The 72,089-nt window shown below is 43.3% G+C and overlaps 2 protein-coding genes across 2 annotated transcripts; both read right to left on the bottom strand.

Moving 5' to 3' along the window:
- Positions 1-30,797: 30,797 nt before the first annotated feature.
- On the bottom strand, positions 30,798-56,588 carry LOC311130042 (COP9 signalosome complex subunit 8). Its single transcript, XM_084162661.1, has 7 exons — positions 56,479-56,588; positions 52,401-52,471; positions 52,247-52,295; positions 50,598-50,730; positions 36,103-36,210; positions 35,800-35,862; positions 30,798-32,276 (listed from the first exon to the last, which is right to left on the bottom strand). Exons 1-7 carry the CDS (start codon positions 56,548-56,550, stop codon positions 32,197-32,199), a joined length of 576 nt encoding a protein of 191 aa, XP_084018787.1. The 5' UTR covers positions 56,551-56,588; the 3' UTR covers positions 30,798-32,196.
- LOC311130041 (E3 ubiquitin-protein ligase TRIM63-like) lies at positions 47,039-48,091 on the bottom strand (the record flags this gene model as incomplete). The annotated part of the gene is made up of 1 exon (XM_084162660.1): positions 47,039-48,091. The coding sequence occupies one exon, from the start codon at positions 48,089-48,091 to the stop codon at positions 47,039-47,041; it is 1,053 nt and encodes a 350-aa protein (XP_084018786.1).
- Positions 56,589-72,089: the final 15,501 nt, after the last annotated feature.

Here is a 72,089-nt window from a genome sequence, read left to right as displayed (position 1 = left end):
TACATGAAGCAGCCACCTTGAAGTAAACAACTGAATACCCCATACAGTTGCCACACCTTCTCAAAGACAGTCTCTTGTTATTTTGGTTATCACAACTAAAAAAATCTGTTTTGCTTAAATGAAGTGCTTAACATTGACTGTAGACAGCCAGTGAGACATACAGCTGAAGTCGGAAGTTTACATACACCTTAGCCAAATACATTTAAACTCAGTTTTTCACAATTCCTGACATTTAATCCTAGTAAAAATTCCCTGTCTTAGGTCAGTTAGGATAACCACTTTATTTTAAGAATGTGAAATGTCAGAATAATAGTAGAGAGAATGATTTATTTCAGCTTTTATTTCTTTCATCACATTCCTGGTGGGTCAGAAGTTTACATACACTCAATTAGTATTTCGTAGCATTGCCTTTAAATTGTTTAACTTTTTATTTGGTAGCCTTCCACAAGCTTCCCACAATAAGTTGGGTGAATTTTGGCCCATTCCTCCTGACAGAGCTGGTGTAACTGAGTCAGGTTTGTAGGCCTCCTTGCTCGCACACGCTTTTTCAGTTCTGCCCACAAATGTTCTATAGGATTGAGGTCAAGGCTTTGTGATGGCCACTCCAATACCTTGACTTTGTTGTCCTTAAGCCATTTTGCCAAAACTTTTGAAGTACGCTTGGGGTCATTGTCCATTTGGAAGACTCATTTGCGACCAAGCTTTAACTTCCTGACTGATGTCTTGAGATGTTGCTTTAATATATCCACATAATTGTCCTTCCTCATGATGCCATCTATTTTGTGAAGTTCACCAGTCCCTCCTGCAGCAAAGCACCCCCACAGCATGATGCTGCCACCCCCGTGCTTTACGGTTGGGATGGTGTTCTTCGGCTTGCAAGCGTCCCCCTTTTTCCTCCAAACATAACGATGGTCATTATGGCCAAACAGTTCTATTTTTGTTTCATCAGACCAGAGGACATTTCTCCAAAAAGTACGATCTTTGTCCCCATGTGCAGTTGCAAACCGTAGTCTGGCTTTTTTAATGGCGGTTTTGGAGCAGTGGCTTCTTCCTTGCTGAGCGGCCTTTCAGGTTATGTCGATATAGGACTTGTTTTACTGTGGATATAGATACTTTTGTACCTGTTTCCTCCAGCATCTTCACAAGGTCCTTTGCTGTTGTTCTGGGATTGATTTGCACTTTTCGCACCAAAGTACGTTCATTTCTAGGAGACAGAACATGTCTCCTTCCTGAGCGGTATGACTGCTGCGTGGTCCCATGGTGTGTATACTTGCGTACTATCGTTTGTACAGATGAACGTGGTACCTTCAGGCGTTTGGAAATTGCTCCCAAGGATGAACCAGACTTGTGGAGGTCTACATTTTCTTTTTCTGAGGTCTTGGCTAATTTCTTTTGATTTTCCCATTTTGTCAAGCAAAGAGGCACTTAGTTTGAAGGTAGGCCTTGAAATACATCCACAGGTACACCTCCAATTGACTCAAATGGTGTCAATTAGCCTATCAGAAGCTTCTAAAGCCATGACATTATTTTCTGGAATTTTCCAAGCTGTTTAAAGGCACAGTCAACTCAGTGTATGTCAACTTCTGACCCACTGGAATTGTGATACAGTGAATTAGAAGTGAAATAATCTGTCTGTAAACAATTGTTGGAAAAATTACTTGTGTCATGCACAAAGTAGATGTCCTAACCGACTTTCCAAAATGATAGTTTGTTAACAAGAAATTTGTGGAGTGGTTGAAAAACAAGTTGTAATGACTCCAACCTAAGTGTATGTAAACTTCTGACTTCAACTGTAACAAATACTAGCACATTTTAAATGACATGATGTATGTATAATACCACTGTTCTAGAGAGGTCTCTATTCATGACTGGTCAAGGATTTTCATAGCACATCAGTAAAATATCATGGCAATATCTACACAGTAAACTTCGCAGTGTTAAATCAACACTTAAAGAGTTAATTTTAACACTACCACGGATAACATACAGTATGGTTCCACTCTACAGAGTTTAAACAGTACTCTGATTATAGTGTGTTATGCCCACTCCCGTTCCCTCTCTCCGGCGCTCGACATTGTTTTACATTTTAGTAATTTAGCAGTCTACTAACCGGTCCTGGAACCCACATTACACACACCTGGCAACCATCATTACGCACATCTGCTCGCCATCATTATGCACACCAGGACTTCATCAGGACCTTGATTACTTCCCCTATATTTAGCCCTCAGTCGCCTCAGGCAGTATTGGTTTTGTTCACTTTCAATATGCTTCTCCTGTTTTGTTTATCTGCTTATTCTCATTATTAAACTTACCATCTCCACCTGCTTCCTGACTCCTAGCGTATATGTTACAGAATACTGCCTCTGAAAAAAATATGGAAGCAGCAGAAGATAACACCATCTTCCGGATGGTCGAGGAACAGGGTAATCTACTCCACGAACACTACGACCAGCTGGCTCTACTGGGTACGACCATGAAGGAGGTCTTCCGCGTTCTCCACCGCCGCGACACCACCAGCAAGGTTCTCCATGCCTATGACGGAGGGCCTCCTACCACGGGTCATCACAGTGAGCCAGCCTACCCAGCCGTCCGCCCAGGTTAGCGATGCCCGACTGTCCCTTCCGGAGAAGTATGACGGTACTCCATCGAAATGCCGTGGCTTCCTACTCCAGTGCTCCCTCTATTCCGCCTATCAGAAGGGAGCCCCCACCACCGAGAGGTCCAAGGTTGCCACGGTCATTTCCCTGCTAAACCGGACGGGCGTTGGAGTGGGCTACGGCTGTCTGGAAGAGAGGAGAGGAGGAGCTGGGTTCCTATGAGAGGTTCATGGCTCTGTTCAGGGCGGTCTTCAACCATCCTTCAGAGGGAAGAGAGGGAGGTGAGCGACTTTTCCAACTCCAAGGGGGGTGCCCATACCGGAGAGTACGACTTTCAGACTGTGGCAGCCTCCAGTGGATGGAATGAGCCAGCGCTCCTCACTCTATTCCGCAGTGGACTGCGTGAGGAGGTCCAGACGGAGTTGGCATGTTGGGATGACAACATATCCTTGGACGTTCTCATCGCGATGGCCATCCGTCTGGATAACCTTCTTCGGGAGATAACCTTCTTCTTCCACCTCGCCACTCGCCTCCCTCCTTTGGCTGTCTTGAGGCAGAGCCTGAACCCATGGAGGTAGGGGCCACACACCTCTCTGCGGCAGAGCGGCGTCGCTAGAGACAGCTGGGGCTCTGTCCCTATTGCGGCCAGGAGAGGCACCAGCTTCAGCGGTGTCCTGTGCGTCCCAACCCGGGGTCCACTAGAGCAGAGGGGCAGCCCCGTGACCTTCCATCTTTCAGGGTAGGCGTGATTATTCCATTATCGTTTTCCACCAAACACTTTCTGGATCCCATTTCACTGGCTGGCTGTCCCTTAAATGTTGTCTCTACAGCTCCAGTGGACTCCGGTGCCACTGGGAACTTAATCGACCAGGCCCTCACCTCCTCACTGAACTTCATACCTGCTCTCCTATCCTTTTCCTGTCCAAGCCCTGGATACGCGACCATTGGGATCTGGAACAATTACGCACATCACAGCACCACTCATCCTCACCGTAGGACCCATACACCAGGAAAGCCTTCCCTTCCTCATCACCACGGCACCCATACACATGGTCATCCTCGGCCTCATGTGGCTCCAACTTCATAACCCCACCATCTCCTGGTCGAGGATGAGAATCCCTGCCGGGACCAGGATGCCGGAGGACCTGCTTTCCCGCACTCTGTGGTTCCACGTTGGTGGAGGTTCCTGTGAGTGCCCTCCAGCCTATCAATCTGTCCTCCCGAATCGTTGGCCCGTGTGTTGGGACATAGATGTGGACATCCGCCAGGCTCTGGAGAGGGAACCTGCTCCTGCTATCTGCCCACCAGAGCGCATCTACGTCCCCAAAGGGGGTGAGAGATCGGCTGTTGATCTGGACAGACACATCCCTCGCCGCTGGACACCCAGGTATCACCTGCACCATCCAATCCCTCTCCGATAAATACTGGTAGCCCACCTTGGCGCAGGACGTTGCCCACTATGTCAGCTCATGCACCGTATGTATCCAATCCAAATCTCACCGGCATGCTCCAGCAGGGACACCACTTCCCCTTCCCGTGCCTCAGCAGCCTTGGTCACATCTGTCCATAGACTTAGTAACTGATCTCCCCCTTTCTGATGATTTTACCACTATTATGGTCGTTGTTGACAGATTCTCTAAATCCTGCCGTTTTATCCCTCTCTCTGGTCTACCTACCGCTCTCCAGGTCGCTGGGGTACTATTTCAGCAGGTCTTCCGGCACTATGGCCTTCCAGAAGACATCGTTTCTGATCGTGGTCCCCAATTCATGTTGCGGGTCTGGAAAGCCTTTATGGAGAAGCTGGGGGCCACGGTCAGCCTAACATTCGGGTACCGGCCTCAGTCCAATGGGCAGGTGTAGAGGACCAACCAGGAGCTGGGGAGGTTCCTAAGGAGTCACTGCCAAGACTGGCAGGGGGAGTGGGCCCGGTTCCTTCCCTGGCGGAATACGCCCAGAACTCACTTCATCACTCCTCCACCAGGCTGACTCTTTTCCAGTGCACACATAAGTGTATACCCCTCTTTGATCCCAATGGATTGGCTGTCTCAAAGTGATAAAACAGTTCAATTTGCAACCCATTTTTTTCTTTGGAGAAGAGGCAATGTCTCTTAATATACAATCCATCTTCCAAATCAAAGTAAACTCTTTTGAAATTGTGACTCGACTAGAACATATCATAAGGTTTGGGTTCTTAAAAATTGACTGCAACGTCTGAAGAATTGTAACATAAGCAAACTTGTCAGATATGACTACTTGATCGTAAATTCCAGTTTTTTCATTTCTTCTATTATCAAACGTAACACCAATCACTTTCTCCACTAGGTTAACAGTTCTGTGCAAAATACTTTTTTTCGTTTCGGAATGTGAAAGGGTTTTCAATATCCTGAAAAGACCGCTTGATTTTGCCTAGCGTTTCTGTGTCCTGTAGAGATAAACATTTCAGAGCTGTCTCTTTAGCTTGACCCTGTACCTCAAAAACTGCTTCTTCCATGGAAGGTACAAAACTATTTACAGTTGTCTGACCTACACCCGCAGACTGCAGTTGTGCAATAAGGGTGTTTTTGTTGGATATTGGCAAAACATAAGAAGTTGTAGGCATGACATCAAAATCACTTGGCTGACTATCAACATTTGCATTGGCCTCCATTTCAGTGTTCAATAGAACATAATCTTGTCCAAAAATGTTTCCTTAAGGCTGAAAAAGTACCAAATACACGACAACAACCTATTTGACCACATTTCAGCTTAAGTGTTTTACCAGGGCAAGGTCCATGAATCAACTTGAGATGCCTCACAAGCAAGTTGGTACACCCATGACTAGCATGACAAACAAAACAAATCTGAACACAATATTTCTGCTTTAGTGTAGGAATCTAGCTCTAAGCTCTGCAACACATGGACTCTCCTTAACCTTCCAAATATATATATTGTACACAGTTGTCTGTATGAAGGTATACATCCTATGCAGCATCAGATTGTAAGAGGTCCCAAACACAAAGTGTGTCTTGAAGAGCTCATCGAAGGCAACAAGAGCGCTTGTAGAGTTGCATGGCAGAGCTTGCTTGTCCAGGATGATGAAGTAACTATGGATGCTGCTCCTCTTAGTCCCAACAGCAAGGAGGTATGGTTGACTGCTTTGGGCAATGGCATCAAGGTGATACTGGTTCCTGCCTGGAGACAAAAACAACAAAAGAAACACTACCATTATTTCAAATTCACCAATAGTATAGTGGCTTGGATTAAATAAACCATGACACTAGGTACTCAGATAAGGAGATCAATGTAAACCTTTTTGAATATGACGAGATGGTTCTCAGCTTGAGAGGCAGACAACTTGCCTGGTCTTTTGTAGCCTTGTGACGAAGGGGGAATCAAATGGAGGAAGAGGAGGATGGAGGAGCGATCACTGTCCCATACTAAACACAGAAAGTTACTGAGCAAAATGTAACACAATAGCACAATAGTTACGAAACTGCCAAAGCAATCAAACTCTCCATTTTTGGATTCCACGGAGGATGCTGATAAGGTGATGCTGTTTGAAATGTTGAATTTTAAGACCTTACCAGGCCCTTCATATCCAGTCAGCAACTCGCAGAATTTACTTGGGTCATGAGTCATCTTCCGTCTGTATTCAAATGTCCAGTTATGGAAAAAGTACCCGATTGTCATACTTGAGTAAAAGTAAAGACCTTCATAGAAAATGACTCAAGTAAAAGTGAAAGTCACCCAGTAAAATACTACTTGAGTAAAAGTCTAAAAGTATTTGGTTTTAAATATACTTAAGTATCAAAAGTAAATGCAATTGCTAAAATATATATTCCTTATATTAAGCAAACCAGATGGCACAATTTTCTTATTTTTTAAATTTACAGATAGCCAGGGGCATGCTCCAACACTCAGACATCATTCACAAATGAAGCATTTGTGTTTTTGTGAGTCCACCAGATAAGAGGCAGTAGGGATGACCAGGGATGTTCTCTTGATTAGTGCGTGAATTGCACCATTTTCCTGTCCTGCTAAGCATTAAAAATGTAAGGTGTACTTTTGGTTGTCAGAGAAAATGTATGGCGTAAAAAGTACATAGTTTTCATTAGGAATGTAGTGAAGTAAAACTTGTCAAAAATATAAATAGTAAAGTAAAGTACAGATACCCCCCCAAAAAAGTACTTTGAAGTATTTTTACTTAAGTACTTGACACCACTGCAAATCTTCATCTTCTGCTTGATGGTGGCCTCATCAGAAGAATGCTTCATGAGGGAAATGGCCTCCCTGCACTGTTCATCACTCAGGGTAATCTCTGGACGGGATGAAGTCTCTCTCTCAGCTGTTGGGCCACCACTGAATGACTGGCCAGATGGTCGTTTCTCAGATGAAGCTGAATTCCTCTGGATGGTTTGGATTTTCCAGGACAAGTAACCATTTCCAGTTTGAGGGTAAAATAATGTTCCTTGAAGAAAAGGAGAACACATTCACTCATCTAAACACAATGGAAAGTCACAGCAACACTTTGCTCACATACATTATCACTCCTAGTCAGACAATAATTGCAAGTTGTGTAACATGCAATCCAAAACCCAAATGCATGCAAAATGTGGCCTATACAAAAACATTTTGGCCAATTAATACTCACATATCCTTTGGTTTTGTAGGGGTCCTTGAGGTAAGGGAACAAGACGACAATTCATTGAGCATATGTCTCCCTCACATGGCGTGGTGGTGATGTCCTGACAAGAAGAGTACTTTATTACTTTATTAATCAATTTGCAATGAAGCCCCCTGTTGGTTCCGGTCACTAAAATTGCAATATTAATCTGAAATACAGCCTAGATACAGACAGCTTTCTTGCGTGCCTGGTTTAGTGGTTACCCGTGAGTCTCGGTCATCTCTGCTGTGAGAATATTAATCATCTTTCGTCTGGTGCCATGAGTCAGCCCTTTGGTTCGAGAGTTTTCTTTGATGACAAGATCGCCACCAAATTTCTTCTTCAGTATGTTATGGATTAACAATGAAAAGAAAATGATCAAGGACAATCTAGAACCTCCCTTACCCGCTCTTATCGGACACTGCAGGTAAAAACGTATGCACTGGATTACAGCTCCCAACTATCAGGGGGGTAAGCTAATATACGGAACATTAGTTAAGAGAAAGAGAGGTTAGCAATTAATTATTCTAAACAGAGGCTCATTACATTACACTCAGAAACATACATGTTTAGCTTCATCCTCAGCTCTCTGTCGTTTTCTTGAAGGGCTCCCATCATCGCTCAGAATGACAGTATCATCCGACTCAGTGGACGAGATCTCCAACAAGGAACTGGCAAAGGAGGAAGTCATCTGGGAAGATACTGTCCCACAAAGTGGTTGATTATTGCAAAGGTTTTTACAAAGACAGACATTCCAAATCAATGTGATAAAGCAACACAGCTCTATGCAAAGTGACTATCCCCAAGGGAGAGGCTGACAGTTAAACCCTCCTCTAACTTTAGTACTGTGAAAAACCAACACCAGTATCAGTATCGTTGTCCAGTGTGATTGTAAAAACACCAGGACTTGGTGGTGTCAGCACCTCCTCAAACACTTCTCCAACAACTTCAGTTCCCGACTCATCATACAGCTTTGTATTCGTTTGGCTGGCGACTGGTACGTCAAATTTCAGGAATGCTGAGACAAAAAAATAACCGTTAGTGGGGGAATTACACTCAATTGTTCTGTTCGTTGTTCTCCAATCCATTCTATAGATGGTTTCAAAATAATCATCACTATGTGAGTTAGAGTTTAACAGCAATCCTATAGCAAAACTGTGAAATGTTTGCATTTGATATTTTATTGATCCCCAAGGGAAAATTCTGTTGTTATACCGTCAGTTAAAGGGGAAGTTAACACATTTTTACATGTTATATTTTCCCCCTTTTTGTGCTTGTAGTTGATTACCCAAATCGTTTTTTGATATGGTATTTCTGAAAATTGGTTGTCACTTTTGCTGAATCATCACTTTCCATTGACTGAATGCATTATGAAAATGTGTCTATAAAACACTCCAAAACCACTAATATTACATATTTTGTTTCCATTGTCCTATAACTCAATATTTGCATATTTAGGTTGCATCTTTCAAGCATGGATTAATGGCACAGTGGAAATAATATATATAAAGTGAAAAATAAGGCCACCCAAAATTCAAATGGGTGAAGTTCCCCTTTAACATCAGCATTAGGATGGCTGTGAAACTCATATAATGATATGAAGCCATATGGACTCAAGAGAAACAGAAACATTTGTGGAATTCCCCTTTAACGGAGAAATGAATCTTTTGCAACTACAGTGGTAAAAGACAATTCAATTTTAATGGTCAACTTAAAAGCTTACAGTACCTTCATTCAATAAGTCACTCAGCCTCAGGTCAGTGAGTTTGACACATTTTTGTTCACCCTTCAACTTCACTTTGATCAGCGTTGTTGGATCTGAGGATAGAGACAGAAAGAGACATTGATTTAAATATTCAAACAAGTCAAGTTCTGTTGATTCGTTTTTGAAGATAGGCTACCATGAACATAGCGTCTGCTAAATGACGTAAATGTACATGTAAATGTAATCCATAACCATAACTGTATGAGATTAACTCTACAGCACAACAATATTCAAATACTGATTTGTGACTCACAATTGGCCTACCTTGTGAGTCACAAATTGGCCTCACACCAACTTCACTGAAACAGACAAACTGGTTCAGTACTGTAAACTAATTAAATTTACAAGAAAGGAACTAAAATAGTCTAAACAACCCATTTCACATTAAGCAGCAATGAGGCTGCATATATGTGACCTTGTTTCAAAACTCCATCCCTGGCAGAATCCATCAAACCTCCTTCTGGGAGTTAGCCTAGGTCTAACATTAATTCAATGCTTTGATTCTCGTTGGTGAATTGACTAATGTTTATGTTAGGCTATTACCACATCATTAGCACCCTGCTGTAGACCTATGGCTATAGAAAGTGGACGGATTAAGAACTGATTAATTAACATAGCTAGGCAACAAATCATTAAGTCTAACACAACTTTCTATGAAGGACAGAGGAACAGCTCTGCCAATGTCTGTTTCCATCCACACAGCAATATGCACTGAACTACCGCAACAACACACGTGTCCTTGCGTTTCCCCTCACCCATCGGTGTTGTCAATGAAAGCAGTTGAGAGCTGCCAACCCGGAGCAATACAGTAATTTGACTATGAGGGGCGCGACAGGCGGAGAGGAGACAAGCATCATTTTTTCCCTCTGCACACGGCTCAAATTAGCACGTTAGAAAGAAAATAGCTTTGATTCTCTTCAAACGGGACAGCCACCAATGGCGGTTGCCATGTACACTTTGTCACAGCCCCCCACTGAATGATTAGTTAACATTGGAAATGAACAGCAGACACATTACCTTTAAGAAAGACTGCCAGAGAAGCTGAAATTACAAAGAAGTTGCATTATTTAGCTAGGCTAGCAAGCCAGTCACTGACTTGACATTATTGCAGAAATAATTAAATTAACTAGCTAGCCAATGCTATTATGCAAGTTGTCTATAATTACTCACCTTTATCAGATTAGTCCGCCACATAAAAGGAGCTGGAATTTAAAGAACAAACAATGGCATTCACATGAAGTCTTGTTGGCTAGTTAGCTAATTTGGCCAACAAAGCATAGAAACTGTGGATAGTCGTCGGCAGCGAGCTGTGCTAGATAGAGTGCACTGCACGTGGTGGCAACGGCTAAAGAACGCAAGGTGGTAACTAGCGAAATTCACCAGCACAACACTCAAAATGTATTACAAATTAGTTTTAAGAAGCATTAGCTCGCTAGCTTGACTAAATAATAATTTAGTCACGTTTGTTTGAAACTCATCTTGCTGCAAAGTACTAGTGCTGCCTTCTGTAATGGCATCCACAAGAAAGTAAATCTTGAAAGCGTCAAATAAAATTGGTGGGTGGAGTTACAATGTTTCTTACACTAATTAGAGTGAAAAATTACACCTAGCATTTATCTACAGTTATCAACACCAACACTAGGGGTCGTTTTACACTGCATGTTGTTCAATCAAATCTAAGGGAGCCAATCACTTTTGACACTGCAAATTTAACACTGGTGATTTTACTGTTTATGGTTTGAGTATAGTCAAATAAAACATTACCAATAATCCCAATCTGTCCTTTCAAGACCTCCACTCTAGATTTCTCTTGCAGTCGGGCCAATGGCCTGATCTGACTAGATACTAATGAACTTGGCATATGGCCGTCTTGTTCACATTAAAGTCAAACACGTCTCTCCATGAGAATAAAACAAACCGATGTTATGCTCACTCAAAAATGACTACTTTCATTAACTGCAGCAGGTAGCCTAGCGGTTAAGAGCGTTGGGCCAGTAACCGAAAAATTGCTGGTTTGAATCCTTGAGCTGACAAGGAGGACAAATCTGTTTTGCCTTTGAGAAAGGCAGTTAACCCCCAACAACTGTTCCCCAGGCACCGATGACCTGTGACGTCGATTAAGGCAGCCCCCCACTCCTCTGATTGGGTTAAATGCAGAAAACACATTTTGCTTGAATGCATTCAGATGTGCAACTGACTAAATCAAATCAAATTGTATTGGTCACATACACATATTTAGCAGATGTTATTGAGGTTGTAGCTAAATGCTTGTGTTCCTAGCTCCAACAGCGCAGTAGTATCTAACAATTCACAACAATAAACAAATCTAAAAGTCAAAGAATGGAATTAGGATATATATAAATATTAGGACAAGCAATGTCAGAGTGGCATTGACTAAAATACAGTAGAATAGAATACAGTATATACATATGAGATGAGTAAAGCAGTATGCAAACATTATTAAAGTGACTAGTGTTCCATTATTAAAGTGGCCAGTGATTCCATGTCTATGTATATAGGGCAGCAGCCTCTAAGGTGCAGGGTTGAATTGCCGGGTGGTAGCCGGCTAGTGATGGCTATTTAACAGTCTGATGGCCTTGAGATAGTATCTGTTTTTCAGTCTCTCGGTCCCAGCTTTGATGCACCTGTACTGACCTCGCGTTCTGGATGATAGCGTAGTGAACAGGCCGTGGCTCGGGTGGTTGATGTCCAGTTAGTGCTAAATACGGCTGCTAGAATCCTGACTAGAACCAAGAAATTTGATCATATTACTCCAGTGCTAGCTTCCCTACACTGGCTTCCTGTTAAGGCAAGGGCTGATTTCAAGGTTTTACTGTTAACCTATAAAGCGTTACATGGGCTTGCTCCTACCTATCTTTCCGAGTTGGTCCTGCCGTACATACCAATACGTACGCTACGGTCACAAGACGCAGGCCTCCTAATTGTCCCTAGAATTTCTAAGCAAACAGCGGGAGGCAGGGCTTTCTCCTATAGATCTCCATTTTTATGGAACAGTCTGCCTACCCATGTGAGAGACGCAGACTCGGTCTCAACCTTTAAGTCTTTACTGAAGACTTATCTCTTCAGTAGGTCATATGATTGAGTGTAGTCTGGCCCAGGAGTGTGAAGGTGAACGGAAAGGCTCTGGAGCAACGAACAGCCCTTGCTGTCTCTGCCAGGCCGGTTCCCCTCTCCACTGGGGTTCTCTGCCTCTAACCCTGTTGCAGGGGCTGAGTCACTGGCTTGCTGGTGCTCTTTCATGCCGTCCCTGGGAGGGGTGCGTCACTTGAGTGGGTTGAGTTACTGACGTGATCTTCCTGTCTGGGTTGGCGCCCCCCCTTGGTTTGTGCTGTGGTGGAGACCTCTGTGGGCTATACTCGGCCTTGTCTCAGGATTGTAAGTTGGTGGTTGAGGATATCCCTCTAGTGGTGCGGGGGCTGTGCTTTGGCAGAGTGGGTGGGGTTATATCCTTCCTGTTTGGCCCTGTCCGGGGGTTTCTTCGGATGGGGCCACAGTGTCTCCGGACCGCTCCTGTCTCAGCCTCCAGTATTTATGCTGCAGTAGTTTATGTGTCGGGGGGCTGGGGTTAGTTGGTTATACCTGGAGTACTTCTCCTGTCTTATCCAGTGTCCTGTGTGAATTTAAGTATGCTCTCTCTAATTCTCTCGTTCTCTCTTTCTCTCTGAGAACCTGAGCCCTAGGACCATACGTCAGGACTACCGGGCATGATGACACCTTGCTGTCCCCAGTCCGCCTGGCCTTGCTGCTATTCCAGTTTCAACTGTTCTGCCTGCGGTTACGAAACCCCTACCTGTCCCAGACCTGCTGTTTTCAACTCTTAATGATCGGCTATGAAAAGCCAACTGAGAGACCTGAGCCCTAGGACCATACGTCGGGACTACCGGCCGTGGTGACTCCTTGCTGTCCCCAGTCCGCCTGGCCTTGCTGCTATTCCAGTTTCAACTGTTCTGCCTGCGGTTATGGAACCCCTACCTGTCCCAGACCTGATGTTTTCAACTCTTAATGATCGGCTATGAAAAGCCAACTGAGATTTATTCCTGATTATTATTTGACCATGCTTGTCACTTATGAACATTTTTGAACATCTTGGCATGGTTCTGTTATAATCTTCACCCGGCACAGCCAGAAGAGGACTGGCCACCCCTCATAGCCTGGTTCCTCTCTAGGTTTCTTCCTAGGTTTTCGCCTTTCTAGGGAGTTTTTCCTAGCCACCGTGCTTCTACACCTGCATTACTAGCTGTTTGGGGTTTTAGGCTGGGTTTCTGTACAGCACTTCGAGATATTAGCTGATGTAAGAAGGGCTATATAAAATAAAATTGATTGATTGATTGATTATCTTTTTGGCCTTCCTGTGACATCGGGTGCTGTAGGTGTCCTGGAGGGCATGCAGTGTGCCCCCGGTGATGCGTTGGGAAGACCGCACCACCCTCTGGAGAGCCCTGCGGTTGCAGGAGGTGCAGTTGCCGTACCAGGCGGTGATACAGCCCGACATGAAGGTCTCAATTGTGCATCTGTAAAAGTTTCTGAGGGTATTAGGTGCCAAGCCAAATTTCTTCAGCCTCTTGAGGTTGTCTGTGTGGGTGGACCATTTCAGATTGTCAGTGATGTGTACGCAGAGGAACTTAAAGCTTTCCACCTTCTCCACTGCGGTCCCGCCGATGTGGATAGGGGCGTGCTCCCTCTTCTGTTTCCTGAAGTCCACGGTCAGCTCCTTCGTTTTGTTGACATTGAGGGAGACGTTATTTTCCTGGCACCACTCCACCAGGGCTCTCACCTCCTCCCTGTAGGCTGTCTTGTCATTGTTGGTAATCAGGCCTACTACTGTTGTCGTCTACAAACTTGATGATTGAGTTGGAGGCGTGCGTGGCCATGCAGTCATGGGTGAACAGGGAGTACAGGAGGGGGCTGACCACGCACCCTTGTGGGGCCCCTGTGTTGAGGATCAGTGAAGTGGAGGTTTTGTTTCCTATCTTTACCACCTGAGGGCGGCCCGTCAGGAAGTCCAGGACCCAGTTGCACAGGGCGGGGTTCAGACCCAGGGCCCCAAGCTTAATGATGAGCTTGGAGGGTACTATGGTGTTGAAGGCTGAGCTATAGTCAATGGTATCCCCTTTCCCTTAAATAATCAAATCAAACTATTGTTAGAATAGTACAGTATGTAAGAATATTTAATGGGTTTGGAAATGACTCTGACCTGTTCAGGAGGAGTCCTGGATGGACCGCGTTTGATCAATTACTGACGTTCATTTTCGAACTCAATGTGAAGAGACTCGAAAGGACCAGCCTGGACGTGAATGGCGATTGGCAGGTAACTGGCCTTAATCTGTCTTGGCAGAGAACACTACCACTTTAGCTTCTCCAACTCCTGAAGGAAATCTCCTGAACTTGAGATGTGAGGGTGCGGAGCCCATGGCAATAGCAATAGCTTGGAACTCTTGAAAGGAGACTCACAACACAGAAAGACAGCTGGATCTAAAACTGCATCTAATTCTTTCTCCTTGAGAATTTAATCTTGAGTTGGGTTTCGGGTTCTCTGACCCTTGTTTTGGCATGCAGCAGGGACTGAACTGGTGAACATATTTTGTCCTGATATTTTCCTGGGGTTTTCATGAGCAGCTCTAACTGCAGTATTTCCTGCATTAACAGGTGTTATCTCTTTATGGCCCAGTACACACCCAGTTTCTACAAATGATGTACAACATATTTGACAAAACAGTTGTGATCAAATGACTGGGTTGTCTGTACAAACGTTTACACAACCATTGTTGACAAACCCTCTGTTGCAACACTAAAATATTTGTTGTATCACAAACATTGTGTCAAATGTGTTGAATATCAGTAGTACAACCTGAGTGTGTAGTCTCGTCTCTCACTTTGCATGGGTAAATAACTGCTACAAGCCTTTTTTCAACCCAAACAGTGTAAACGTTTTCTTTATACACCAGTTGTCAGGTTGTTGTAAACCACTAATGCGCGGACAAACATTTACAGGGCCTTACAGGCTATTAGGTAACCTACAGGTAACTGCCAAAATAAAGGAACACTGACATATAGTGTCTTAATAGGGCGTTGGGCCACCATGAGCCAGAACAGCTTCAATGCGTCTTAGCATAGATTCTACAAGTGTCTGGAACTCTATTGGAGGGACGCGACACCATTCTTCCACAAGAAATCCCATAATTTGGTGTTTTGTTGATGGTGGTGGAAAACGCTGTCTCAGGCGCCGCTCCAGAATCTCCCATAAGTGTTGAATTGGGTTGAGATCTGGTGACTGAGACGGCCATGGCATATTGTTTACATCGTTTTCATGCTCATCAAACCATTCAGTGACCACTTGTGCCCTGTGGATGGGGGCATTGTCATCGTAAGCGGGCATAGCTGGGGAGAACGAGTGCCCGCTCCCACAGAAGTTCAAGGCCGTCCGCGGTACTGCAGGCATTGTTTCCAGAAAAGAGGATCCCCCATGATATTGAATGGAAAAATGGCAATCTTCGTGGTCAATCTTCGTGTAAATAAAAAAGTTTTCGAAGACAATCATGGTACCAATAATTGTTTCTAATAGATCATATGTACAGTGCCTTCAGAAAATATTCATACCCCTTGACTTGTTATACATTTTGTTGTGATACAGCCTGAATTCAAAATGAATTAAATCGTTTTTTTTCTCACCAATCTACACACAATACCCCATAATGACAAAGTGAACACATGTTTTTAGAAATTTTAGCAAATTTATTGAAAATGAAATACAGCAATGTCTCATTTATATAAGTATTCACACCCCTGAGTCAATACTTTGTAGAAGCACCTTTGGCAGCGATTACAGCTGTGAGTCTTTCTGGGTAAGTCTAAGAGCTTTCCACACCTGGATTGTGCACATTTTCCCCATTATTCTTCTTCAAGCTCTGTCATATTGGTTGTTGATCATTGCTAGACAACAATTTTCAGGTCTTGCCATAGATTTTCAAGTAGATTTAAGTCAAAACTATAACTCCGCCACTCAGAAACATTCACTGTCTTCTTGGTAAGCAACTCCAGTGTAGATTTGGCCTTGTATTTTAGGTTATGAAAAACTCCCCAGTCCAAAACGATTACAAGCATAGCCATAACATGATGCAGCCACCACTATGCTTGAAAATATGGAGAGTGGTACTCAGTAATGTATTGGATTGGATTTGTCCCAAACATATAACACTTTGTATTCAGGACAAAATGTTTCTTTTCTGAAATATTACTTTAGTGCCTTGATGCAAACGGGATGCATGTTTTGGAATATTTTTATTCTGTACAGGCTTCCTTCTTTTAACTCTGTCAATAAGCTTAGTATTGTGGAGTAACTACAATGTTGTTGATCCATCCTCAGTTTTCTCCTATCACAGCCATTAAACTCTGTAACCGTTCCGAAGTCACCATTGGCCTCGTGGTGAAATTCCTGAGCGGTTTCCTTCCTCTCCGGCAACTGAGTTAGGAAGGACGCCTGTATATTTTTCTACTATTGATACACCATCCAAAGTGTAATTAATAACTTCACCATACTCAAAGGGATATTCAATGTCAGTTTTGTTTTTACCCATCTACCAGGCATTGGAAAACCTCCCTGGTCTTTGTAGCTGAATCTGTGTTTGAAATTCACTGCTTGACTGAGGGACCTTACTGATAATTGTATATGTGGGGTACAGAAATGAGGTAGTACATTTTTACTCCTGAACTTGTTTAGGCTTGCCATAACAAAGGTGTTGAATACTTATTGACTGAAGACATTTCAGCTGTTAATTTTTAATTAGTTTGTAAAACATTTTAAAAACATAATTCTACTTTGACATTATGGGGTATTGTGTGTAGGCCAGTCACAAAAAATCTCAATTTAATCAATTTTTAATTCAGGCTGTAACACAATAAAATGTGGAAAAAGTAAAGGGCTGTGAATACTTTCTGAAGACACTGTCGTTTTTTAAATCGCACACAGAAGAAGTTGTAAGGATAATTTAGTTGCTAATGGCAGCCTGCAGTACCCCCGGTCAGTCTTCAACTTCAGTTACTCAATGAGAGGGGTCAGCACTTAGCTAGCCTGCAACGTCACTTCCTGAAGTAGCTCAAACTGCACATGTTATGTCTCCATGAGACGCCATCTTAACCGACTTAATTTGGCTTCAATGCGCTACTGAGTCTTCACATAGGAATGAATGGTGTCACGTGATCGATAGATTTGTCCATTCATATATACAGTCATTGTGGCATAGCCATGGTAGCCAAAAATAATGGCCTGCACAGCCTTTTTATACATGACCCTAAGCATGATGGGATTATTATGATTGCTTAATTAACTCAGAAACCAAACCTGTGTGGAATCACCTCCTTTCAATACACTTTGTATCCCTCATTTACTAAAGTGTTTACATTATTTTGGCAGTTACCTGTATGTTGTAATGACCAAAACTATATAAGAAAATGCCTCTCCAGTGAAAATCACTCTCAAGAGTTTGGAAGTAAAACCTGGTATTTCAAGGCCCTTTAGCGAGTCCCTCATACTCACTTGTTGTGCTTCTACCGGGCTTCTACCCAAGATTGTGCTTCGTTACCCTGTAAACAATGACTACAGATGTTAATTTGGGATAAGTAAAACAAAAGTAACAAGGCAAGGCAGTTTTGGCTAAAAACAATTTATTTTTGTTTTGCTTTGTGCAACATCTGCATTGGTTAAAGTGGAAGACTTCAAAGATCCTGTTACACACAGTGCACAAATCTCCCCAGCCAGAACCAACTGCTCCCTTGGATTACGGCCATATAAAACTGCCCCAGTTGCAGCTTTGAGGCCAATGAAGTCCTGCTACTCCCACTCCCTCTCTCTCCATCTGTCATTCTCCTTCCACTATCCCAATCAGTGACGTTCTCCTCTCTCTCTCTCTCTCTCTCTCTCTCTCTCTCTCTCTCTCTCTCTCTCTCTCTCTCTCTCTCTCTCTCTCTCTCTCTCTCTCTCTCTCTCTCTCTCTCTCTCTCTCTCTCTCTCTCTCTCTCTCTCTCTCTCCCTCTCCCTCTCTCTCTCTCTCTCTCTTCTCATCATCTCTCCATTTCCAAACTCCCACATCCTCTTGGACTCTTTGTGGTCCCAGTCTCAGCATAGCCTATGACTCACCATCCCACATGGAAACAGTTTCACTTCGGATGTGCAGGGTCTTTTTTCTGATTAACAAAAAATTCAACAAAACCTTCCACTCAGGCAGACCTAGGGAAAACACAAAAACAGTGCTTTCATAGGCTTGCTCCTCTTACAATGGGGTCAGAAATTATTGACAGCATTGATAAAGGTGAGAAATAATGACTGTATAAAATAAATAATTCAAATACTGAGCTATATTGTGTGCAAAAAAAAGGGTGACATTCTATTATTTTATACCAATACAATTGCTCAGAGAAAGAGATTTGGTTTAACAAGTGATAAAAAATGATCTCAAAAAGGTAGGGGTCAAAATTATTGACACTCCTAAATATTCTTATAAATAAAGTAGTCAAAAGTGTAGTATTTGGCCCCAAACTTGTTGGATGCATTTGCAGTTCATTTTGGTTGTGTTTCAGATTATTTTGTGCCCATAGAAATTCATGGTAAATAATGTAGTGTCATTTTGGAGTCACTTTTATTGTAAATAAGAATAGAATATGTTTCTAAACACTTCTACATTAATGTGGATGCTACCATGATTACGGATTAACCTGAATCGTGAATAATGGTGAGTGAGAATGTTATAGAGGGTCAAAGATAATCCTGAATGAGGGTCAAAGATCATACCCCCAAGACATGCTAACATGTTATTGGTAATGGTGAGAGGTTAGCATATCTTGGGGGTATGATATTTTTTCCCAATTTCGTGATATCCAATTGGTAGTTACATTCTTGTCCCATCGCTGCAACTCCCCTACGGACTTGGGAGAGGCGAAGCTCGAGAGCCATGCGTCCTCCGAAACACGACCCTGCCAAGCCGCACTGCTTTTTGACGCACTGCTCGCTTAAATCCCCATGGATAGATGATGATTTGTTACATTAAATCATTCAGCAATTCAGGCCCAAATCCCCGACAATCGAAGGAGGAAGAGGCGGCGTTATAGAGACCAGCGTTCGGGATACCTGACAAGACTACATTGGCTGAGTGGATGAACCATCTCTACCCTCCGTCCTTTTGGCGAACGTGCAATCATTGGAGAACAAACTGAATGAGCTCCGTTAGACTATCCTATCAACGTGATCTTAAGAAATGTAATATTGTTGTGGCTGAAAATATAAATCTAGCTGGTTTTTCTATACATCGACAGGACAGAACGGCAGCATCGGACAAACTCAAGGGGTTGGTGTGTGTCTCTTTGTTAACAACAGCTGGTGCGCAATCTCTAATATTAAGGAAGTCTCATGGTTCTGCTCGCCTGAGTTGGAATACCTCATGAAAAGCTGTAGACCGTACTATTTACCAATATTTTTCGTAGCTGTTTACTTACACCACAAACTGATGCTGGCACTAAGACTGCACTCAACCGGCTGTATAGGGTCATAAGCAAACAAGAAGATTCTCACCCAGAGGCGGCGCTCCTAGTGGTCAGTGATTTTAATGCAGTAAACTGAAATTAGTTTTACCTAATTTCTAACAGCATGTCACCTGTGCAACTAGAGGTGGAAAACTCTAGATCATCTTTACTCCAAACACAGAGATGCATACAATGCTCTCCCTCGTCCTCCATTTGGCTAATATAACCATAACTCTATCCTCCTGATTCCTGTTTACAAGGAAAAACTAAAGCAGGAAGTACCAGTGACTCGCTCAATAAGGAAGTATTCTGATAAAGTTCATGCTAAGCTACAGGATTGTTTCGCTAGAACAGACTGGAATATGTTACGGGATTCATCCGATGGCATTGAGGAGTTTACCACATCAGTAACCGGCTTCATTAATAAGTGCATCGATGACGTCCTCCCCACAGTGACCGTACGTACATATCAACCAGAAGCCAGGGATTACAGGAAACATCCACACTGAGCTAAAGGCTAGAGCTACCGCTTTCAAAGAGTGGGAAAATAATCCGGACACTTATAAGAAATCCAGCTACGCCCTCCGACAAACCATCAAACAAGCAAAGCGTCAATACAGGAATCCTACGACACCAGCTCTGACGCTCGTCGGATGTGGCAGGGCTTGCAAACTATCACAGATTACAAAGGGAAACCCAGTGACGCGAGCCTACCAGATGAGCTAAATGCCTGCTGTGCTCGCTTCGAGGCTAGCAACATTGAACCACACATGAGAGCAACAGCTGTTCCAAAAGACTGTGTGATCACGCTTTCCATAGCCGATGTGAGTAAGACCTTTAAACAGGTTAACACTCACAAGGCTGCAGGGCGATTACCAGGATGCGTACTCAGAGCATGCACTGACCAGCTGGCAAGTGTCTTCACTGACATTTTAAACCTCTCCCTGACTCAGTCTGTAATACCTATCATGCCTTCATTTACATTTACATTTGAGTCATTTAGCAGACGCTCTTATCCAGAGCGACTTACAGTTAGTGAGTGCATACATTTTTCATACTGGCCCCCCGTGGGAAACGAACCCACAACCCTGGCGTTGCAAGCGCCATGCTCTACCAACTGAGCTGGTCATCTGCAGCTATTTGTTGAGTGAGCTGAGACTTTGCCAAGGTCCCTGGCCAACCACGTGAGAGCAGAGCAGACTGAGCATTCAACAGACCTCCCTAAAGTCGCTGGATGCAGGGGCTTGCGGGAACTGAGTGAGCAGTGTTGGCAGAGATCAGTTCCGGCCGGATGAAGCTCCCGCCAAAGGAGTGGAGCTGCTGCAGGGGACCGGAGTGGCTGCCAATGCTCCATTCTGGGTGTGCACAGGAGGCCTTGGTGTGGCTCCTGTTGCAGGGTTGGGGCTGCCATGGGGGGCAGTAGTGTCCCAGACCTTTCCTGGGGATGGGAGTAGGGAGGGTAACCAAAATTAGCCTGGGAGGGAGGTTGTGGGGGAATTGAGGAGGGTGGTGCGGAGGGCAGTGTAGCTGGCAAAGCTCCTAACTCTCAGCATATGAGGGCTGATGATGTGAATGATACATGGTGTGGACTGCATCATGTGGTGCACTACCATCAACAGTGTTTTGCCAGACCCTAGGGTAGTGGTCGGTGCAGTGTACAGCTGGGCTGAGTTGATGCGGGCCTGGTTTGGTAACATTGGAGGGAGGTTGTGGGGTGAATTGAAGAGGGTAGTGTGGAAGGCAGTGTCGCTGGCGATGCTACAAACTGTGTGGAGCCACTGTGACTGGCTTGGGCATAGCTCAGTGTATCTGCATGCAGTTCCTGGGAGAGAAGTGGTGGCGGGTGATGTGGGGGGCAGTGTTGCTGGCTGTTCTCCAGTCTCTGTGAGGCGCCATCAGATGCAGGTCTAAAGGAGCGTCTGATTAGTCTCAGGGAGTTGGTGGCTGGTCTGCTGCTCCTGGCCACCCAGAGCAACATCCTTTAACGTCCTGGCGAAGGTGGGGACAGCCTCTTTGAACAAGTTAACATTAGTCCAGACTAAGGGTGGGATGGTGGGTCAATTTTACATTTGGTCATTTAGCACAGTTCCAGGGGACGCTGGTATTTATTCTCTCGATGGTGGCATTTATTCTCTCCATCACCCTCCCAAGTGATGTGGCCACCTTTTCCTGTTGAGCACGCAGGTCATTGGTTCCAGTATGTACAATGATGAGGCTCGGTGAGCCAAACTGGGCCACGGTCAGGAGCTCCATGGCTCTCTCAGATGTGGGGCACCAACTCTATTTTCATGGTCGTTAATAGATTTTCCATTGGAGTCCAAACAATGTCAGGCTTCTTCACAGGCCTGTGGAGGATGGCAAGAGTGGGAGCAACTGGGGTGGAGGGGTCAGCTGGGTTGGTGGATTGGTTGGTTGGGTTGGTTGGATGGTTGGGTTGGATGATGGGTCCTTGTTCAACAGTTTGCTGGGTCCTAGGTTTTTACTGGCTGGTGGGGGCTGACCAATTCCTGCCTTAGAACTAGTAGCTCCTTCTGCAGGCCCTGGAGATGGCTTATATTGACTGTGGTAGACAGTTCCTCTCGTACTCTGCACACTTCCATCCTGAGGTACTGGTTGTTCTCCTCAACGCACCTGATGGCATACTGCAACTTCAGGTTTTCATCCCTATGCTGATGCACCAGGCTGATCTCCTCCTCTCTGAGATGCTGTGATACTGCAGGTGTCACATGTGAGAGTGGCATGCTGAGCGCTATGTCTGATGCAGGTGGGGGAAGGAGAGGGGCACTGGGGACTACATCCTGTTTGTCTTTGTCCTAATTCTTCTTGTTGTCCTTGTTGGGTTTACAGTCCCCGAATCCCATTAGTGCCTTGTTTTGCCTGAAGATTCAGCAGATTAGCCTTGCCAAAACCAAGTCGACAAATCTCTCAAAATCTCTCAAAATCAAACTATTTCCACAAAAGAAAAGTATCTTCCGATTCCTCTAGATGTGCAGAACACAGCAATGCACTAAAATAACTAAGCTGTTCACATATAATAAAAAATTTAACAAAACATTTAAGGAGGAGCTGTTCTGAAGTGCTGATGCTCATGAAATAGCATCCTTCAGAAAGTATTCACACCCCTTGATCATTTTCAAATTTGGTTGTGTTACAGCCTGAATTTTAAATGGAATAAATTGAGATTTTGTGTCACTGGCTACACACAATACCCCATAATGTCAAAGTGGAATTATGTTTTTAGAAATGTTTATAAATGAATACAAAATTCAAAGCTAAAATGTCAAGTCAATAAGTATTCAACCCCTTTGTTATGGCAAGCCTAAATAAGTTCAGGAGTAAAAATGTGCTTAACAAGTCACATAATAAGTTGCACGGACTCACTCTGTGTGCAATAGTAGTGTTTAACATTATTTTTGAATGACTACCTCATCTCTGTACTCCACACATACAATTATCTGTAAGGTCACTCAGTCGAGCAGTGAATTTCAAACACAGATTCAACCACAAAGACCAGGGAGGTTTTCCAATGCCTCGCAAAGAAGGGCACCTATTGGTAAATGTACACCCACAACTGCTTGGTCGCGCACGACTCCAACAACATCAAGTTTGCAGATGACATGACAGTGGCAGGCCTGATCACCATCGATGATGACACAGCCTATAGGGAGGAGGTCAGAGACCTGGCAGGCCGGTGCCAGGACAACAACCTTAACGTCAGCAAGACAAAGGAGCTGATCGTGGACTAAAGGAAACGGAGGGCCGAGCACGCCCCAATTCACATCGACGGGGCTGTAGTGGAGCGGGTCGAGTGCTTCAAGTTCCTCGGTGTCCACATCACTAAGGACCTATCATGGTCCAAACACACCAACAGTCGTGAAGAGGGCGAAACAATGCCTCTTCCCCCTCAGGAGGCTGAAAAGATTTCGCATGGGCCCTCAGATCCTCAAAACATTCCACAGCTGCACCATTGAGAGCATCTTGACTGGCTGCATCACCGCTTGGTATGGTAACTGCTTGGCATCCGATCGTAAGGCACTACAGAGGGTAGTGCGTACGGCCCAGTACATCACTGGGGCCGACCTCCCTGCCATCCAGGACCTCTATACTAGATGGTATCAGAAGAAAACCCTTAAAATGGTCAAAGACTCCAGCCACTCAAGTCATAGTGTTTTCTCTCTGATACTGCACGGAAAACGGTACCCAAGTCTGGGACCAAAAGGTTCCTGAACAGGTTCTACCCCCAAGCCATAAGACTGCTGAACAGTTAATCAAATGGCCTCCCTGACTATTTGCATTGACCCCCTTTTCATTTGCACAGACTCTCTTGCACAGGCTCTCTCTCTCTCACACACACACACACACACACACACACACACACACACACACACACACACACACACACACACACACACACACACACACTACATACGCTCACACACACACTTTCACACTCTTCACATATGCTGCTGCTACTCTGTTTATTATCTATCCTGATTGTCTAGTCACTTTTACCCCTACCTACATGTACATATTACCTCAATTAGCACAACTACCCCGTACCCCTGCACGTTGACTCGGTACCAGTCGTGGTCAAAAGTTTTGAGAATGATAAAAATAAAAACTTTCACAAAGTCTGCTGCCTCAGTTTTGATGATGGCAATTTGCATATACTCCAGAATGTCATGAAGAGTGATCAGATGAATTGCAATTCATTGCAAAGTCCCTCTTTGCCATGAAAATTAACTTAATCCCAAAAAAACATTTCCACTACATTTCAGCCCTGCCACAAAATAACCAGCTGCCATCATGTCAGTGATTCTCTCGTTAACACAGGTGAGAGTGTTGACGAGGACAAGGCTGGAGATCACTCTGTCATGCTGATTGAGTTAGAATAACAGACTGGAAGCTTTAAAAGGAGGGTTGTGCTTGAAAACATTGTTCTTCCTCTGTTAACCATGGTTTCCTGCAAGGAAACACGTGCCGTCATCATTGCTTTGCACAAAAAGGGCTTCACAGGCAAGGATATTGCTGCTAGTAAGATTGCACCTAAATTAACCATTTATCGGAGCATCAAGAACTTCAAGGAGACAGGTTCAATTGGTGTGAAGAAGGCGTCAGGGCGCCCAAGAAAATCCAGCAAGCGCAAGGACCGTCTCCTAAAGTTGATTTAGCTGTGGGATCGGGGCACCACCAGTGCAGAGCTTGCTCAGGAATGGCAGAAGGCAGGTGTGAGTGCATCTGCACGCACAGTGAGGCAAAGACTTTTGGATGATGACCTGGTGTCAAGAAGGGCAGCAAAGAAGCCACTTCTCTCCAGGAAAAACATCAGGGACAGACTGATATTCTGCAAAAGGTACAGGGATTGGACTGCTGAGGACTGGGGTAAAGTCATTTTCTCTGATGAATCCCCTTTCCGATTGTTTGGGGCATTCGGAAAACACCTTGTCCGGAGAAGACAAGGTGAGCGCTACCATCAGTCCTGTGTCATGCCAACAGTAAAGCATCCTGAGACCATTCATGTGTGGGGTTGCTTCTCAGCCAAGGGAGTGGGCTCACTCACAATTTTGCCTAAGAACACAGCCATAAATAAAGAATGGTACCAACACATCCTCAGAGAGCAACTTCTCCCAACCATCCAAGAACAGTTTGGTGACGACCAATGCCTTTTCCAGCATGATGGAGCAATTTTTCATAAGGCAAAAGTGATAACTAAGTGGCTCGGGGAACAAAATGTCAACATTTTGGGTCCATGGCCAGGAAACTCCCCAGACCTTAATCCCATTGAGAACTTGTGGTCGATCCTCAAGAGGCGGGTGGACAAACAAAAACCCACAAATTCTGACAAACTCCAAGCATTGATTATGCAAGAATGGGATGCCATCAGTCAGGATGTGGCCCAGAAGTTAATTGACAGCATGCCAGGGCGGATTGCAGAGGTCTTGAAAAAGAAGGGTCAACACTGCAAATATTGACTCTTTGCATAAACTAAATGTAATTGTCAATAAAAGCCTTTGACACTTATGGAATGCTTGTAATTATACTTCAGTATACCATAGTAACATCTGACAAAAATATCTCATAACACTGAAACAGTGAACTTTGTGAAGACCAATACTTGTGTCATTTTCAAAACTTTTGACCACGACTGTAGTCTCATTATTGTTATTTTATTGTGTTACTCTTTTATTTTTTTAAACTCTGCATTGTTGGGAAAGGGCTCGTAAGTAAGCATTTCACAGTAAAGTCTACAGCTGTTGTATTCGGCGCATGTGACAAAAACAATTTGATTTGAAGACTCAAAAAAATGATGGCAATCATCAATTATTTTTGCCAGTAAGAAATTGCTAGTGATTGGCTGCTAACAGCTAAGAACTGCTAGCTAACTGGCAAGCACAAAAGCAATCAACAACTAAGGGAGTACAGACCCATAGAAATTGTGCACTTCAAAGAGGAGAATAATTATTCTGTCAAGGAAAAGTTTTTTTTAATGATTTTTTGATAATAGCGGCATACCAAGACAAAGAAAACGTAATACAGTGTGTAACTAGCTAGGTTTCCATCCAATTGGCCACAGACTTTCATGCAAATATTCTAGAATCTGCTTTAAGAAATCATGCAAATTTCCAACCAGTGGTATGTTTCCACTAAACGGACTTGTTACAGATAAAAGTCAGTACGTGATGACGTAGTGCACACAAAATGTACTTTTTCGCCTAAGTTTTCATGTACCGAATAAAATGTTCAATGTGTTTCCATCGCATTTTCAACTCTACAGATAGTTTTGTCACAAAAACTGTTGGGTTAAATAGCAACTGTGCTTACTATTGTCTTGGCACCTGCGCTCTAGCCAACAGCTCGCAGATACATGCAGGTAGATAATTATGGATAATGCTGGATGTGAATGCTGAATTTAAACAATTAACTATGCAAATGAGCAAAAGCTGGAAATAGACGCCTGGCTCAAATAAGTGCCTGTTGTGTTCAGTGATTTAAGCAAATAAATAAACACCCAGGCTATTAATTGACGTTTTCCGGTACCTGCGCTTTTACGCGCGATTTGTGGAGGCGGAATACTGTCTTAACAGAGTTGGAGAAGTTGTTGGGTTGTTATTTTTATCGTGAATGAAAATATGCTAGCTAGTTATGTTCTGAAAATAGTCTACATTACCCCCTCTACATTTTCTAATATATAAATGCCTATCATATTCCTATCATACCCATATGTTAAGAACAGACAACCTTGTGAAATATTTTTGTTGACTGTTATCCTCGACAACCTTCTAAGGTAGAAACATTCTGAGACAGTGTAATGTGTTTTTTATTTATTTCAGATGGCTGTCTATCCTGTCTTTCTGTTTATAATCTAATGCTAAATTGCAGGTTTTGTAAAATATATTGTTGACTGCAAAGAGTGTCCCAGCGAGATATTGGCGCACTCTTTTTTCAAGCGATATTCTGATTTTGAATGGTTTTCTTTTTTGGTTGCATTTGTATTTGTTTTTATTAGGGATCCACATTAGCTGCTGCCAAGGCAGCAGCTACTCTTCCTGGGGTCCAAACACATTAAGGCACTTACATCACACATAAAACAAAAGATAAAACAGGACACCATATAACATTATTACACCACTACATATCTACAATACAAAATGTATAATACCACCATAAAACACAATTTCAATGTACGTGTGTGTAGAATGCAGTTCAAATTAGGCTACAGATGCAATAAGTTATGATGAACTTCACAGGGTGGTGAAAGTATATGGTATGAGCTTGATGTTCCTTTCCAATAAATGTCAAGGGTCTTATTCTGGCGACATGATGATCGATGCTTGACTGCCATTTTGACAAAGAAAAATATTTTTGCTCTTATCCATAATCTCATCATGTAGACTAGACTACCCACACTGTATCTGCGAGCTGTTGGCTAGAGAGCACGTGCCAAGACCAGAGTAGGCACATTTGCTATTAAACGCAACAGTTTTTGTGACAAAACTATCGGTAGAGTTGAAAACATGACGGAAACACATTGAACATTCAAAAAAATTTCAGTACATGAAAATGTATGCAAAAAAGTACATTTTATGCACACTGCGTCATCACACACTGATGTTTATGTGCAACGAGTCTGTTTGGTGTAAACATCATTGGTGGGAAAATTCGCATCTTTTCTTTATGCAGATTATTTTATATTCGCATGAAAATCTTTCGCCAATTGGATGGAAACCTAGCTCATTGAAACGTGTATTTTTTTGTTTTTTTGTCTTTGAACCCATTGAAGCCTAGTCCTAAACTAAAAAGCACTTTCAATAGGGAATCTCCATTGAGCATGCTTTTCAATCCAGGAAACCAGCCAAAAATGTACCTTACCAACATGTCATATCATCTCATTCAGTCATCTTATTCTGACATCTCATGTCATCCTCATATTATGATATGAGAGATGTCCAACATGGTCTACAGAGGTGAGTACCTGGTCACTGCTACATTGGTGTAGAGAAAAATAAAATCTGACTGAGTCTGCACCATAGCTACGGGAAGTAGGGGTGCTGAGGATGCTGCAGCACCTCCTGATACATCACAATTACACCCTGATAAATTACCCAAAAACATATTCCCGCAGCCAGGGTCTGCAGGTCTGTGAACTCTTGACCTCTGTGTCCTCACTTCAAAGCCTCTCCCCCAGCAGCTTCACAACATCTGCATTCCTTTCAGGTTTCCAGTATGTGTTATGGTGCAGTAAACCTGGGTTGGCCCATCCACAATCATCACCTTATATCACAAAGGAGTATCTGACAGGGTTATGATTTTGGAAACACCCCGGAATACACTGGGAATAGTGAGTTGAATGTGTGGAGGTTAGTGTGTTTTGAGCTTTCTGGCATAAAATGGCTGCCGTGGCATCCCCCAACTGGGTGCTAAGCATTGGTAGGGGATGAGGTAAGTTTCCCCCACATACAATGTAAAGCCTTTTGAGCACCTGGAAAAAGTATAAATCCAACCCAGTCACATTACAAGTCAGTCTAGACTCCTGTCATCACTGCACAATTTGTTCAGCTGTCATTGTAAACACACCTGAGGTCAATGTAAATAGGCTAGGCCATAGATTACATTCACAGGGCATAGGTGAATGGTGTGTGCCTGTGTCCGCAGATCTCCAAATTCATTACTGTTTACAGTGTTGCAAACAACAGCTGTGCCCATTGTAAGCGGCCACGTTTTTTTGTTGTATCTTCAATCAAAAAGAGCGACACAGCTTGAATTTGTCCCCACGCCGCTGTTGGTCTAACATTGATTCCAAAGTTCTAAAAAGGTCCAGGTTGCACCTGTTGATATTGAGTTTCGGAAATGATTTATGTTATAAGCCACACACCGTTTTAACTGTTGTGAGTCATGGCAATAATGCAGAGCTCCATTGCAAATACTTTTCAGCAAGTGTAATGACCGTAGGCATAACTTTATCATAGGACTGGGCTTCCCCATGACCATAGCTGCTAAACCTCTATATTAGCCTACTAACAAACTAAACAAAAAGGAAGAACATGGATGACAGCAACTCAGAAAATGATCTTTAAATTCAATGCCAAAGAACGCATGTCCACAAAGGGGTATTATTTGCATTAATTCCATATGTGAAGAATTAGTAGTTTACCGTTGTTGATTATTTTTATTTGATGTAGTGGTGTCCAAAGGCTTTATGTGGGAAGAATAACAGTAATTACTTTGTCCCATGTCAAAATCTCCCCTGTTCATCATTACAAGCATATTAAGGCAAGTCATTACTTGCCATTAGCAAAATAAGTAGTTCATACATTCATGGTAGTCAGCTTTATCTCACACCGCTCAGAAACGACCCACTCTTTGTCTACCTTCTCTGTCACCAAGTTCAAATACAGTGACGCTTCATTGCCCAATATAACTTTATGGCTGGTCCCCATGTGGATGGCGAGCACTGTTGATATGCATATCAGACAAGGCAGGCAGTAACAGATTCACTCAATAATAAGTGATCGGGTCCAGTTACCACCAGCCTGACTGACACACCACAAACAGGATCATAGGGGTATCCTACAACGCAGTATCAATGAGTTAGCCAGCTAACTTTGATAAATAACCAGAAATAACTATAGATTTTCTGGTCCATTAAGAAAGCTAAACTTAGATATGTATTTTTGGTTATTCAGTCAATTAGATCATGCCCATTTCAATCTTATCTTTCAAAAAAAAAAAAAAAAATGTAACAAATGTAGGCAAGTTAGCTGGCTAACTCATTGATCCTGCTTTGTAGTATACCCTTCTGGTGTTGTGGCTGCTGCTGTGTCAACAGATGCATGGACATTCTGCTATACGTGTCTGTATAGAGCATGCATTGCATACAACCACATAGGACAAAGCTATACAGACGGGGAGCACACAGACGGAGAGCACGCACACATTACCCCGGTTTTAAGGTCTCTGCACTGGCTGCCTGTGAGTTTTAGAGTTCATTTTAAGATTATTCTATTGGTTTTTAAACCAATCCACAATTGCGCACCCCAATACATGTCAGACATCCTTTTAAGTTATGTACCCAGTAGGTCCCTCAGGTCCTCTGGCACTGCCGTTTTAACTATCCCAAAGCCTAGGACCAAGAGGCATGGAGAGGCAGCCTTTAGTTGTTATGCCCCCAGCCTCTGGAATAGCCTGCCAGAGAAACTGAGGGGGGCCGAAACTGTGGACATACTGTATTTACGAGATCTTAAAACACACCCTTTTTTAGCTTTACTTTACCTTAGGGTGCTTTTTAGTCATTCCGTTTTTATTGTTATCCTCATGTTTGTGTAGTAAATATTTCTGTTTTTATTTTAATTGTTTTTCTTGTTTTGTTTTGTTTAACCTGTGAAGCACATTGCATTGCATTCCATGTCTGAAATGTGCTGCATAAATAAAGCTTGATTTAATTTGATACAATCAACAGGAAAAAAGCACTTCTAAATGTGTCTATGGAGACTAGAGCAGCGTTTTCTAATTACTTTTATAGGGGTTTCAAGTTTCTCTGCTCCTCATTCTTTTGAAGAGGATTGAAAAAAACACCACTCTTATAGTATTTCATAGAGCCGATGGTTGCCAGATTCACCAAAAGGATTGTTATGGGGAGGGAGGGACATCTATGCTATGTTGTCTAGGCCACATTTCTCGTGGCTCTCACAGACAACACTAGTCACCTTTTTTGTTTGCAGGGACTTCCCCCCCAAAAACCACCAAGTTCAGAATTAGAAACAAACCATACCATTTATTCACGAGTCAAAACACAAACAGTAATTCAAAAGCAAAGCCTATAGATGGAAGGGTGTTGTTGGAGAGAAGGGCCTACATTTTCTAAATAGCCTGACGAGTCATCTCTTACCTGAAGAATGTATATTGAGGGACAACTTTTAAGTGCTCAGGTACTCTACATAAATAGGTCGATTTATATATTTGGTACTGTGTAAAACGCAGTGCAGTGTCTTACTATGATCAGGTTCACTCCACTCTTTTGAGAAACCATATAAATGCATGTAGCTATGAGGTGCATACTCAAATACTATACTGAACAAAAATATAAACAACAATTTCAAAAGATTATACTGAGTTACAGTTCATATAGGGAAATCAGTCAATTTAAATAAATAAATTGGGCCCTAATCTACGGATTTCACGACTGCGCAGGGGGCGCAGCCATGGGTGGGCCTGGGAGGGAATATAGCCCCAGCCACTGGGGAGCCAGGCCAAGCCAATCAAAATGAGTTTTTATTACAGACAGAAATACTTATCCGTTTCATCACCTGTCCGGGTGGCTGGTCTCAGACAATCCCGCAGGTGAAAAAGCCGGATGTGGAGGTCCTGGGCAGGCGTGGTTACAAGTGGTCTGCAGTTGTGAGGCCAGTTGGACAAATTCTCTAAAACTAAGGTGGAGGCAGCTTGTGGTAGAGAAATTACCATTCAATTATTTGGCAACAGCTATGGTGGACATTCCTGCAGTCCAGCATGCCAATTGCACGCTCCCTCAAAACTTGAGACATCTGTGGCATTGCGTGACAAAATGGCACATTTTAGAGTGGCCTTTTATTGTCCCCAGCATAAGGTGCACCTGTGTAAAGACAATGCTGTTTAATCAGCTTCTGGATATGCCATACCTGTCAGGTGGATGGATTATCTTGGCAAAGGAGAAATGCTCACTAACAGGGATGTAAACAAATTTGTGCACCATATTTGAGAGAAATAAGCTTTTTGTGCGTATGGAATATTTCCGGGATCTTTATTTTAGCTCATGAAACATGGGACCAATACTTTACATGTTGCGTTTATATTTTTGTTCAGTATACTTTCAGAATGTGCAAGTTCAAATGGACTAGGCAATCACAATAAAGTGCAAAATAATATAAAACATAATGAATTGGGAAGTCACAGTAATTTACTAAGGAATACCCCAAAACTGAGTTAGTGGGCGTAGAAACTGTATCGTAAGTCCGAGGCCCATCTTTGTGAAAACATGGTGCCTAGCTTGCAGAGACATGACCACAATCATGCACAAGGGGGGTCAGTTTGAGGTCCTGCGTGTGTGTCCATCTAAGCTCGGGAAGAGGGGCGTTCTGGTGTCCTCCTCACAGAAGACAAACAGGGCTGAAGGAAATGTATCAGTTCTCAAGGAAAGCCACGTAGTCAGTGAGTCTGGCCAGCTGCTGCTCGTTTGGAACCAGCGAGACAGGGGGAGGATCTGTTGAGAGAGAGAGAGAGAGCGAGAGAGAGAGAGTGAGTAAGAGAGGGATTCCTCATAGAGCCAAGTCTTCTACCATGTAGCATCCTCCATCTGTGTGTGTGTCAGGGTTTCCGTTATGAAAATGTGGTGCAGGACATTTGACCAGCAGCATTTACCAGACATTTTCTAAATTTACTGGAACCATAGGGCTATGCATTGGGTGCGTAACCTGATTATGGCATTCACCCACGGTGATCAGAATGACAGAAATCACATTTAGATTATAGTGAATTAGTCTCAACAGAACATGTAAGTCGAGGATGCAATGACTTGTGTCTTACTGACCGTGCACTTTGTAGATGTTAGAATAACTGTCGACATTTACATTTCCTCAGCCAACAAGACGAGTAACGAAAAGCAAAATCACTAGCCTAGGCGGTGCGTGATTTTTGGGGGAGCTAATTTTCACCATAACAATGCAACTGTATAATAAAACATTCCATGCATCATCGCATTTGCAGACTTACAGTGGGGGAAAAAAGTATTTAGTCAGCCACCAATTGTGCAAGTTCTCCCACTTAAAAAGATGAGGCCTGTAGTTTTCATCATAGGTACACGTCAACTATGACAGACAAAATGAGAAAAAGAAATCCAGAAAATCACATAGTAGGATTTTTAATGAATTTATTTGCAAATTATGGTGGAAAATAAGTATTTGGTCAATAACAAAAGTTTCTCAATACTTTGTTATATACCCTTTGTTGGCAATGACACAGGTCAAACGTTTTCTGTAAGTCTTCACAAGGTTTTCACACACTGTTGCTGGTATTTTGGCCCATTCCTCCATGCAGATCTCCTCTAGAGCAGTGATGCTTTGGGGCTGTCGCTGGGCAACACAGACTTTCAACTCCCTCCAAAGATTTTCTATGGGGTTGAGATCTGGAGACTGGCTAGGCCACTCCAGGACCTTGAAATGCTTCTTACGAAGCCACTCCTTCGTTGCCCGGGCGGTGTGTTTGGGATCATTGTCATGCTGAAAAGACCCAGCCACGTTTCATCTTCAATGCCCTTGCTGATGGAAGGAGGTTTTCACTCAAAATCTCACGATACATGGCCCCATTCATTCTTTCCTTTACACGGATCAGTCGTCCTGGTCCCTTTGCAGAAAAACAGCCCCAAAGCATGATGTTTCCACCCCCATGCTCCACAGTAGGTATGGTGTTCTTTGGATGCAACTCAGCATTCTTTGTCCTCCAAACACAACGAGTTGAGTTTTTACCAAAAAGTTCTATTTTGGTTTCATCTGACCATATGACATTCTCCCAATCCTCTTCTGGATCATCCAAATGCACTCTAACAAACATCAGACGGGCCTGGACATGTACTGGCTTAAGCAGGGGGACACGTCTGGCACTGCAGGATTTGAGTCCCTGGCGGCGTAGTGTGTTACTGATGGTAGGCTTTGTTACTTTGGTCCCAGCTCTCTGCAGGTCATTCACTAGGTCCCCCCGTGTGGTTCTGGGATTTTTGCTCACCGTTCTTGTGATCATTTTGACCCCACGGGGTGAGATCTTGCGTGGAGCCCCAGATCGAGGGAGATTATCAGTGGTCTTGTATGTCTTCCATTTCCTAATAATTGCTCCCACAGTTGATTTCTTCAAACCAGGCTGCTTACCTATTGCAGATTCAGTCTTCCCAACCTGGTGCAGGTCTACAATTTTGTTTCTGGTGTCCGTTGACAGCTCTTTGGTCTTGGCCATAGTGGAGTTTGGAGTGTGACTGTTTGAGGTTGTGGACAGGTGTCTTTTATACTGATAAGTTCAAACAGGTGCCATTAATACAGGTAACGAGTGGAGGACAGAGGAGCCTCTTAAAGAAGTTGTTACAGGTCTGTGAGAGCCTGAAATCTTGCTTGTTTGTAGGTGACCAAATACTTATTTTCCACCATAATTTGCAAATAAATTCATAAAAAATCCTACAATGTGATTTTCTGGAGAAAAAAAATCTCAATTTGTCTGTCATAGTTGACGTGTACCTATGATGAAAACTACAGGCCTCATCTTTTTAAGTGGGAGAACTTGCACAATCGGTGGCTGACTAAATACTTTTTTTCCCCCACTGTATTTGGGCTGCAATGTCAGAGGCTGGTAACTCTAATGAACTTATCCTCTGCAGCAGAGGTAATTCTGGGTCTTCCATTCCTGTGGCGGTCCTCATGAGAGCCAGTTTCATCATAGCGCTTGATGGTTTTTGCGACTGCACTTGAAGAAACTTTCAAAGTTCTTGAAATTGTATGGATTGACTGACCTTCATGTCTTAAAGTAATGATGGACTGTCATTTCTCTTTGCTTATTTGAACTGTTCTTGCCATAATATGGACTTGGTCTTTTACCAAATAGGGCTATCGTCTTTATACCAACCCTACCTTCTCACAACACAACTGATTGGCTGAAACGCATTAAGGAGGAAATAAATTCCACAAATTAACTTTTAACAAGGCACACCTGTTAATTGAAATGCATTCCAGGTGACTACCTCATGAAGCTGGTTGAGAGAATGCCAAGAGTGTGCAAAGCTGTCATCAAGGCAAAGGGTGGCTACTTTGAAGAATCTCAAATATAAAATATATTTTGATTTGTTTAACACTTTTTTGGTTACTACATGATTCCATATATGTTATTTCATAGTTTTTATGTCTTCACTACTATTCTACAATGTAGAAAACAGTAAAAATTAAGAAAAACCCTGAATGAGAAGGTGTGTCCGAACTTTTGACTGGTACTGTATGTGCCACAGATGCTCAGCATGACAGTCTGCTGATTAGAGAGAGAGGGGCTGTTACACTGCCCCAGACACAGCCCGCAAAATGTTTCCATAAATAAATACGTCTCGTACAAGACTGATCAACAAGCCACCCACTGGGCTTGTCAACAGTTAGGATTGGAGGGAAAAGAAGGGCGGATGAGGTGATGTGAGTTGAGGGGAGGGGGAAGAGGAGGGAAGGGAGGAGGACAAGGAGCGAACAACGAGCGAGCGCTTCGATGGTTACGAAGGGGATGAAAGAGAACACGAGTGGGGGGGAAGAAGGAAAGCATGATGTGTGAGAAATAATAAGAGGGATATCTGATGTTGCTCTTTCTTGGGACCTGTTTTTTCCCAGTTACACAGGGACAGAATGTCTCAGAGGTAGGCCAGCCAAAGGAAACAGAACAGTAATATGGGGGTGAAAATGTGCGGAGAAAAAGCTATGAGAGCCCACGAATACACGAGAAGGACAGAGATGAGGGGAAAGTAAGGGCGGTGAGGAGGAGTGGAGTCAGCGCCTAAGCCAGTTATGAATGACCCCATAATTCACAGCTCTGGACCCAGTGCTCTCACACACGGCATATGGTTAAATGGAGCGTATGGGAGAATGACAGTCTGGTGGAAAGAGCTATCAGCCCCGGAAGAGGGCGTGATTGGGCAAAGTCGGGAAAAGAGGCTCAGGCATGACAAACAGCCTATTGACGGGAGAAAAGAGAAGGGCAACAGCTCCACCTACCTGGCTTTTGGGGCATCACCATCCTGCTGGCAGGGTCCGCCTGCCAACCCTGGCTCACCACCCCTGTGGGAGGGAGAAAGGGAAAGGGAGAAAAGAGAGAGGAGGGTTGTGTGGAGAAAAGGAGGACAAAATAAGCGGAGAGAGAGGAAAAGGGAAAAGTTAGAGACCCTATTTACCGGTTTAAACTTGAAGTCACATGAAGAGATTAGGGATATACAAAACGATGGTATTCGACTGTGTTATTGATCCGGTAGCCAGATGGTAGTGAGCATAGATTAGGTTTTTTGCATGGCAACTGCTTACCCTTCACGGCTTCCTCCACGGAGTAGCCCACAAAGGCAGCAAAGTCTTCTGCCATGATGGAGGTGTACGCCTGGGCCACCAGGCCATACGCCCTCCTACGAGTGGTCTCTGTGGGAGTAAAGATGGGTACACACGTGAGATGTTTGCATTTAAGAGAGAGACACTTTCGGTCTTTCAAACATGCGAAAAAATATAATGCCTAATTTAAACTGCACAACGTGGAGTCCTGCCCCATGGTCAAAAAGTAATGTTATTGTACTACTCATGTAGCAGTGCTAATAACAATTTGGCTATACTTGGATTGAGAAATAGCAAGTAAAATAGGCCTACAGTGCAAGGCGGAGGTAAGGAAAAGTATAGCACAAAACAAGGTCAGAGTATGATTTTGTCATGAGTCAAGAGTGGGTCAAATGCTGCTTATGGGGTCAATGGCGCCGAAGGAGATGGCTGCCGTTTTATGGGCTCCTAACCAATTGTGCTATTGTGTGTGTTTTTTCGCGTTATTTGTAACTTATTTTGTACATAATGTTTCTGTCACCGTCGCTTATGACCGAAAAGAGCTTCTGGATATCAGGACAGCGATTACTCTCCTTGTACTGGACCCCCAAAAAATCTTTAACGAGTCGGAAACTAATAATTTTTTTCAAACACCTGACAAAAGCCCAAATCCCCGTCATTCGCATGAGAAAGAGACGGAGATAATGGGGATGTAGGTCGGGGTGCCTTGCAAGGATCTGACGGCGAGTGCGTAATCTGCCTCTACCATCTGTCCTATTAGCCAACGTACAATCATTGGATAAAAAAATAGACAAACTAAGATCACGGATATCCTACCAACGGGACATTAAAACCTGTAATATCTTGTGTTTTATGAGTCGTGGCTGAACGACGACAGCTGGTGGGATATACGCTGCATCGGCAAGATAGAACAGCTGCCTCCGGTAAGACAAGGGGTGGCGGTCTGTGTATATTTGTAAACAACAGCTGGTGCACAAAATCTAATATTAAGAAAGTCTCGAGGTATTGCTCACCTGAGGTAGAGTATCTCATGATAAGCTGTAGACCACACTATTTACCAAGAGAGTTTATCTATATTTTTCGTAGCTGTCTGTTTACCACCACAAACTGATGCTGGCACTCAATGAGCTGTATAAGGCCATAAGCAAAAAGGGAAACGCTCATCCAGAGGTGGCGCTCCTACAGGCCGGGGACTTTAATGCAGGGAAACTTAAATCCGTTCTACCAGCATGTTAAACGTGCAACCAGAGAAACAAAAACAAAAAAACTCTAGACCACCTTTACTCCACACACAGAGATGCGTTCAAAGCTCTCCCTCGTCCTATATTTGGCAAATCTGACCATAACTCTATCCTCCTGATTCCTGCTTACAAGCAAAAACTAAAGCAGGAAGAACAAGTGACTCGCTCAATAAAGAAGTGGTCAGATGACGCAGATGCTAAGCTACAGGACTGTTTTGCTAGCACGGAACTCTAACCCGGACGCTTACACAAAATCCTACTATGCCCTCCGACAAACCATCAAACACGCAAAGCGTCAATACAGTACTACACCAGCTCCGACGCTCGTCGGATTTGGCAGGGCTTGCAAACTATTACAGTCACGAGCTGCCCAGTGACACAAGCATGCAAGACGAGCTAAATTACTTCTATGCTCGCTTCGAGGCAAGCAACACTGAAGCATGCATGAGAGCATCAGCTGTTCCGGAAAACTGTGTGATCACGCTCTCCGTAGCCGATGTGAGTAAGACCTTTAAACAGGTCAACATTCACAAGGCCGCAGGGCCACGGATTACAAGGACGTGTACTCCGAGCATGCGCCGACCAACTGGCAAGTGTCTTCACTGACATTTTCAACCTGTCCATGACTGAGTCTGCAATACCAACATGTTTCAAGCAGACCACCATAGTCCCTTTGCCCAAGAACACTAAGGTAACCTGCCTAAATGACCACTGACATCTGTAGCCATGAAGTGCTTTGAAAGGCTGGTCATGTCTCACAACACCATTATCCCAGAAACCCTACATCCCCACCCCAATTTGCATACCGCCCCAACAGATCCACACTGCCCTTTCCCACCTGGACAAAAGGAACACCTACATGATAATTATATTCATTGACTACAGCACAGCGTTCAACACCATATTGCCCTCAAAGCTCATCACTAAGCTAAGGACCCTGGGACTAAACATCTCCCTCTGCAACTGGATCCTGGACTTCCTGACGGGCCGCCCCTAGGTGGTAAGGGTAGGTAACAACACATCTGCTACGCTGATCCTCAACACGAGGGCCCCTCAGGGGTGCGTGCTTAGTCCCCTCCTGTACTCCCTGTTCACCCATGACTGCATGGCCAGGCACGACTCCAACACCATCATTAAGTTTGCCGACGACACAACAGTGGTAGGCCTGATCACCGACAACGATGAGACAGCCTATAGGGAGGAGGTCAGAGACCTGGCCGTGTGGTGCCAGGATAACAACCTCTCCCTCAACGTGATCAAGACAAAGGAGATAATTGTGGACTACAGGAAAAATAAGAGGACCGAGCACGCCTCCATTCTCATCGAAGGGGCTGTAGTGGAGCAATTTATAGCCTAGCAACAGTCTGTGTACCAACAACCCCCCATTCGTAACAGTGTTACCGGCAGAAACATAACTGGGACAAGTGGAGACAGCTGTGAGGGCGGGCGCAGTGCCTGTCCAGGGTTTTTCCCACTTTCTTCTCCCCAAAGAGCTTCCTGTTATCAATGTTACTTAATTTTCTGAACAAATGCCACATTGGGTTTTACCTACAGGCACTTGTTAAGGTGAGAATGAAAACAACTTTACAATGGAATCTGAAGGCATGATGCAAGAGAGCCGTAAGAGTACTTGTGAAACTGGCCAACTAGGACTAAGCTGTAGTGTGTGTGTGTATGTGTGTTTGTTGTCACGCCTCTTCCAAATAAACACATTGTTCTTCTGAGTACTACAGCTGAGCAAAAATAAATGAGAAAGACAACACCCATGGCATTGGCCCAGAATAAAATGAAGGAAACTCAACCAATATCCTTCCAACCCCATTATGCAGCCTACTGTATAACACAATTGAGAGCCAGAGCATTATCAACTGGTGTGCCCGAGTAATATATCTGAAGTGTGTTGACTCGTCCTGCCTTTTAAAGTAGACCTACAAAATGCCCAACATGTATCATGAGCAAGGCGAATGCCCCACCCACCTGAGGATCTATCTTTTTCAGCCATCTACAGTGCATTCGTAAAGTATTCAGACCCCTTGACCTTTTCCACTGTTACATTACAGCCTTATTCTAAAACTGATTAAATGTGTTTTTCCCCTCAATCTACACACAATACCCCATAATGACAAAGCAAAAATAGGTTCTTAGAAACTTTTGAAAATTTATAAAAAATACAAAACTTAAATTTTACATTTACATACGTTTTCAGACCCGTTACTCAGTACTTTGTTGAAGCGCCTTTGTCAGCGATTACAGCCTCGAGTCTTCTTGGGTATGACGCTACAAGCTTGGCACACCTGTATTTGGGGAGTTTCTCCCATTCTTCTCTGCAGATCCTCTCAAGTTCTGTCAGGTTGGATGGGGAGCGTCGCTGCACAGCTATCGGGTTCAAGTCCAGGCTCTGACTGGGCCACTCAAGGACATTCCGAGACTTGTCCCGAAGCCACTCCTGCGATGTTTTGGCTGTGTGCTTAGGGTCGTTGTCCTGTTGGAAGGCAAACATTCGCCCCAGTCTGAGGTTCTGAGCGCTCTGGAGCAGGTTTTCATCAAGGATCTCTCTGTACAGTGCTCCGTTCATCTTTCCCTCGATGCTGACTAGTCTCCCAGTCCCTGCTGCTGAAAAACATCCCCACAGCATGATGCTGCCACCACCATGATTCACTGTAGGGATGGTGCCAGGTTTCCTCCAGACGTGATGCTTGGCATTCAGGCCAAAGAGTCCAATCTTGGTTTCATCAGACCAGAGAATCTTGTTCCTCATGGTCTGAGAGTCTTTAGGTGCCTTTTGCAAACTCCAAGCGGGCTGTCATGTGCCTTTTACTGAGGAGTGGCTTCCGTCTGGCCACTCTACCATAAAGGCCTGATTGGTGGTGCTGCAGAGATGGTTGTCCTTCTGGAAGGTTCTCCTATCTCCACAGAGGAACTCTGGAGCTCAGTCAGAGTGATCATCAGGTTCTTGGTCACCTCCCTCACCAAAGCCCTTCTCCCCCGATTGCTCAGTTTGGCCGGGCAGCCAGCTCGAGTCTTGGTGGTTCCAAACTTCTTCCATTTAAGAATGATGGAGCCCACTGTGTTTTCAGGGACCTTCAATGCTGCAGACATTTTTTGGTACCCTTACCCAGATCTGTGCCTCGACACAATCCTGTCTTGGAGCTCTACGGACAATTCCTTCGACCTCATGCCTTGGTTTTTGCTCTGACATGTGGGACCTTATATAGAGAGGTGTGTGCCTTTCCAAATCATGTCCAATCAATTGAATTCACCACAGGTGGACTCCAATCAAGTGGTAGAAACATCTCAAGGATGCACAGGATGCACCTGAACTCAATTTCGAGTCTCATAGCAAAGGGTCTGAATACTTATGTACATACGTTTATTTTTTATTATAAATTAGCAAAAAAATAAAAAAAATCTGTTTTTGCTTTGTCATTATGGGTTATTGTGTGTAGATTGAAGAAATTGTTTTATTTAATCTATTTTAGAATAAGGCTGTAACGTAACAAAATGCGGAAAAAGTCAAGGGGTCTGAATACTTTCCGAATGCACTGTATTTCCTGTGTTTGAGGGGTGTAAAATCCATGTCACTTAAATCTCGCTCGATTGATTGAGTTCATTTTACTCTTGCGCCTCTTTCATACTCTTGCTTGTGCCTCTCGTTTTTCCCCGTTAATGTTATGACCATGGAAATGTTTGTAAGGTCAAACACACTCCGTTAATGGCTGAAATGGACTCAATGGAATATATTGTCTTTATGTTGAATCTATAAGAACGCTAAAGCTTTGTCAGTGATTTAACGCATAACCTTATTTAGCTGGGTGTAAAAAATATTTATAGTTGAAATGTTTAGAAATGAGATGCGCTGAATTGAATGCTACCTCGGAAAATGAACACTCGGATTATAGTGATACAGTGGCTTGCTATTTTGTTGCCTTACAACCTGGAATTAAAATTGATTTTGGTGGGGGGAGGGGGGGGGGGGGGTTGTATCATTTGATTTACACAACATGCCTACCACTTTGAAGATGCAAAATATTTTTTTTGCGTAAAACAATAAATACAAAAAAACAGAAAACTTGAGCGTGCATAACTATTCACCCCCCCCAAAGTCAATACTATGTAAAGTCACCTTTTGCAGCAATTACAGTTGCAAGTCTCTTGGGGTATGTCTCTATAAACTTGGCACATCTGGCCACTGGGATTTTTGCCCATTCTTCAAGGCAAAACTGCTCCAGCTCTTTCAAGTTAGATGGGTTCCACTGGTGTACAGCAATATTTAAGTCATACCACAGATTCTCAATTGGATTCAGGTCTGGGCTTTGACTAGGCAATTCCAAGACATTTAAATGTTTCCCCTTAAACCACTTGAGTGTTGCTATAACAGTATGCTTAGGGTCATTGTCCTGCTGGAAGGTGAACCTCCGTCCCAGTCTGAAATCTCTGGAAGACTGAAACAGGTTTCCCTCAAGAATATCCCTGTATTTAGCTCTATCCATCATTCCTTCAATTCTGACCAGTTTCCCAGTCCCTGCCGATCAAAAACATCCCCACAGCATGATGCTGCCACCACCATGCTTCACTGTGGGGATGGTGTTCTCGGGGTGATGAGAGGTGTTGGGTTTGCGCCAGACATATTGTTTTCCTTGATGGCCAAAAAGCTCAATTTTAGTCTCAACTGACCAGAGTACCTTCTTCCATATGTTTGGGGAGTCTCCCACATGCCTTTTGGCAAACACCAAACGTGTTTGCTTATTTTTTTCTTTAAGCAATAGCTTTTTTCTGGCCACTCTTCCGTAAAGCCCAGCTCTGTGGAGTGTACGGCTTAAAGTGGTCCTATGGACAGATACTCCAATCTCCGCTGTGGAGCATTGCAGCTCCTTCAAGGTTATCTTTGGTCTCTGTTGCCGCTCTGATGAATGCCCTCCTTGCCTGGTCGGTGAGTTTTGGTGGGCGGGTTTGTTGTGGTGCCATATTATTTCCATTTTTTAATAATGGATTTTTTTTTTTAATGGTGCTCAGTGCGATGTTCATATTTTTTTATATTTGTTTTATAACCCAACTCTGATCTGTACTTCTCCACAACTTTGTCCCTGACCTGTTTGTAGAGCTCCTTGGTCTTCATGGTGCCGCTTGCTTGGTGGTGCCCCTTGCTTAGTTGTGTTGCAGACTCTGGGGCCTTTCAGAGCAGGTGTATATATACACTGAGATCATGTGACACTTAGATTGCGCACAGGTGGACTTTAACTAATTATGTGACTTCTGAAGGTAATTGGTTGCACCAGATCTTATTTGGGGGCTTCATAGCAAAGGGGATGAATACATATGCACGCACCACTTTTCCGTTATTCATTTTTTAGAATTTTTTGAAACAAGTTATTTTTGTTAATTTCACTTCACCAATTTGGACTATTTTGTGTATGTCCATTACATGAAATTCAAATAAAAATCCATTTAAATTACAGGTTGTAATGCAACAAAATAGGAAAAAACAGCAAGGGGGATGAATACTTTTGCAAGGCACTGTATGTCTGATCTCACAAACAACGTAAAGCATGTATAGATACAGTGTGGAGAACAAGTATTTGATACACTGCCTGTAGAGGTCTGTAATGTTTTATCATAGGTACACTTCAACTGTGAGAGACAGAATCTAAAACAAAAATCCAGAAAATCACATTGTATGATTAAGTAATTATTTTGCATTTTATTGCATGACATACAGTAAGGAAAAAAAGTATTTAGTCAGCCACCAATTGTGCAAGTTCTCCCACTTAAAAAGATGAGAGGCCTGTAATTTTCATCATAGGTACACGTCAACTATGACAGACAAATTGAGAAGAAAAAAATCCAGAAAATCACATTGTAGGATTTTTAATGAATTTATTTGCAAATTATGGTGGAAAATAAGTATTTGGTCACCTACAAACAAGCAAGAGTTCTGGCTCTCACAGACCTGTAACTTCTTTTTTAAGAGGCTCCTCTGTCCTCCACTCGTTACCTGTATTAATGGCACCTGTTTGAACTTGTTATCAGTATAAAATACACCTGTCCACAACCTCAAACAGTCACACTCCAAACTCCACTATGGCCAAGACCAAAGAGCTGTCAAAGGACACCAGAAACAAAATTGTAGACCTGCACCAGGCTGGGAAGACTGAATCTGCAATAGGTAAGCAGCTTGGTTTGAAGAAATCAACTGTGGGAGCAATTATTAGGAAATGGAAGACATACAAGACCACTGATAATCTCCCTCGATCTGGGGCTCCACGCAAGATCTCACCCTGTGGGGTCAAAATGATCACAAGAACGGTGAGCAAAAATCCCAGAACCACACAGGGGGGCCTAGTGAATGACCTGCAGAGAGCTGGGACCAAAGTAACAAAGCCTACCATCAGTAACGTACTACGCCGCCAGGGACTCAAATCCTGCAGTGCCAGACGTGTCCCCCTGCTTAAGCCAGTACATGTCCAGGCCCGTCTGATGTTTGCTAGAGTGCATTTGGATGATCCAGAAGAGGATTGGGAGAATGTCATATGGTCAGATGAAACCAAAATAGAACTTTTTGGTAAAAACTCAACTCGTCGTGTTTGGAGGACAAAGAATGCTGAGTTGCATCCAAAGAACACCATACCTACTGTGAAGCATGGGGGTGGAAACATCATGCTTTGTGGCTGTTTTTCTGCTAAGGGACCAGGACGACTGATCCGTGTAAAGGAAAGAATGAATGGGGCCATGTATCGTGAGATTTGAGTGAAAACCTCCTTCCATCAGCAAGGGCATTGAAGATGAAACGTGGCTGGGTCTTTCAGCATGACAATGATCCCAAACACACTGCCCCGGCAACGAAGGAGTGGCTTCGTAAGAAGCATTTCAAGGACCTGGAGTGGCCTTGCCAGTCTCCAGATCTCAACCCCATAGAAAATCTTTGGAGGGAGTTGAAAGTCCGTGTTGCCCAGCAACAGCCCCAAAACATCACTGCTCTAGAGGAGATCTGCATGGAGGAATGGGACAAAATACCAGCAACAGTGTGTGAAAACTTACAGAAAACGTTTGACCTGTGTCATTGCCAACAAAGGGTATATAACAAAGTATTGAGAAACTTTTGTTATTGACCAAATACTTATTTTCCACTATAATTTGCAAATAAATTCATTAAAAATCCTACACTGTGATTTTCTGGATTTTTTTTCTTCTTTTTGGGCACTGGCCTACACACAATACCCCATAATGTCAAAGTGGAATGATGTTTAGACATATTTACTAATTACTTAAAAATGTAAAGCTGAAATGTCTTGAGTTAATAAGTATTCAACCCCTTTGTTATGGCAAGCCTAAATAAGTTCAGAAGTAAAAATGTGCTTAACAAGTCACATAAAAAGTTGCATGGACTCACTGTGTGCAATAATTGTGTTTCACATGATTTTTTATTATGAGTACCTCATCTCTGTACCTCACACATACAATTATCTGTATGGTCCCTCAGTCAACCACAAAGACCAAGGAGGTTTTCCAATGCCTTGCAAAGGGCACCCATTGGTACATGGGTAAAACAAAAAAGCAGACGTGAATATCCCTTTGCATGGTGTATCAATACACCCAGTCACTACAAAGATACAGGCATCCTTCCTAACTTAGTTGCCGGAGAGGAAGGAAACCACTCAGGAATTTCACCATGAGGCCAATGGTGACTTTTAAACAGTTAGAGTTTAATGGTTGTGACAGGAGAAAACTGAGGATGGATCAACAACATTGTAGTTATTCCACAATACTAACCTAATTGACAGAGTGAAAAGAAGAAAGCCTGTACAGAATAAAACATATTTCAAAACATGCATCCTGTTTGCAACAAGGCACTAAAAGTAATACTGCAAGAAATGTGGCAAAGCAATTTACTTTTTGTCCTGAATACAAAAAGTGGTATGTTTGGGGCAAATTCAATACAACACATTACTGAGTACCACTCTCCATATTTTCAAGCATAGTGGTGGCTGCATCATGTTATGGGTATGCTTGTAATCATTAAGGACTGGAGTTTTTCAGGATAAAACAAATAAACCAAATGGAGCTAAACACAGGCGAGTTAGTTTACTTAAATCTATTTGAAAATCTATGGCAAGACCTGAAAATGGTTGTCTAGCAATGATCAAACAATTTGACAGCGCTTGAAGAATCTTGAAAATAATAAAATGGGCAAATGCTGCACAATTCAGGTGTAGAAAAGCTCTTAAGAGACATACCCAGAAAGACAAACAGGTGTAATCACTGCCAAAGGTGGTTCTACAAAGTATTGACTCAGGGGTGTGAATACTTATGTAAATGAGAGCGTATTTCTGTATTACATTTTTTATAAATTAGCACAAAAAAATACTAACATGTTTTCACTTTGTCATTATGGGTATTGTGTGTAGATGGGAGGAAAACAATTTTATTTATGCAAATTAGACACTTTTCTGTATTTTAACATATTTTTTGATTTTCTAATACCATTAGAAAATGTATACGAGTGCATTCTAAGAAAAAAGTGAATTTTGACAATAAACGTAATAATTGAATTCCCACCAAAATCCCTGGATAAAATATTACAACCAATTCTAAAGGAATTTGGGGACTATAAGAACAGATGGCAGAAGCCATTGAACCAGCTGACTGACAGGGTACTATCCAAAGATGACTCGTCATGTGGGCCGGCCCCCTCCAAATGCCTCCCCTGCAGCTCTTCAGAAAGGAGTTGGTAGTTGCTGAGCAAGTCGGTCTATGACAGGAGGGGGATGGTACTTAATAGAGGAGAAATAGGACCCCCACCTGACCTTCACTGACACTCTATTGCAGGGCCTCTGTCATTTATCACCATCTTACCTTTTAAAAATAGCACCCCAATCTTCACCAGCAAAGGCTTGCCACTGAGGACTTAGCAAGGGCTTTTATTTTTAAATGCTGGTACATGCCAAGTGAGAGCAACAACATACTGGGACAACTCCCACATTATTGTTCTCTTGCAAAACCATTTTGTTTTGAACTTCAAACTGATTTGCTAGGTATGCATGTGTGTTTCTCTGTACCTTGAATAAAGGAGGAATGAAGGGCAATCTTGAAATAATCGGAATCTGATAAAAACAAAGATAAATCTGCTAGAGTAATTTGAAGCACCCTTTATTTCAGGTTGCGACGAAAACAGATCTGTTGAAATATTCTGCTGCCAGTTGAGGGCACGCAATCAATTCAAGCATTTATCCGTTTGATACAACCACAGGCATTCTAGATGCAGATGAGAAATCACAAATCAAAACTCTATTCCCATCGCAATCTGTACACATGATAAAGTCTTCAAGTGTAAACAATCAGAGGATATTCAACCTAAAGTACATAAGAAATAGGTCAGAATAAATCTGATATGGAAATACAAAAGTATAAAAAACGCTATAGTTTACAAAATGGCAAAGTTTTTAAGAGTACAAAAACCTAAATATTGCACTCAAAACTGTGTTAAGCCATTGTATATCCACTTCAATCAACTCCTTACGAAAACATTCTGAAGCAACCAACTTCTTCCTTACTCCTAAATTCTCTTAATATCTCTGAAACATTGAAACTAGAGTCTCTGCCATGAACATTCAGGTTAAAATAACCTTCAGAAGTAGTAAATAGTTTGTTCATTTGTTCAGTTCGTATATTTTCAAGTTCCATCACTCCTCCTCTTCGTCCCCTTCCGCATCCTCAAACTCGTCATCGTCGACCATTCCAAAGTCCATCTTGGCCAGGACGACCTCCACATGCTCCGTGGATAGTGTGAAGTGGTCCATCTTCTCGAAGCCCGGCTCGGGCCTCTCCTCGCCCAGGGAGCTCTTGGCGGTGTCCTTGGTCTGTGTAATCAGGCCCTTGGAAGCCAGCAGGAACTCTGCAGCACCGCTCTGCTCCAGGGCCTGTACTGCAGTGTCAGTCAGCTCTGAGCCTGCCTGCAGTCGCTCGCCATAGCGCTGGGCAAGCGCCCTTAACGCTGTCACCTTCTCGTCCTGCTCCTTGCCGATCTGTTCTAGCAGAATGCCCTTACGCTCCTCCAGCACGGCGTAAAGCAGGTCGAAGCGCTCGCCCAGACTTTGCTTGGCGCGCTGTGCGTTGTCCTGCACCGCCCGGCAGGCGTCCTCCATCTGGTTGAGTAGGGCCTGAAGGCGCCCATTGCCAGCCACCAGGGCATCGATGGCGTTGCTGAGCTCGCCCTTCTGCACCTGGTAGACACTGGCCAGCGGGGACACTTCACAGTCCTTGTGCTGGCCAAACACCTTGCACATGGAACAGGTGGGTGTCTGGCAGGTCACGCAGTAGATGTTGATCTTCTCCTCCTCGTGCTCCTGGCACATGGGTTCCTTAGAATCCTTGGGCTTCAATGTAGTCTCTGTGCTGTCTCTGCTGCCACTACCCCCGCCGCCCTCCTGCTGTTGCTTGTAGATGTCGATTATGTTCTCCACCAGCAGGTTGCGTTGAAGGCCGTGCACGCCGTGGCGGTCCAGGACCACCTCGAAGCGGCAGGTGGGGCAGCGGAAGACGCCGCCCGAGAAGCGGTAGGGATTGCGTGAGTCGTAGAGGTCACTGGCACAGCCACGGCACAGGTTGTGCTGGCAGGGCAGGATGACCACGGGCTTAGTGAACATTTCCAGGCAGATGGGGCAGCTCAGCTGCTTCTCCAGGCTCTCCATGGGGCTGGGTGGACGCACCACCGAGCCTGTTCTCTGGACATCCATGCTGAAATAGGCTTCTCCTTGATGTTGGGCTAGAAAAGCTGAGTCTCTTTTTCGACAGAGCCTTCTCAAACTTCACAGTGGGTCTTGGATGACTGCTTCTTCTCCTATAGGCCAGTAACTAGAGGATGGGGGCTGAGCCTCTCTCTTTGGTAGCTGCTTCAGAGTCTGCTGAAGTGCTGACATCTGTTCTGACTGGGGAATAGCAGCCCTGTCCTTTATACCAGCATTTCACAGCCAGCGACACCCGATCTCTCCCACCAACCAGGGAACACATTCCTCCCTGCTTGTTTGCCAGGCTCTTTTCGGAGAAAATGGCCCCCACCCACTGGCTGCTGCATGTGTCATATGTTACACAAGGAGCCAGGTCCACTCCCGCAGTGACAGAAATCTGCCAGGGCCAGGGGTACATTCAGCAGGGATAAAGGACCCCATGTGACTGTCCCGGAGCAGTCGCACCTGAGGGAGGTTTCCTTAAGGGTAAACAACATGCCCTGTCACATCAACACAACCCTGACTGTTTACCACAAGCTGGTTTTCCAGGAGTATTACGACAAAGCCAGCCTAGGCTTCATAAAGCTGACCACCTTTCTCGCTGGTGTAGCCTACTTATCGACTCTGGTCATATCAGAGCACTTCAGTGGATTAAATAAAACTCTTAGCAAGCATTCACAACAAGAACCTCTGTGGTAGACCCCCAAACCTACTGTTTGATGTTTAATGCTCATGACATGCATTGCATCATCCTATAAATAGGCAAAAGTTTTTTGCCCCTTCTACATATGCCCACTGAATAGTGTTTTGAATCCAACATCTTACTCGATAAACTGTCCCAACAAATCAAGCTGGATAAAATCGCTCCCAGTGAAATTTCTTTGGATTGATTGCCATTATATTACACGAGAGGTCAGCTATAGGTTAAACCCCAGATCATGGAAATTAAGATGTCTTGAGTAACTCTTCTGTGAATGTGTAGCACATTCCATGATGTTGAAAAATTATCAAAATAAAGAACAGTGAGCACCAGGGATGAGCAATTCTTAACCTTGCCCGCATGAGTGACTTCATGTGTGGGCCTACCAGGTTCCAAAAGTTAGTGGTGTGAGCAGTGAAGGTCATAGGTGTTTCCATATGGTTTCCATATGACATTATCTTATCTGCAGAGGCATGAGCTTACTGATGGATATTTTAGTGTGATTTAAGAAGACACCATCTTATCGGTCCATTTCATAACCTTGTGACAATACCTTTGTAATATACTCGTTATCTATATTGACTACTGTCATTTTGAGAATCAAGAAAAATGATCTGTTTTGAACAATTGTGGTAGGCTAAATGGTGTGATGCTGCTTATGGTTTAGAGGGCTAGATTAAACAAGGCAAACTGTATCATATCATGCTGTGCTACAATGGGACAATTTGTGAGTGGACAAATAGCCTATTAATTTTCAATGAGGTATTACAAAAGCTTTTAAAGATAGAATCCGCAGTATGGGGAAACAGCTCCACTGTCCGCCCCACGGCCGTTATTGTTTTGTTGACGAAGCAGAGCTGGGGAGCGTCACACATCGTAAATATACATATGCTGCTGTCGCGTGTGCAATGAGGGGGGGGGGAAACTGTTTGTTGTTTGCAGTAACTTCTTTGTTGTTCTTATAGATCAAATGGACATGGCAGTTTCACCATTCATGATTCCAGCTTTAAGCTCCAATTGTTGTATTTATGTTTGCCCTCCATTAACACTTCACAGCTGGGATACAATGTAGGCCTATGTAGGATGCAAGTGGCGCCCTCTTTTGATCATCAAGAACCCTCAATAGGCAGCAGACTTCAATGTGAAAGACATTGCAAAATGTGCTACATAACAATAGTGTGGGGCCACTCTTTTCATAATGTAAGTAAGAATACATGTTTAGTGTCCATTCTTACATCAACTACCGAACATATTTTATTTCATCCTGCTACAAATTGTCCAAAGCAAATTCTAACATGAAAAACATGGAGCTGCAAATTGTGTGAACCGCTAAACATCTTACAAATCTATCCTTATCCAGTGTATTTCTTCTTGTCTAGCCTCAGGTTTAGGCTATGAATACAGTAAGTTAGTGAGAGACCAAGCCTAAGCAAGAGTTAAGTCAGTCTCAACAGGTCAATACAGTGAGCCTCAAACAAGTCTGCAGTCAATCAATCACTTAATGTGTAGCATTACTCTCTGGAGCCTATTCAATAACATCCAGTAACAGAGTCACCAGAATGTGTCAAAAACAAATATTTTTCTCACCAGAAGACATACACAAACAAAACAGCATGCATATTCTTAGATCCTCTGCAGGACTAATGTTAAATTTGACAACCTGGAAACACAGTCACAAAACCATGTGATCAGTCACATTGTGTTAGAAATGCATGTTGAGCCACATATGTGTGTAGGGTGTGTTTTAAATGAAAGCCATCATTCAGGTCAGGTGTGTGCAATTGGTCACAGAAAAGTGCACGGACATGACAGTACCTCGCAGGGCCTCCATGACTGGCAGGATGTTCTCAGACCACTGGTGAGCTGCGATGGCCAAGTAGATCCCTGGGAAGTCTCGCTGCCATATACGCTGACCCACGGCCCACACGGCCGTCAGCTCTAGGTTTGCCTGCACACACCACATGTTTCAACCCACTTCACCAACATTACCATACATTGGGGCCTAGACTATACTGAGAGAAATGCAGGCTAGGAGTCTTGTTGCTAGTGACACATTGGACACACTCATTCTCATGTGTTGAATTAATTCAGCGTGCAGGGCAGGTCCCACTTTTCTACCATAATTTTCAACGTGGGAAATTATACAATGAGTACCTATTCAATAGTTACAGGGTTCCCAGTATAGCTTTAACTCATGTTTGCCTAACAACTAGGGATGTTAACAGATAACCGTTAATCGGTTAGCTGCTGAAAATACATTTGATCGGTCATGCTTATCAGTCTATAGGTTAAATTGCATAATTTAGTGGAATTAAATTGGCACGCGTGTATATTCATTAGTTGTCATGTATCTTACCACACCTGCACAGCATAAAGCCTAGTTTCAGGAGCGGAATGGCCCATCACCCTGTTCCTTGAGTGATGCAGGTACTGCAGGAATTTGTTTCAACTAGGCACCACACCTGACCAACTGAGCTAACTGATCAGTTCAGTGATTGCCTAAATTCAACACACCTGGTCTTCCTGCAACACTCCAGGACCAGGGTTGCCTACCCCTGGCCTGTCAGACAGCGCGAGAGCAGCTCATTAAACAGCTGGAGTGAAGTGCGTGCTTTTATAAGCCCAGTCATTGCGCAACAAATAACAATTCTAAATGCAATTGCTTGTTAACTGTTTTTGATGGCCACAATTAAGAGCTACCATTTTAATTTCTCAAACTCAACTCAACTAATTAAAGCGTGCCTCCCATTCAAGTACATAGGCTAGTCAACAATAGGCAGGCTATCATCGCGTCACCCACCACTTTGCAATGTGAGCTTGAGGCAGTATAATTGTTTGAAACCTGAAAGTTTTATTTTGGTTAAAATAATGAGGCATGTCTTTACTTGCTTCAACTTGGAGGTAATTATTTTATAAAGACTTCATGCCATTGGTTTTCATATCAACTTTCCTTCATTGTCCAGAAGCCAAAGGCAAAATCCTAGTCATATTAGCAACCCATCCTAGTTGTTGCTATTAGATTACCCTCTTTCTATGATTGAGATGTTCATCTCAGTCACATATGGAACCACTCACATTTGGTGCACTGTTTAGAACAGTGTTTTCCTGTTAATTGCATTTTGGAAAATGTTTGAAAATGAGGATTTATTAACTGCTTCATTACAGAATTTGCATGTTCAATAATAGGCTATAGCCTTTCAACTGTAAAACAATAGCCTTGCTATTGTTGCATGTTTCCATTAAACTCTTGATGAAAAATGTCTTCCTTGTGTGCATGCATTATATTTTGGTCAGTCATTTGACTGTTTGGAGAAAAAAATCTGTTTGTTGACCGGTTAATGGGGGTCAGTTAGTCGCAGGAAAATTGACCGAAATTTGCATCCCTACTAACAAAAATATGCTTTTGACACTAAGACATTTACAAACATTTACAGCTAAGTATGAGAAATTCTAACCCTTCTCACCGTTTTAATGGCTTGAGGAATTCGCTTCCACAGGTACCTTGCATTATTCCTGTAAAAATAGTAAAAGTCATCTGACAATTAATTCCAGTCATGTCTCAGTGGGCAGAAAACCTTATCTTTAGAAGGGCTTTAAGAAAGGCATAGCCTGACTTGCATGTCATTGTGCAGTAGATAGAGCGCCAACAGCTGGGCATACACTTGAGGGGTAGCAATGCCACCTGGAGCCTGGCAATAAGAAAAGCATGAATTAGACGATGTCTATGGTCAGACCATTCTAGCTAATGACTCATAAAGTTCCAAACTTGGTAGCACACTCATGACTTAGGTTAGCCCAATAATGGACTAAAGGAGCCTACGTTACTCCTTACATGTTCTGTTTAAAGGCGAATTGGCTCTGGAAGTCAAAACAGCCAAATATTCCATCTAATCCTGAATCGATTCTCAACTGCGGTACGGTTCTAGAATTAAATCCCTCTACTTTTCATATCACATCAAACATTTCACAAATGCAAAATACACTTACTGTACATTGTTTTAACCGGTTTTAACAGTTGCAGCCAACGATATATTTCAGTGACATGTTTTTAAAAAATGATTTCTCGCAGATATGATATAAGGTCCTTAGGGTTCCAAAACCGTCCCGCAAGCGATGCGTGTTAAGCTTCATGTCCACCAGATGCGTCAAACTCTTTGCGTTCTGGCGTAAGTCATTAATTGTCAATGGAGCAGTCCGCAACGCTATGTTTAGGATGCCGCACTAGGCTGCGGTGCTTTCTGTGTACCGCATGCGTTCAATATTTTCAACTTGTGCGTTGCATTACCATGCGGTGGTAGAAACTGAAGTTTGTAAAAGTTCCCATGGCAGGGGTGGAACCATACAGAGGCCAAATTATGACTATTGTGTAGTTAGAGATGAGAAGATACCGGCTGAATGACTGGAAATTTGTCTCAGGTAAGAATGACATTGGGACAATTCATCATTACTACATTTGGGTAGTGCGCCCTGTTGGCTAGTTTTCCCGAAACCAGCTAACAGAATGGCTTGCAAAATGAATATGCACAGAACTGTTCTGAGCATAATTTTGCATTCCATCATGCAGGACGACCTAGTGATTTGAAATCAGTACTCTATATGGGAACAACCAGAAGCCATGGATTACAGGAAACATCCGCACTGAGCTAAAGGGTAGAGCTGCCGCTTTCAAGGAACGGGACTCTAACCCGGACGCTTATAAGAAATCCCGCTATGCCCTCCGACGAACCATCAAACAGGCAAAGAGTCAATCCAGGGCTAAGATTGAATCGTACTACACTGGCTCTGACGCTCGTCGGATGTGGCAGGGCTTGAAAACTATTACAGACTACAAAGGGAAGCACAGCCGCGAGCTGCCCAGTGACACAAGCCTACCAGACGAGCTAAACCACTTCTATGCTCGCTTCGAGGCAAGCAACACTGAAGCATGCATGAGAGCACCAGCTGTTCCGGATGACTATGTGATCACGCTCTCCGTAGCCGATGTGAGTAAGACTTTTAAGCAGTTCAACATTCACAAGGCCGCAGGGCCAGACGGATTACCAGGACGTGTACTCCGAGCATGTGCTGACCAACTGGCAAGTGTCTTCACTGACATTTTCAACATGTCCCTGACTGAGTCTGTAATACCAACATGTTTCAAGCAGACCACCATAGTCCCCGTGCCCAAGGACTCTAAGATAACCTGCCTAAATGACTACCGACCCGTAGCACTGACGTCTGTAGCCATGACGTGCTTTGAAAGGCTGGTCATGGCTCACATCAACAGCATTATCCCAGAAACCCTAGACCCACTCCAATTTGCATACCGCCCCAACAGATCCACAGATGTTGCAATCTCTATTGCACTCCACACTGCCCTTTCCCACCTGGACAAGAGGAACACCTACGTGAGAATGCTATTCATTGACTACAGCTCAGCATTCAACACCATAGTGCCCTCTAAGCTCATCACTAAGCTAAGGATCCTGGGACTAAACACCTCCCTCTGCAACTGGATCCTGGACTTCCTGACGGGCCGCCCCCAGGTGGTAAGGGTAGGTAACAACACATCTGCCACGCTGATCCTCAACACGGGGGCCCCTCAGGGGTGCGTGCTCAGTCCCCTCCTGTACTCTCTGTTCACCCATGACTGCATGGCCAGGCACGACTCCAACACCATCATTAAGTTTGCCGACGACACAACAGTGGTAGGCCTGATCACCGACAACGATGAGACAGCCTATAGGGAGGAGGTCAGAGACCTGGCCGTGTGGTGCCAGGACAACAACCTCTCCCTCAACGTGACCAAGACAAAGGAGATGATTGTGGACTACAGGAAAAAAAAGAGGACTGAGCACGCCCCCATTCTCATCGACGGGGCTGTAGTGGAACAGGTTGAGAGCTTCAAGTTCCTTGGTGTCCACATAACCAACGAACTATCATGGTCCAAACACACCAAGACAGTCGTGAAGAGGGCACGACAAAGCCTATTCCCCCTCAGGAGACTGAAAAGATTTGGCATGGGTCCTCAGATCCTCAAAAAATTATACAGCTGCACCATCGAGAGCATCCTGACTGGTTGCATCACCGCCTGGTATGGCAACTGCTTGGCCTCCGACCGCAAGGCACTACAGAGGGTAGTGCGTACGGCCCAGTACATCACTGGGGCCAAGCTTCCTGCCATCCAGGACCTCTATACCAGGCGGAGTCAGAGGAAGGCCCTCAAAATTGTCAAAGACTCCAGCCACCCTAGTCATAGACTGTTCTCCCTGCTATCGCACGGCAAGCGGTACCGGAGTGCCAAGTCTAGGTCCAAAAGACTTCTCAACAGCTTCTACCCACAAGCCATAAGACTCCTGAACAGCTAATCATGGCTACCCGGACTATTTGCACTGCCCCCCCACCCCATCCTTTTTACACTGCTGCTACTCTGTTAATGATTTATGCATAGTCACTTTAACTCTACCCACATGTACATATTACTTCAACTATCTCAACTAGCCGGTGCCCCCGCACATTGACTCTGCACCGGTACCCCACTGTATATATAGCCTCCCTACTGTTATTTTATTTTACTTCTGCTCTTTTTTTCTCAACACTTTTGTTGTTGTTTTATTTTTACTTTTTTTGTTAAAAATAAATGCACTGTTGGTTAAGGGCTGTAAGTAAGCATTTCACTGTAATGTCTGCACCTGTTGTATTCGGCGCATGTGACCAATAAAATTTGATTTGTTGCTATAGATGAGTGACTGGAGAATAGAAACAAACTAGATTAATTGTTATAATGCGCCAGGCTGTGGGTAGGTCTGCCCGCCTATGAAACCAGTAGGTAGATAGGAGAATAACGTTGATCTGTTCTAATAATTAGCTTTGGTCGAACAGGGCGAAAATGATCTTCTCCATGCAAACCGTTCTGCAGCCTTGCGAAGCACATTTATCAAGTAAGGAAAATGCGGGCTAGACATATGGCAAAACGCATGTCCATTTGGTACACATGTGCATTTGGTACACATGTGCATCTGGTGGACATCTGGCATTAATGTTCAGGTGCCAAGCTAAGAATGTAGCCTTTAAAGCCACTAGTCTGAATTATGTAACTAATATACCAAAGAGTAGCATACATTTAGAACCTTTGTTTAAAACCGTGTCTGTGCATACCATCAAAGAGTAGGCCACCAACACAAAACTTACGGTTAAACGATGGACCAAATGCAAGCACTAGCCAACTGACGTACTAGGTACTTTACGCACAGCTCATTCGATTAATTGCCGCGTTAGTCAATTTCATGTTATGAGCTAGCTAGTTAGATGTGTTGTGTTCGCTACCTAACGGTGCAATTATCCATTCACGTGTGTGGATGGATAACTACTTAGCTAGCTAGTGAACTTAGCAGCCAGCTACACCAAACGTAAACAATGGAGCAGATGCAAAAGCACTAACGTTAGCTATAACTTTAGCAACATCAGAACTAGCGAAGTTAGCTAATTACGGCCGGGTAACTAGCTACTTTCACGCACAGCTCCTGCGGTGTTCAATTTAATGGTATGATGTAGCTAGCTAGCGAGACATGTTGTGTTCGCTCCCTAACATTAGTTAGTGTGTGTGGTCCGGATGGGTAACTTAGCTAGCTACAACACACAAACCAAAGCGATTATCTTCGCGAACACCGAAATACATTTAAATTATACAAGTTTGAAGAAATACTTATATAACTACCTCAAGTTCCTGTGTTTCGCACTGCTCTAAAAGTTTATCATAATTTTCACCCATTATCACTGCGGCAGGCATTTTGTTTGCTTCCCAGATCAGTCATTCGACCAGAGAATGGGTTTCCAATTCCACTAGTAGTTACCACAGCCACAAAGTCCAAATGGCTATGTCTTAAACATTTATACAAACAAACACTTTATTTTTGCTCTTAATTTAAGGTTAGGCACACGGTTTGCAGTGTGGTTAGGGATAAAATCACATTTTAAGATGAGTAATTGTAGAAATAGACGGGGTTTATGACTTTGTGGCTGTGGTAACTAGTGCCGACCCAGATACTGGGTCTCTTCTTCTTCTTCAAATTTGTATTGGTTGATCGCAACCAAGTGAAAGATGTATACACCGCTACCTACTGTATTGGAGTGTGAGGCCCCTATTCATCTATTTCTCTTATCTAGCTGTGTTTTTTTTTAGCAAGAGCGACTTACAGTTAGTGAGTGCATACACTGTTCTGGAGTGTGAATTCACTACAATTTGTGACACAAAAAGAGAAGGGGAAACATATATTTTTTTTTGCCCTACCAACTAACCCTACACTCATTTAAACCTCACCACTATTCCACTACTTGGCTGATCCTACACCAGGCCGGCAGCCTGGAAGGACGGGACACTCATTCAACACACCTTGTAACTCTTCTTCAGTAAAATCTTGTACACCCAAGTACTTCTCTGCAGCTACCACCACAACATTTATGTTCTGTATTTTACGTTTGATTTCTGCAGTACAGTTCATAACCATGGCTATGAACGCTAAGAAATCAACGTGATAGCTGAAGCACGTTATTCCTATCACTCTCTATTGGCCTCGACCTACTCACAGGGAGCCTCTTAGGATCCCTCGCCCTGCATACAACACTTTCTGTACTACTCTGATCCTGGCAACCTCAACCTGCCTTTCTCTCACCGGACACTTCTTATCTCCAGCACCATGGATACCCCTACAGTTAAAACATAACTTTTCCCACCGATACTACACATTCCTTTGTCTCATGCCCTCCTGCACACTTCTCACATCTAGGAATCTCCCTCCTACAAACTACTCCAACATGACCATAAGCTAAAACACCGTAATGGGTTCGGGACAAAATCACTGGATAACTTTGTCGGGTATGACTCTGCATCAAAATTCAGCAGGACAAAGGGCCTCCCGAGTGGCGCAGCGGTCTAAGGCACTGCATCGCAGTGCTTGAGGCGTTACTACAGACCCGGGTTCGATCCCAGGCTGTGTCACAGCCGACCGTGACTGGGAGACCCATGAGGCGTCGCACAATTGGCCCAGCGTCGTCCGGGTTAGGGGAGGGTTTGGCCGGCAAGGATTTCCTTGTCCCATTGTCCCATTGTGCTCTAGCGACTCCTTGTGGTGGGTCGGGCGCCTGCAAGCTGACTTTGGTCGCCAGCTGGACGGTGTTTCCACCGACACATTGGTGCGGCTGGCTTCCGGGTTAAGCGAGCAGTGTGTCAAGAAGCAGTTCGGCTTGGCAGGGTCGTGTTTCGGAGGACACATGGCCCTCGACCTTCGCCTCTCCCGAGTCCATAGGGGAGTTGCAGCGATGGGACAAGACTGTAACTACCAATTGGGGAGAAAAAGGGGTAAAAGTACAAGAAAATTAAACAATAAAATTCAGCAGGACAGACCGTATCTTCTCTGTTTCACCACGCTCTCCACTGGGTCTGCATCTCACCAAACAGAGGGCATCACAGACACCGGGAATCTTCCATTTCAGTTGATCCTCCTCAACACTTAACGCCACCCCAGTTATCACTCCTTTCACTGGCACCCTGCTCCAGAGAGCAAAGCAAGTCACAGTTCTTGTCCCTAGGCGGGTGGTGTGGAGCGCCCACTCCCTCTGGATGGAAGAAACGCAAAAGATCATCACAAGTCCACTTCAAGTTACTTTCATCGACTCAACAGTAGCCAACCTCATCTCCACCCAACCTGACACCACATATGGATCAGCCAGAAGGTAAGGATTCATTCTCTCAAAATCTCACTCTCACTGGCCCAGAATCATCTTTGTCATCATCAGGACGAGGCTCTAACTCGGCGGTCTTCACCGCACCTGCCACAGCAGGTAATTCATCCTCACTCTTGTCAGGTTCAATTTCTGAGCTACTGGAATACGTTTTTTTCTTTTTGTACTTGACGCCAATCTCCCTCACCACATCGCTTCCCTCTACACTCAGCTCCTTTCTTTCTTCCTCGCTGTCCATTTCCACATCGCCATGCTCTTTCCACTCCTTCATCCACTGTAGTAAAAAACTGTTCAAATGGTTCTTGTATCTTGAATTTGGCGCAATATCACGTCGACTCAAAAAGCTCTACCAGCTGCCATTACTCCCGTGTTACTACCGAACTGGGTCATGTCTAGATGGGATCCAGCTTTTGTCAAATTTAGTGCATTCAGAAAGTATTCACACCTCTTGACTTTTCCCACATTTTGTTGTGTTACAGCCTGAATTTAAAATGGATTAAATTGCGATTTTTGGTCACTGGCCCACACACAATACCCCATAATGTCAAAGTGGAATTATATTTTTACAAATAAATGAAAAGCTGTAATGTCTTGAGTCCATAAGTATTCAACCTCTTAAGTGCAGGAGTAAAAATGTGCTTAAAAAGTCACAAAATAAGTTGCATGGACTCTGTGAGCAATAATAGTGTTTAACATGACTTTTTTAATGACTACCTCATCTCTGTACCCCACACACACCATTATCTGTAAGGTCCCTCAGTCAAACACAGATTGAACCACAAAGACCAGGGAGGTTTTCCAATTTTGTATATATATATTTTTTATTTAACCTTTATTTAACTAGGCATGTCAGTTAAGAACAAATTCTTATTTACAGTGACGCCTCTAGCACTGAGATGCAGTGCCTTAGACCGCTGCGCCACTCAGGAGCAATGCCTTGCAAAGAAGGGCACCTATTGGTAGATGGGTAAAAAAAGAAAGCAGACATTGAATATTCCTTTGAGCATGGTAAAGTTATTAATTACACTTTGGATGGTGTATCAATACACCCAGTCACTACAAAGATACAGGCGTCCTTCCTAACTCAGTTGCCAGAGAGGAAGGAAACTGCTCAGGGATTTAGTGAGGCCAATAGTGACTTTAAAACAGTTACAGAGTTTAATGGCTGTGAAAGGAGAAAACTGAGGATGGATCAACAACATTGTGGTTACTCCAAAATACTAACCTAATTTACAGAGTGAAAAGAAGGCAACCTGTACAGAATAAAAGTATTAAAAAACATGGAACAAGGCACTGTGGCAAAGAAATGAACTTTTTGTCTTGAATGCAAAGCGTTATCTTTGTGGCAAATCCAACACATTACTGAGTACCACTCTTCATATTTTCAAGCATGGTGGTGGCTGCATCATGTTATGGGTATGCTTGTCATCGGCAAGGACTAGGGAGTTTTTTAGGATAAAAATAATCGGAATACAGCTGATTCAGTCTGCTTTCCAACAAACACTTGGAGATGAATTCACCTTTCAGCAGGACAATAACTTAAAACACAAGGCCAGATCTACACTGGAGTGGCTTACCAAGACGACACTGAATGTTCCTGAGTGACCCAGTTACAGTTTTTACTTAAATCGGCTTGAAAATCAATGGCAAGACTTGAAAATGATTGTATATCAATGATCAACAATCAACCTGACAGAGCTTGAAGAGTGTGCAAAGCTGTTAGCGACTTACCCAAAAAGACTCACATCTATAATCACCACCAAGGGTGCTACTACAAAGTATGACTTGGGTTAATTTTTTTTTAACGTGTTTTCACTTTGTCATTATGGGGTATTGTGTGTAGATGGGTGAGTATATTTGATACATTTTGAATTCAGGCTGTAACACATCAAAATGTGGAATAAGTCAATGGGTATGAATACTTTCTGAAGGCACTGTAGGTCCCTCAGTCAAGTATTGAATTTCAAGCACAGATTCAGCTACAAACACCAGGGAGCTTTTCTAAAGCCTCATAAAGAAGGGCAGTGATTGGTAGATGGGTAACAATAACAAATCAGACATTGAATATATCAAGTTAATAATTATGCTTTGGATGATGTTTTAAACCACTCAGACACAACAAAGATACAGTCGTCCTTCTGAACTGAACTGAGCTGCAGGACAGGAAGGAAACTGCTCAGGGATGTCACCATTAGGCCGTTGCTTGAAACAGCTACAGAGTTCAATGGCTGTGAAGGGAGAAAACTGAGGAAGGATCAGCAACATTGTAGTACTCCACAATAATGACCTAAATGACAGTGAAAAGAAGAATACAAATATACAGAATAAAAATATTCCATATCATGCATCCTGTATGCAACAAGGCAATAAAGTAATACTGAAAAAAAAAAACATGGCAAATTAATAAACCTTTTGGCCTAACTGCAAAGCCTTATGGGATTCGAAACCGAAAGCCAATCATTTTCTTAAAAAAAAAAAAGAAGTGTTTTTATTCTTGTTTTTCTACTTCACAAACTGCATACCACAAAAAACAAAAACAAAACGCCCACTATACAAAACATTCTCCAAGGTGATCAACATTATGTCCTCCAAATTTGGTAAAATATCTGTTTTTTGTTTAACTTTATAATATACCATATCTATAGGGATGTAACTATATAGATAGTTCTGTCCTACAGTTTGTTATACGAGGCTTTCCAATTGATGGCTATATATATTTTTGCAACAATGAAACCTAGATTACAAAACTATTTTACTTTTTTAAATTACTGGGAATCCATCATAACCAGGCGATTTCCCATTTTGTAAATTATTGATGGTCTCCAACAATTCACCTGGAGTAATGTTTCTATCCATATGCATTTTCTCTGGTTCACTTATACTTAGAACTTTTGTTTTCAGATTTATATATTTTAAAGACTGAATTGAATTCAGAAGGATCCATTGTTATGCTACCATCTGGGGTTTGAATGCTATGGATGGTACGTTCCTCATCCTCTTTCTTCATTTGCCAAGAAAGCATTTTCCCTGCACATTGACCTTGCTCAACATATTGTTGCTTGGATTTCATAGCAGCAATCTCTGCAGATCGGGTGTTTATTGTGTTATATTTGAGCTTCAAAGTGTTCAACTGTTGAAGGGTGTCAGCATTTCTACCTAAACTGTTTTCTTTCTAAGTCGTGGATTTTCTATTGTAATATTTTATTTTTATTTTATTTATTTTATTTCACCTTTATTTAACCAGGTAAGCCAGTTGAGAACAAGTTCTCATTTACAACTGCGACCTGGCCAAGATAAAGCAAAGCAGTGCGATAAAAACAACACAGAGTTACATATGGGGTAAAAAACATAAAGTCAAAAATACAACAGAAAATATATATACAGTGTGTGAAAATGTAGCAAGTTATGGAGGTAAGGCAATAAATAGGCTATAGTGCAAAATAATTACAATAGTATTAACACTGGAATGCTAGATGTGCAAGAGATTATGTGCAAATAGAGATACTGGGGTGCAAAAGAGCAAAATAAATAACAATATAGGGATGAGGTAGTTGGGTGGGCTAATTTCAGATGGGCTGTGTACAGGTGCAGTGATCGGTAAGGTGCTCTGACAACTGATGCTTAAAGTTAGTGAGGGAGATAAGAGTCTCCAGCTTCAGAGATTTTTGCAATTCGTTCCAGTCATTGGCAGCAGAGAACTGGAAGGAATGGCGGCCAAAGGAGGTGTTGGCTTTGGGAATGACCAGTGAGATATACCTGCTGGAGCGCAGACTACGGGTGGGTGCTGCTATGGTGACCAATGAGCTAAGATAAGGCGGGGATTTGCCTAGCAGTGATTTATAGATGGCCTGGAGCCAGTGGGTTTGACGACGAACATGTAGTGAGGACCAGCCAACAAGAGCGTACAGGTCACAGTGGTGGGTAGCGTATGGGGCTTTGGAGACAAAACGGATGGCACTGTGATAGACTACATCCAATTTGCTGAGTAGAGTGTTGGAGGCTATTTTGTAAATGACATCGCCGATGTCAAGGATCGGTAGGATAGTCAGTTTTACGAGGGCATGTTTGGCAGCATGAGTGAAGGAGGCTTTGTTGCGAAATAGGAAGCCGATTCTAGATTTAACTTTGGATTGGAGATTCTTTATGTGAGTCTGGAAGGAGAGTTTACAGTCTAACCAGACACCTAGGTATTTGTAGTTGTCCACACACTCTAGGTCAGACCCGTCAAGAGTGGTGATTCTAGTCGGGTGGGCGGGTGCCAGCAGCGTTCGATTGAAAAGCATGCATTTAGTTTTACTAGTGTTTAAGAGCAGTTGGAGGCTACTGAAGGAGTGTTGTATGGCATTGAAGCTCGTTTGGAGGTTTGTTAACACAGTGTCCAATGAAGGGCCAGATGTATACAAAATGGTGTCGTCTGCGTAGAGGTGGATCTGAGAGTCACCAGCAGCAAGAGCGACATCATTGATATACACGGAGAAAAGTGTTGGCCCAAGAATTGAACCCTGTGGCACCCCCATAGAGACTGCCATAGGTCCAGACAACAGGCCCTCCGATTTGACACACTGAACTCTATCTGAGAAGTAGTTGGTGAACCAGGCGAGGCAGTCATTTGAGAAACCAAGGCTATTTAGTCTGCCAATAAGAATGCGGTGGTTGACAGAGTCGAAAGCCTTGGCTAGGTCGATGAAGACGGCTGCACAGTACTGTCTATTATCAATCGCGGTTATAATATCGTTTAGGACCTTGAGCGTGGCTGAAGTGCACCCATGACCAGCTCGGAAACCGGATTGCATAGCGGAGAAGGTACGGTGGTATTCGAAATGGTCGGTGATCTGTTTGTTAACTTGGCTTTCAAATACTTTCGAAAGGCAGGGCAGGATGGATATAGGTCTGTAGCAGTTTGGATTTAGAGTGTCACCTCCTTTTGAAGAGGGGGATGACCGCGGCAGCTTTCCAATCTCTGGGGATCTCAGACGTTATGAAAGAGAGGTTGAACAGACTAGTAATAGGGGTTGCGACAATTTAGGCGGCTAGTTTTAGAAAGAAAGGGTCCAGATTGTCTAGCCCAGCTGATTTGTAGGGGTCCAGATTTTGCAGCTCTTTCAAAACGTCAGCTGTCTGAATTTGTGTGAAGGAGAAGCGGGGGGGGCATGGGCAAGTTTCAGCGGAGGGTGCAGAGTTGGTGGCCGGGGTAGTGGTAGCCAGATGGAAAGCATGGCCAGCTGTAGCAAAATGCTTGTTGAAATTCTCGATTATTGTAGATTTATCGGTGGTGATAGTGTTTCCTAGCCTCAGTGCAGTGGGCAACTGGGAGGAAGTGCTCTTATTCTCCATGGACTTGACAGTGTCCCAAAACTTTTTGGAGTTAGTGCTACAGGATGCAAATTTCTGTTTGAAAAAGTTTGCCTTTGCTTTCCTGACTGCTTGTGTATATTGGTTCCTAACTTCCCTGAAAAGTTGCATATCGCGGGGGCTATTTGATGCTAATGCAGTACGCCACAGGATGTTTTTGTGCTGGTCAAGGGCAGTCAAGTCTGAGGAGAACCAGGGGCTATATCGGTTCTTAGTTCTGTATTTTTTGAATGGGGCATGTTTATTTAAGATTGAGAGGAAATTACTTTTAAGGAACAACCAGGCATCCTCTACTGATGGAATGAGATCTATATCCATCCAGGATACCTGGGCCAGGTCAATTAGGAAGGCCTGCTCGCTAAAGTGTTTTAGGGAGCGTTTGACAGTGATGAGGGGTGGTCGTTTGACCGCGGACCCGTTACGGATGCAGGCAATAAGGCAGTGATCGCTGAGATCCTGGTTGAAGACAGCTGAGGTGTATTTAGAGGGTATGTTAGTCAGGATGATATCTATGAGGGTACCCATGTTTACGGATTTAGGGTTGTACCTGGTAGGTTCGTTGATAATTTGCGTGAGGTTGAGGGCATCTAGTTTGGATTGTAGGATGGCCGGGGTATTAAGCATATCCCAATTTAGGTCACCAAGCAGTACGAACTCTGAGGATAAATGGGGGGCAATCAATTCACATATGGTGTCCAGGGCACATCTGGGGGCTGAGGGGGGTCTGTAGCAAGCGGCAACAGTGAGAGACTTATTTCTGGAAAGGTGGATTTTTAGAAGTAGAAGCTCAAACTGTTTGGGCACAGACCTGGATAGTATGATAGAGCTCTGCAGGCTATCTCTACAGTAGATTGCAACTCCACCCCCTTTGGCAGTTCTATCTAGATGGAAAATGTTATAGTTGGGGATGGAAATTTCAGAAATTTCAGAAAACATGTCCAGGCCCGTCTGAAGTTTGCTAGAAGTGCATTTGGATGATCCAGAAGAGGATTGGGAGAATGTCATATGGTCAGATGAAACCAAAATAGAACTTTTTGGTAAAAACTCAACTCGTCGTGTTTGGAGGACAAAGAATGCTGAGTTGCATCCAAAGAACACCATACCTACTGTGAAGCATGGGGGTGGAAACATCATGCTTTGGGGCTGTTTTTCTGCAAAGGGACCAAGACGACTGATCCGTGTAAAGGAAAGAATGAATGGGGCCATGTATCGTGAGATTTTGAGTGAAAACCTCCTTCCATCAGCAAGGGCATTGAAGATGGAACGTGGCTGGGTCTTTCAGCATGACAATGATCCCAAACACACCGCCCGGGCAACGAAGGAGTGGCTTCGTAAGAAGCATTTCAAGGTCCTGGTGTGGCCTAGCCAGTCTCCAGATCTCAACCCCATAGAAAATCTTTGGAGGGAGTTGAAAGTCCGTGTTGCCCAGCGACAGCCCCAAAACATCACTGCTCTAGAGGAGATCTGCATGGAGGAATGGGCCAAAATACCAGCAACAGTGTGTGAAAACCTTGTGAAGACTTACAGAAAACGTTTGACCTGTGTCATTGCCAACAAAGGGTAGAAAACAAAGTATTGAGAAACTTTTGTTATTGACCAAATACTTATTTTCCACCAGAATTTGCAAATACATTCATTAAAAATCCTACAATGTGATTTTCTGGATTTTTTTTTTCTCATTTTGTCTGTCATAGTTGACGAGTACCTATGATGAAAATTACAGGCCTCTCTCATCTTTTTAAGTGGGAGAACTTGCACAATTGGTGGCTGACTAAATATTTTTTTCCCCCACCATTTATTTCCAAAAACATGTCTATCTGTGTGTTGAGATACGAGGTAAACTCCTTATCTCCAGTCAAAAGTTTGGACACACATACTCATTCCAGGATTTGTCTTTATTTTTACTATTTTCTACATTGTAGAATAATAGTGAAGACATCAAAACTATGAAATAACACATGGAATCATGTAGTAACCAAAAAAGCTTTCAACAAATCAAAATATATTTTATATTTGAGATTCTTCAAATAGCCACCCTTTGCCTTGATGACAGCTTTGCACACTCTTGGCATTCTCTCAACCAGCTTCATGAGGCAGTCACAATATTACAATACGGAAAATGTCAAGAACTTTGAAAGTTTCTTCAAGTGCAGTCGCAAAAACCATCAAGTGCTATGATGAAACTGGCTCTCATGAGGACCGCAACAGGAAAGGAAGACCCAGAGTTAACTCTGCTGCAGAGGATAAGTTCATTAGAGTTACCAGCCTCAGAAATTGCAGCCCAAATAAATGCTTCAAGTAACAGACACATCTCAACATCAACTGTTCAGAGGGGACTGAGTGAATCAGGCCTTCATGGTCGAAATGCTGCAAAGAAAACACTACTAAAGGACACCAATAAGAAGAAGAGACTTGGTTGGGCCAAGAAACACAAGCAATGGACAATAGACCGGTGGAAATCTGTCCTTTGGTCTGATGAGTCCAAATTTGAGTGTTTTTGGTTCCAACCGCCGTATCTTTGTGAGACTCAGAGTAGGTGAACGGATGATCTCTGCATGTGTATTTCCCACCGTAAAGCATGGATGAGGAGGTGTTATGGTGTGGGGTTGCTTTGCTGGTTACACTGTGATTTATGTAGAATTCAAGGCACACTTAACCAGCATGGCTACCACAGCATTCTGCAGCGATACGCCATCCCATCTGGTTTGGGCTTAGTGGGACTATCATTTGTTTTTCAACAGGACAATGACCCAACACACCTCCAGGCTGTATAATGGCTATTTTACCAAGAAAGAGAGTGATGGAGTGCTGCATCAGATGACCTTGTCTCCACAATCCCCCGACCTCAACCCAATTGAGATGGTTTGGGATGAGTCAGACCGCAAAGTGAAGGAAAAGCAGCCAACAAGTGCTCAGCATATGTGGGAACTCCCTCAAGACTGTTGGAAAAGCATTCCAGGTGAAGCTGGTTGAGATAATGCCAAGAGTGTGCAAAGCTGTCATCAAGGCAAAGGGTGGCTATTTGAAGATTCTCAAATATCAAATATACTTGTATATTTGTTTAACACTTTTTTGTTTACTACATGATTCCATATGTGTTATTTCATAGTTTTGATGTCTTCACTATTATTCTACAATGTAAAAAATAGTAAAAAATAAAGAAAAACCCTTGAATGAGTAAGTGTGTCCAAACTAATTTTGTCAGTCATTTTCATTACAAGTTAAAGCGTAGCTAATGTTAGCTGGCTGGCTGGCTCGCTAGCTTACATTACGTGTATGATCTCTGTAGTAATATTATTTGTATCTCAGAGCCATTTGCATTGCTAGTTATAGCCTAATGTTTGCTAGCTAGCTAACATTGAACCTATGCTGAACAAAAATATAAACGAAACAAGTAAAGTGTTGGTCCCATGTTTCATGAGCTGAAATAAAAGATCTCGTAAATGTTCGATACGCACAAAAAGCTTATTTCTCTCAAATTCTGTGCACAAATGTGTTTACATCCCTGTTATTGAGCATTTCTCATTTGCCAAGATAATCCATCCATCTGACAGGTGTGGCATATCAACAAGCTGATTAAATAGCATGATCATTACACAGGTGCACCTTGTTTTGGGGACAATAAAAGGCCACTTTAAAATGTGCAGTTTTGTCACACAACACAATGCCACAGATGTCTCAAGTTTTGAGGGAGCGTGCAATTGGCATGCTGACTGCATTAATGTCCACGAGAGCTGTTACCAGAGAATTTAATGTTAATTTCTCTACCATAAGCCGCCTCAAACATTGTTTTAGAGAATTTGGCGGTACGTCCAACGGCATCACAACCACAGACCACGTGTATGGGCGAGCAGTTTGCTGATGTCAACGTTGTGAACAGAGTGCCCAATGGTGGCGATGGGGTTATGGTATGGGCAGGCATAAGCTACTCACAACGAACACAACAGCATTTTATCGATGGAAATTTGAATGCACAGAAATACGGTGGCAAGGCAGTGGCACGACGACCAGGCTGAGGAGTAGAAAAGGAAAGGTCTTAGAGCTGGACCTATCCAGGATATGCTGCAATGTTTCAAGTTCCTTACTCTGAATGTCCAGCTCAGACATTTATTCCTCAATAAGCTGACAGTTTCCACATGAGGACAGTGTCCACATTGGACGTTTGGTCGGCAAATATTATCCCAGAACTGTGCAAAATAGATGCAGCTCCTACATGGGATTAAACTTTCACCTTAGTCACTGAAGGTGGTAGCCACCAATCTGGAGAATGGCGGAAAGTGTTAGAATGTATGGCGGAAAGTGGTAGTTAAAATCCACACAAATAAATCAAATAGGTTGGTGAGGAATCAGCTAAAGGTCAATCAATCCACACAGTGTGATAGTTAGTTATATTGAATCACAGTTTGTAGGATCACCACAGTTATAAGCAGCAAGCCAGAACCCAACCACAGACTAGAAAGAAGCCAGCACTAGGACCCACAATAAACAACCAAGGAACAAAACTCACCAGCATAACAACAGCAAGGAGAAAGCGGCGACTTACTCAATGAGATTTAAATGCTGGGGCCCCATAAAAACAGCAACGCAATGGTGTTACCAGTATGATAGCGAGAGGCAAGTACTACACCGGTCAGCGGGAGAGTCAAAAAGAGTACATCCAAGTAGGCTAAACCAATTGGAGTTCAAGTTTGGCAGTAGTCCAAAACATCCAAAGCACAATGTCAAGTGGAAGGATGAAAGCAGCAGTAGGCATGTGTCTGCTCAGATAATGCCCTCGTGCAGAGTAGGGTGCCCAGGTATATCCAGTTTTGTATGTCTCCTTATAAAAACTCTGTGTGCAATACTGACCTGCATTGTTGGTGCTTGGAGCATCATAATTTTTCTGTACCCTGCAATTATATCTACGACCCTGTGCGTGTGACTAATAAACTGATTTGATAAAATACAAGGAGTGGTTCAATTACATTTTGGGTGCTGAGACAGTTTTGCCTTCCTGGCATTCTTTAGCTTGACAATGTTCTCATCTATAGTTTTTTCAGTAAGCTACAAGTTTCTTTTTGGTGTCCCTTCTTTCAGACATTTTTTCTTTCTCATCCACAGTTTCAGATTCAATAATCCACATTTGCATACACAACAGTGTTCATCCGAGATGAGAACACTCTGCAACATTTGGACTTCACAAACGGCACCCGGTTGCATTTACAACATGTCAGTTTCGGTTCACAGATGCAAAATAGCGTGGGACGTGTCAATCAACAAAACAAGCGGCAGTGCAATGGGAGGGCCGTGGTACGAGCAAGCACAGTGTGGCAAAGCCAGTGACAACACATATGTCCACAATCATCAATCCACTTCAAATCCACAGTACGCCTTTCATTCGACACTTCACGTGAATCGCAATGAAAGCACAATTTCACGTGAATCGCAATGAATGCACAATTCCACCACAATCCACAATCAACTCCACAATTCCAATGCAAGTTTGAAACGATACAATGCAGTTCAATATTTGCGCGTGAAGGTGCTTACACATTTGGTGCTTTAAACAGCTATGCTGACTGGTCAGGATCGAGGGAAAGATGAATGGAGCAAAGTACAGAGAGATCCTTGATGAAAACCTGCTCCAGAGCACTCAGGACCTCAGGCTGGGGCGAAGGTTCACCTTCCAACAGGACAACGACCCTAAGCACACAGCCAAGACAACGCAGGAGTGGCCTTGAGTGGCCCAGCCAGAGCCCAGACTTGAACCTTATCGAACATCTCTGGAGAGACCTGAAAATAGCTGTGCAGCGACGCTCCCCATCCAACCTGACAGAGCTTGAGAGGATCTGCAGAGAGGAATGGGAGTAACTCCCCAAATACTGTGTGCCAAGCTTGTAGCGTCATACCCAAGAAGACTCGAGGCAGCAATCGCTACCTAAGGTGCTTCAACAAAGTACTGAGTAAAGGGTCTGAATACTTATGTAAATGTTATATTTCCGTTTTTTTATTTTATAGATTTGCCAAATTTCTAAAAACCTGTTTTTGCTTTGTTATTATGGGGTATTGTGTGTAGATTGATGAGGGGTAAAAAACATTTTAATCCATTTTAGAATAAGGCTGTAACGTAACAAAATGTGGAAAAAGTCAAGGGGTCTGAATACTTTCCGAATGCACTGTATACCAGAATAATCTCAAGTGTTTGACTTCTTTTTTTTCCTGCGACCAGATGAGGTTCGTCCATGGAGGAGGAGGAGGATGGTCCTTCTCATTTCATTTCATTTCATTTTTTTTCAAAATACGTATTTGTCAAAGATATTAATATGGATGTAGAATTTCGATCTGTTAAAGTCCACAAAACTGTTGTTAACAAGCTTTTACAACACAGAAGAAGGCCATATCCCTCCCACTTTTCGGTTAAAAAGTATACAGCAGTGGAGGCTGCTGATGGGAGGACGGCTCATATTAATAGCTGTAATGGAGTCAATGGAATGGTATCAAGCATATGGTTTCCATGTGGTTGATACCATTCCATTGACTCTATTCCAGCCATTACTATGAGCCGTCCTCCCCTCAGCAGCCTCCACTGCTGTATACTTTTTAACCGAAAAGTGGGAGGGATATGGCCTTCTTCCTTGAAATAAATAAATACTGCAATGTATTACTGAAGCAATTCAAAAGCGATAATCCAACACTACACCACCATTGAAATGCTGCCAGTGAAACATTTAGCATCCTAATTAGAAATTACACCAATAAATGTCATTCTTATTCACACTCCATGCAGCATCTGTTGTGCCCCTGTAGAATCTCACCCCGCTGTTCTTACAGAGCACTTGACCCCTTCCAAAACAAGACAAAACCCCCTTGGCCTTTACACTGACGTCCCAGGATGCGACGTGTTCGATCTTATCTTGTATCCCCTGCCCTGACATCTAGTGCAGCTCCGGAGTGCCACTTTCTAATTACATTAGTTAGACATTATAGCGAGGCGGTCTACTGTTTTTACAGGCTGCACTGAATGCATGATTTCCTATAGGCTTTGAGGGTTGCTGTTTTCCAACATGGTATTAGTGAAGTTCAGATATTGATTTATTCCTACACCCTTCCCAAATCTACCACCAAATCTATAGGTAACATTTACACCAGTTAATGGACAGACATTCATCTCTGTAGGCAAAATCATTGCTTTGAATGGGAAGATAGGTGCTGGTTGAGATAGATTTGTGTATTTTAGTGATAATAGACCATACCAATGAATAATCTCGATTAATATGCAATGCCCATTGTTTCAGATCTGCATACGCTGAGGCTGCGATTCAAATCGGATAAAATATGCATTTAACCTTTGTTTGTTTGGTGTTCGGAGAATACCCAATGCTCTCTCATCAGAGTAATAGCCAAAAATACTCCCTGTGATTGGAATCCAAAATGCTTTAATTTCTATTCAAGTGAAGTTGCAGTTAACTTTGCAGCAACTCCACCGTAATCAAGTTGGTGAAATGAGTGAATCCTTGTCAAATATGTTAGTTAAAAAAATAGAAGGGAGTACAAAGCCCTACAAAAGTCTAGGTGAAAGATGACCTAAAATATTGAGTCTCTGCATTACAGATGCCACTGAAGTTCAGTTGATTGATGAAGTCTAAATTTACGGACGCTGTCAATGTTTAAAGCCCTTCCTCATCTAAATGTGATTAATGGGCAACCTCAGCACTGCTTCCAAAGGCAGAACACATACAGTGGGGAAAAAAAGTATTTAGTCAGCCACCAATTGTGCAAGTTCTCCCACTTAAAAAGATGAGAAAGGCCTGTAATTTTCATCATAGGTACTCGTCAACTATGACAGACAAATTGAGAAAAAAAATCCAGAAAATCACATTGTAGGATTTATTATGAATTTATTTGCAAATTATGGTGGAAAATAAGTATTTGGTCAATAACAAAAGTTTCTCAATACTTTGTTATATACCCTTTGTTGGCAATGACACAGGTCAAACGTTTTCTGTAAGTCTTCAAGGTTTTCACACACTGTTGCTAGTATTTTGGCCCATTCCTCCATGCAGATCTCCTCTAGAGCAGTGATGTTTTGGAGCTGTCGCTGGGCAACACGGACTTTCAACTCCCTCCAAAGATTTTCTATGGGGTTGAGATCTGGAGACTGGCTAGGCCACTCCAGGACCTTGAAATGCTTCTTACGAAGCCACTCCTTCGTTGCCCGGGCGGTGTGTTTGGGATCATTGTCATGCTGAAAGACCC

Source organism: Coregonus lavaretus (assembly GCF_964263955.1).
Source record: "Coregonus lavaretus genome assembly, chromosome: 5".
Lineage (NCBI taxonomy): Eukaryota > Metazoa > Chordata > Actinopteri > Salmoniformes > Salmonidae > Coregonus > Coregonus lavaretus.
The sequence above is the reverse complement of the archived record's forward strand: the minus strand, read 5'-3'. Positions and strand labels throughout refer to the sequence as shown.

Excerpts from the sequence above, each read along its gene's own strand:
- LOC311130042 (XM_084162661.1), bottom strand. The coding sequence starts at position 56,550 with ATGCCTGCCGCAGTGATAATGGGTGAAAATTATGATAAACTTTTAGAG. Across the intron at positions 36,211-50,597 it reads AGTCATGGAGGCCCTGCGAG|AGACCACTCGTAGGAGGGCG; the intron begins GTACTGTCATGT and ends TTACTCCCACAG. Across the intron at positions 35,863-36,102 it reads CGTGGAGGAAGCCGTGAAGG|GGGTGGTGAGCCAGGGTTGG; the intron begins GTAAGCAGTTGC and ends TCCCTCCCACAG.